Source organism: Vidua chalybeata, chromosome 2 (assembly GCF_026979565.1).
Source record: "Vidua chalybeata isolate OUT-0048 chromosome 2, bVidCha1 merged haplotype, whole genome shotgun sequence".
NCBI lineage: Eukaryota > Metazoa > Chordata > Aves > Passeriformes > Viduidae > Vidua > Vidua chalybeata.
Genome location: NC_071531.1, coordinates 72,338,010 through 72,391,847, shown reverse-complemented (window position 1 = coordinate 72,391,847; position 53,838 = coordinate 72,338,010). Strand labels below are relative to the sequence as shown.

At 42.8% G+C, this 53,838-nt stretch overlaps 2 protein-coding genes across 2 annotated transcripts in view; both read right to left on the bottom strand.

Annotated features, from left to right (window-relative positions):
• LOC128784682 (cystatin-B-like) overlaps positions 1-1,912 on the bottom strand; it is a 5,357-nt gene extending 3,445 nt beyond the window's left edge. The window contains exon 1 of the mRNA XM_053936505.1: positions 1,526-1,912. Coding sequence (XP_053792480.1) covers positions 1,526-1,591 — 66 coding nt within the window. The 5' untranslated portion in view covers positions 1,592-1,912. The remainder of the gene's footprint in view (positions 1-1,525) is intronic.
• Positions 1,913-3,915: 2,003 nt separating this feature from the next.
• On the bottom strand, positions 3,916-45,540 carry CASR (calcium sensing receptor). Its single transcript, XM_053936595.1, has 6 exons — positions 45,120-45,540; positions 36,671-36,977; positions 33,329-34,210; positions 13,534-13,764; positions 9,930-10,053; positions 3,916-7,068 (listed from the first exon to the last, which is right to left on the bottom strand). The coding sequence occupies exons 1-6, from the start codon at positions 45,302-45,304 to the stop codon at positions 5,618-5,620; spliced, it is 3,180 nt and encodes a 1,059-aa protein (XP_053792570.1). The 5' UTR covers positions 45,305-45,540; the 3' UTR covers positions 3,916-5,617.
• Positions 45,541-53,838: the final 8,298 nt, after the last annotated feature.

Genomic DNA, 53,838 nt, shown 5'->3' with positions numbered 1-53,838 from the left:
CCAAAGGAAGCCTTTCTGCCCCGTGTGACACTACACCCGCTGTGGGTCACAAAACTGAACATTTGGCCATCACAAGGATTCTTATGAAACTGTAAAATGAAGGCAAGAACTGGAAAAGCAGGAACAGGGAATATGTTTATGGCAAGCAAACTGGTAGGCTCTAATAAATCTCCACAAAGACCTGACTTTAAGCAAATAAAATGATTTGAGAAGGCTACCTCGATTTAACAAAACTAGTGTTTTCTCCAGCAGTGTCCAGATGAGGATATGAGTGCATGGGCAAGTTTCAAGTTTGGGTTTTCCCACATGTATTTCATTAAAGGAAATAATTTAAACTGGCAGTCAAACCAAGCTGGCTAAACTTTAAACTATTTAGGTGATTTAAATGAAAACACGAGTTTTTTGGTTAATTCTGTTCATTTCTGAATCCAACAGGTTTTTGTTTTTGAATTACCAAACCACTGCAGTGTGCTACAGAACAGAAAGTCAGGATTTCGAACCTAGTTTTAAGCCCATGTTAATTGCATATCTGCATTACCTTTAACACGACATGTAGGTCTTTTCAGATCAAAGCAATAATTACAACTCTCAGCAATTCTCAATCATGTGCTTATTACTGAAAACTCAGGCTGATGCTTAGGAGATGCACATTCTCCTTTTTCCTAAAACACAGAATCCTTAGACTGTACAAGGTAAATGTTAATTTCAGTATCTGCTGTGCCTTTGGATGCTCTGTATGTGTTTGGGAACTCCTCTTGCCAGGAGAGCAAGGCCCAGGCAATGACAAAGTGTCAGAAGCTGGAGCGCATCCTTTGTTTTTGCAAGCTTTGCTCTCTAGCTCACCACATCCTAGCCGACAAAGCCAAAAAGCAGAAGGAACTTGAGTTTCCATGACAAAAAGAAGAACGTGTGCTTTGAAAGAACTTAGTTGCACGATGGCATTTTTAGAGTAAAAGCATGTGCTCCAATAACATGAGTGGTAATCTCAGGCACTGTAAGTAGTATCAGGATTTGGAGCAGGTTGGAGCTGAATTCTGTGTTGGGGAAAAGCAGAAGCAGCGAAGAAGCTTTCTTGCTTATTCCACGTTTCACCCCCTCGGGAAAAAAAAAAAAAAAAAAAACCACAACACCAAAAAAGCCACCCAAACAATCCCCCCTTTCCCAGACAAACAACAAAAACCCAAAACCCCAAACGTATGCACGCGGTTCAGATTCTGTAAAAAGCACAGGAGCTCGTTCCCCGAGCTCAAGGCCATGGCTTTGTCGCGCTTCCCCGCGCACCCAGCGCTGCCCACGGTCCCTCTGAGTCAACAGGGCCACGCCAGGCGGGCACAGAGAAGGAGAGCTCCGGGAGCCGGCGGCTGCTCCGTGCATTCCCCATTCCTTCCATCTTTACACCGGGGGGCGGTGTCTCGGCGCTCAGCCGCGCAGAGCAATGGCCGAGCACACGCTGGGCCCCGGACAGGCCCTGCGCGGGCCTTTCCCCGCCTGCGGGACCCTCCCGGGGCGCGCCCCGGCCCCTCACCTGCTCCGCGATCCGCTGCGTCTCGTCGGTGGCGGGCCGGGCCGCCGAGGGAGCCCCGCACAACATGGTAGCACCGCTCCGCTCCGCTCCGGGCCGATCCTGCCCCTCGGGCGTGCCGGGGCGGTGTCGGGGGCGGTGCCGGGCCCGGGGTTGGAACCCGCGGGTTGGGGCTCGGCGGCCGAGGCGGCGGCGGGCGGGGGCGGCCGGGCCCGGCTCCGCCCAGCCGGGATCAGCGCGGCCCTGCGGGATCGGCACTGCCCGGGCTTGGCGGGGACATCGCGGTCCGGCGGCCGATGGAAGACAAAACCAGCCTAAAGCAACACTTGCAGTGAAAGCTGCCGGCAGAATTTATTCAGCGCCCTGGACAGAAGGGCTGCAGCCGCTCCTCAGCGAGCGGCGCCGCCGTGACAGCCCCGCGAGAGGACAGGGCTGCTCTCAGCCGCTGCGTTTTCCCTTCCCGTGCGCCACCTTTCCCAGCAGCAGCGTGTTCACTTAGCTGCACGGAAAGGTCCATCTCCGGACTCCCTCGTTCCCCACGTTCATCATTCCCTCTCCCACGCTGATTTTGTCGCTCCTCAGCCAGCAAGCTGAAGGCGGTGGTGAATTATCCAGCCTCTGGGACATCCCTGGGGAGATTTTAGTCTGAATGTTAAGGTCTTTACCTAAATTTCCCCACAATTTAAACATACAGACTCTTGCAAAACCAACAACAAACACCTACCTTCCTCCTCACGCTTTGCAGCACCTCTTGGTAAGGTTGGTCAATATAAACCTAAATTTAACAATAGCAGGTATTGCAAACTGAACAGAGCTCATGGACTGACAAGAAGGACATGGTGAAAAGCATGAAATATGGAAGGTTTTCTTTCCTCTGATATCATCTAGAAATAAATTCTCTGCTGGGGCTTTCGGTAGGCAGAGTTCTGCCAGGTTTGTCAGGAGACTGGGAATGAAGGGTTGGGCTCTTCACTGGGATGGTACCCAAGTTTTCCAGTGGAAATCCCACCAGACAGCTGATACACTGTTGTTGTTTCACTACTGGACAGTTCACACTGAGGCAAGCTTTCCAGTGGATTTTTGAGCCGTGGTGGTTGGGATGAGGCATTCATGTGGGCATCTTCTGGTAGGAAATGTCAGTGGAGGTTCTCAGGCTCATGCTTTCAACAGAAGAATGTTCCCCAGCATGGCTTCATCAGTGTTGTCATGTGTGATTCACTGATAGGCTTTTGGACAGGTGCCTGAGCAAGCCTTCTCCTCTCCTGGACTTGACAGGATGAGAATATATCCCCCTCTCTGTGCATGGGAAAATGGGTTTGGTTACAAAGAACCTTCCCAAAGGGGTCCTTTTTTACTGAACTTCCCTCGTGTCCAGCGTGTGTGTCACTGCTATCAGCTGCAGCAGCAGCTCTCATGCAGCATGGAGCTGGAGGCTTAGGGCTCCACATATGAGAGCAAGGAGGGTGAAAGGGGCTTCCCCAGCAAATACAGCACAGTTGGCCATGCTAAAAAATGATTGCAGCTCTTGGAGACTCATTGTGTGCCAGGGTATAAATTCCTTTTAAGTAAATGTAAAGAATTAAAACCACCCAAGGAATGGAAGCACCCAAATACATAGCTAGTATACATAGCTAGTGAATATTGCTCTTCAGACAAGGCAGCTGATGGTGAATTTCTATTTCTTACATTGCCTGTGTTTGTACACAGTCTTTGGTTTGGACAAGTAAATTCTGTTGTTTTCATTTCACTCATTGAACTCTTACATGTTTCAGTGCTGTCAGTTTCACTTCATGGGTTGCTGAGCTGGGTTTGCTCCAGTAGGAATGATTTACTAGCACTAAAACTACTTGGCTATTGGAATTTTGTGTAGACCATAACCAAAATGCCTTTTTTAGCCCTCTCTGCCATCTAGTGCTCATCCCTGTTCGTGCAGTTAGACTCAGGAGACCCTGGAGCTCAATTACGTACCTAAACTGAGCCCACGGCCACAGTCAGCAGCCTGGGGAAGGGACCTAGGTTTCAGAAGCAGTAAGCAGCTCTTGGCTGGGTCCAGGGGCAGAATGTAGTTTCCAAAATTTGGGCTAGAAGGATTTGTGTTTTCAAACTAACTTCCCCCCCCCTAATCATCTGAGCCAGAGTTTTAATCAAATATTGTCATTTGCCAGCCTTACAATTATAGAGTTGGTCCTTATGTGGTGCAGTTAAAATTTGAGCCCACTCCAAGGGGGATGTAACAGATCAACAAAAGGGTTAAAACAACTTTGTCTGAATAGCCTGCTTCTTCGGGTTCTGGACTTCCACTTTGCTCCTGTAAGTCAAAACTTATCTTCCTTGTCAACAAGTGGAGGTGGCAAAACAAAGTTTTTATACAGTAATCTCACCTGTAAGTTTTATTTGCCTGCCCTGGCAGAAGAACAACCAAGCAAAAACAGTAACAAGAGAGTTGTGGTGTTTCCCCCAGTGCATTCGAACACAGTCCTTTTGTCTCTGCTCACACTGAGCTGCAGGCCCATCTACCTTTCTAGAAGAGGTCTAGACTACCTTCATGCTCAATGAGGGAGGGTACTGACATCTTCCTGACAGATGCTTGATCTTCCACAGGGAATCTGGGAAGAGGGAATTAAATTCTTCAGTGTAACCCTAGTCCCTCCCACCAGGCTGTCCAGGGATGTTTCTTCTCTCATTAGGCTGCAACAAATCTCTCTGCAAATGACTCTCTTCAACTTTTCCAGCACAAATCAAAAAGAACAAGGCATGCCTTAAAAAACCAGGAGCACTTATGTCTGCTTTAGGAAGAGTAGAACAAGAGTAATCAAGTTCTGCTATGCTCTCTGCTGACATCCTTAGTGTTTTTCTTTAGATACAGTCCACCATTCTTGTGCTAGGTGCCCTCTCTTCAAACTCGGAAATAACCTAGTAGGTGGCCTTTAGGAGAAAAACTGTATCCAGTTCATCCATTTGTCTCTATGTGTGTCCAAGAACCTAGGTCTGAATGTCTTTCTCACCCAGTCATCTACCATCACGCATGCTTCAGATATTTACTGCTCCGGTGATCCTATTACCTCCTCCATCCCCAACTCCATTTCCACTTGTTTCATTTGCTGTGCCAGGCCCACGAGTACCGCCAGGACTGTCGCAATGCTCCATGTAGGTGTGAGGCAGATTAATACAGCAAAGCACAACACTGACTATGGTGTGAAAGGGTTAGCCATGTATGCCTTGTGGGAAAGTACAGCAGCAACACTTGGTTAAGCATACAACTACTAGCGACATAATCAGGGATACATCTCATTGTGCTTTTGCAGCGTTCTCTGGGAGGGATTTACAAGCTGTTCTCCCCCTCCACCAAAGCAGGCAGGCTGGAGGTAAAGCTATTTCAGCTGGAGGAAACCAGTAGGAATCTAAGTAGCTTGGTCTAGTGCAATGGAGTCTACGGAGAGTATTGTCCAGTATTTCCTGTTGGGCAGAAAGGAGAGACTGGGGCATTACTAAATATAAATAGCAGGGCGCTCTGTCACATTAAATACTTTACATGTTCACACCCTTGGCTGTACACAGCATGTAGGATGTTGGGGGCTTTTTTATTTTCCCCATGACTGTGCTTTCCTGAAGTGAAATCGTGTACCTTGCTTTTGTAGAGCCAAGAGTCCTGACGCACGCACATGGTTACAGATCACATATACTGGATAAAGAGGGAATATCATACACAGTGGGAGAGAGGAATATTATACATAAATGTAAAAGCAGGGTATAGTGGAATTGCCTAGTGCCTCCCATAGTCAGCTGAGTTGCAGTCTGGCAGGAAAAGCTTACGGAGGCAAGGCAGCATGCAAACTTCTGCTTAAGCCCCACCAGAGGCGATCTTCACTTGTCCTTCTGAGATGTCCTGGTTTCAATAAAGCAAATGCAAATTCAGTCCAAGGCTCCCCAGACACAGTCCTTCCTCTGGAGGCACATGTGCTACCCTGCTGGCGCTAACTTTAAGGTGTGGTGGGGCTGTGTCACAGCACTGTGTCTTTGTTGCCTTTCCTGTTCAGAAGCAAGAGGTGAGCAAGTTCCTCTTGGGGCTGGTGTACTTTTTGCAATCTTCTTTCGTTAGGAATGTACCGTATTCTCTGTGACAGAGCCACCTCCAGTGCCTATAAAATTTCGGGAGTTAACCGATGGCAGGGAAGGCTCTGCCTCAGGGCTTGGTCCCTCTTCTTTGTTGTCTCCCACCACCGACTCCTGTGAGCTGGTCTCTGGGCTGGAAGCTGCCTGGAAGCCAGGCTCAGCCCCGAGGGGCTCATTGATCTGCAGGGGAAGCAGGGCCCGGTGCCGCATCAGGCTGTCGTCACTATTCTGGGCCTCCAGCGAGTTCTGGCGCTTGGCGTTCCTGTTGGCCATGGCGTTCTTCTGTGGCTCCTCAAAGCTCAACGACAGGGTGACCGTTCCACTCCCAAAGCTGACTTTCTGCTTGCACCCGCGCTGCTGCTGGCGTTGCCGCTCGGCGCAGGCTGGTAGAGGAAAAGGGTCCTCGTGGTTGCTTTTGCTGCTGATGGAGGAGGAAGGGGTGGAGCCAGTGGAGCCCCCCAGACTGTTGGAGCGCTTGCGGGACACATTGCTCCGTCTCAGTGTGGCCCTGGCAGCCACTTTGAAAGCGTGGGCAGCTGTGCTGCAGCGCACCTCCTCAATTGTGTTGCGGGAGGGCTTGAAGAGGATGATGTAGACTTTGTTGAAGAAGATGCAGGCCAGAAGCCCAAAGCTGGCAGCCAGTATTGCAATCACCTCCACAGCAGACACGAACTTGCCGTACGTGCTGGCATAAGCAGGGATGAAGGAGATCCACACGATGAAGAATATCAGCATGCTGAAGGTGATGAACTTGGCCTCGTTAAAATTCTCCGGCAGCTTTCGAGACTTGAAGGCGAAGAAGAAACAGATGGCCGCCAGTAGGCAGGTATAGCCAATGAGGAAGCCGAGGGCCATCAGGGAGCCTTCATGGCAGGTGATAAATATGATCTCATCCTCCAGTTCATGGTTTCGGTAACTGGATGGTGGGGCCGTATAAAGCCAAATCACACAGATGACAATCTGCACAAATGTGCACAAGAAGACTAGGAGGAACTGAAGGTTGAGGCCCCACCACTTTCGGTGGAGACTTGTGGGGATCTTTGCCTCAAAGACAAGAAGGACACGGTTGGTTTTCACCAGGATGCAGGAGATGCAGAGGACAAAGCTGATGCCAAAAGCTGGCTGCCGCAGACGGCAAGTCCAATTCTGGGGCTCACCAATGAAGAACAATGAGCTGGAGAAGCAGCATAGCAAGGAGAAGAGGAGGAGGTAGGATAGCTCCCGGTTTGTGGCCTTAACGATGGGTGTATTCCGAAATTTGGTGAAGACTCCCAGAACAAAAGAAGTCAGGAAAATTCCAAGCACAGCAAAGAGAGTCAGAGCAATCCCAAAGGGCTCAGTCCAGGCCAGAAACTCTATCTGCTTGGGGATGCAGGACGTGTGGTTCTCGTTGGACCAGTAATCCTCAGGGCACTTGTCACAGGCACTTGCATCTGAAAAAGAAGTGACAAGGAGAGGGAAAGTTTGTCAGAATGAGAGGCTGAAGTGTGGGATGACATATATGGCAGCTACACACCAGCCTTGATCTTAAACACATGGAGTGTTCCACTCCTGTGTGCGGATCCCCAGAGTCATATGTTGATGCCTCGGAGTTTCTTACTCTGAAACAACCAACCTCCCATGGGCCATATAGCAAAACACAAAATATGCTTGGTTCTGGCTTAAAAGAAGTCCTGCCTCTGCACTCATGTTTTTTGTAATCCATTTCTTGGCAAAACTTTGCAAACTTTGATTGCTATCAACTCTTACACAGGCTCTGGTTTTCCCTCTTGTTCCTTTACTTTTATCTTCTACTGCTGTCTGTCTTCACGCCTCTCACACTTTTATCATCATTTGAATATCCTGCCTTTTTCTATTACAGAGAAAATTAAAAACGTGCTTGCCTCCTTAAATGATTTGAAAGCCTATTTCGTATTCCATGGAGGCAAATCTTAGTGTTTAAATTGCTCTTCCCTGAAGGCAGGCAATGCCCTTGACTTGCAGCACATTCTCATTTCATGTTGGAATGCCAGGGAAAGATGTGTCTTAATAATATCACTCTCCCTACACCCATCAAATGTCCCCCTAATACTTGCAAAGGGAAAATTGGTGCCTCCATCTCCTTCATGAAGGTGGTTGGGCCTGCTGTGATAGCATGGCCATGCCAATGGCTTGCATGATCAAAAAGTAAGGACCTGTTGCTTCTGCTCTTCTTCTTTGACTCAAATGGGTCTTGTGCTCTAGCAGGGAGGGTCACAACTCTTTTGATGGCAGTAGAAAGGGGTTGAGAGCAGAGGGTTGGAGGTCTCAACTTACCTCTGCTTTTGGGATCCCAGAAGGATAGCAAGAGGGCTGCAGAATCCACAAACTCCTTTAACAGCAAGCACCCTCTGAGTTTTGCACCTGAGCACAGACACAGACTCTGACAACAGCTTCCAGAGCAGAGATTGATGCTAATGAGAAAGTCAGGAATGCCCAGCTAATGAGGCCAAAGGTTTTCAAGCTCTCTTGTTCTTGAGGTGTGGTTGGAGAGACCATCCATGACCTGGTATGACGCTGCTTTCCTACGGACTTTTTGCCCAAGGCCTTATTTGAAAATCTGGCACTAGATGCAAAAGCTCAGTCAGAAGCTGTTATCACCACATAATTTCATTTGCATCCATTCAGCCAATAATTCTTATTTTTCTTGTGCCTTTTACCTGGAAGTTCATTACAAACTGCAAGCTGCAGACAAAGCAAAGTTAATTTTGTGTAGCAGGGAATCTAGCAGCCTCTGCCAGAGACAGCTATTTAGCACTGCACCCTAAAGACAAACTTTCACTGCTGTCTTGTGGTGGCTTAGAGACCATGCTGCCACTGAAGGGAGTAAACTAAGTCTCCCTCCTCCTGCAAGACTGCTCATTCTTTCCCCCTCCCTTGCGTTGTTAACACTTGAGGGCACACAGCTTCTCATTCTAGTTAGAAACTCAGCCTCCCAAGAGCTTGTTTTCAGGAAGACCAAAGACCTGATCCAACTCACTCCATGGTTGCACAAGTGCCAGCACTGCTCCCAGGCAAAGTGTGGGAGCAAACAGCTGGGAAAGGTCAGATTGCTTCCACTGGTAGCATCACTGTCTCAGCTGGATGGAATTGGTTGTAAAGCTGCTCTCTATGCCTATAAAACTGGCAAGCACAGGACATAAAGACTGTTACTGTCAGCTGAAATTGCAGCAGGAAACTGTAGAGTCAGAAGACAGTCACCACCTCAGCCCCATAAATTTCACCTCCATACCAGAGCTAGCTCCCAAAATTATGTGAAAAACACCAGAAGATCCCTATTACACATGACCAGAATTGCTTCTATTCAATCTGAAAATCCTGCTTCCAAGCATCTGTAAGTATCCTATATGGTCATGCTAAAAAAATATCATTCCTGTCCAATAGGACACAAATTAGATTCTCCCAAAGAACACTTGTTCAGTTTTGCAAACAGTTTACTGAATTGCTCATCTCTGGCAAGGTCTGCAGTGTTTGCTGGGACCAGTGCACCGGAGAGGGTGTGAGGAGGTCCCAAGAGCCTTACAGTGTTGAGAGGACTGATATCCTGAAATATTTTACTTGCCTTCATTACCCTGGGGATGCCCAACACTGAGGGAGCACTAGTGGTGTTGGAAATTCAAAATTTTTAAACCATTTCTAGGCCTGAGTTTACTTTTTCCGTCTCTTCCAGAACCTGACTAGCTTGATCCAAGCTCCCAATGAAACAAACAAAAAACGTGTCCATGGTGCTTCGCAGGATCCACAGATTCTGATCTTTTGTAGTGCCAGTGATCAACAGAACCTGTAGTTGGTGAGTCCATAAAGGGAAATATTTCTCTCTGCTTGTGAAATCTGGGATGTAATGGATGTTTTTTCTTTGTAAAGCATGAAATAAAACCCTGACATTTTGAGGAAAACATGGGGGCAGACAGATAACTACAGAATTTAGGATGGGGAATCTCTCCCTCCTCCAGGTTTTTGGAGGAAAAAAAGCTACTGCTACAGTGCAATGGAGTTTGCTTGTGGCTGCCTGAGAGGCTTTCTATATGTAAGTTGTTTTTCAGGTTCTCTGCCTTAATTTTCCTAATGCAGAGCAGAAGGGACAAGCAGGCTTAGCAGTAGACAGGACCTGAGGACCACGGGACTCAACTCCTGTAAGCTTTTCAGAAGTCTGTGAAGCCTGCTGGCAAGGCAGGCACCAGCCCAGGCCTGCAGGGAAGTGATTTCAGCACAACTGCAGGTGGTGCCTGGAGGGCACTGCCCTAGACAAGGCCCAGAGCAGCTCTGTGGGCGTTACCTGTCTCATCACTGTACTCCCCATCGGGGCAGTCCACGCACTCGAAGCAGCAGGTGGGCTCCCCCTCAATGATGCCCTTCCTTGTGCCTGGCAGGCAGTCCCTGCTGCAGTTGGAGAAAGGCACCTGAAAGAAAAGAGCAGGTTAATGATGCCAATGCCTTACTATGGCAAGATCTTGGCTTCCACCAAGGGTATTATTGCTTGGTTGGCATTGCTGGATGAAGACCCTCAAATGCTCACCTCTTCCTCCCACAGAACAGACACATTTTGCACAATAGTCCTTCCCCAACCCACTGCAGTGAGATTTCTCTGAAGGAACACATCAAGAGATAGTAAGGAAGATCAGCAGACCTTTGTAATCTCTACTGTGTTGTGGGCATAGCAAACTGGAATGTGACCATGATGTACATACCCCAAAACAGTCATTAGATGGTTAGAAGAAAAGACAATCAATCTCTACTGGCAAGAATTTGAGTCAGCCTTGGAGATGATGGGCCCTGACGTCTGATCCCCAAGCTGATATATTGCATATTTTCTGCTAAAAATTCATGGGAATTGTTAAAAAAAAAAAATTTCTGAAACTCGCTTCTTCTTTAAGAACACTGAACATCGAAAGATGCAAATCAGTGGTGCTTTACAGATCCAAAGATTTCCAGACCTCGCTGCTGTAAATGACGTCACCTGCTGGCTGTGCATTTATGCTGTGCCTGAGCCCACCTGAGCATTGTAGTGTCCTGGCAGCAAGTGGTTGCATGGGCACACTTGTATGTCCCAAGTAGTACATGGGACATACAAGTCCCATGCCTGTATGCCTGTAGTACACTGACACAAAGACTTCAGCATGAGTGGAAGCCTGGGCCTTTGTCACACAGAGTTATGACCCGAGGTTGAGCTCAGCTCTTTCCAAATAAATTAGAGAGCTGACACAGAACATGGCCTTCTCAGCTCAGGAGAGTTAAACCTACCATTGCCACTGCTAGCAAAGTACCATGATCCATACATAGTTAATGGCTGTTCTGTTTGGAAGCCTCCATTCACCTATTGGAAGTTTGATGCTAGTTTACCCAAGTGCTGCCAACCTGCTGATCTCCAGGAACCTCCTGTGTTGATGCACTTATGCTATGAGTCCTAGCTGTGGTTTGGAAGTTGCCTAGCCACAGAGGATGCCTTAGCTACAGGGAAAGCAAAGCCCTTGCTAATGACAATTGCTATGCAGAGATGACCACTCTGTGGCTCAGGTGAGGGCAGTCTGTTACCTATCACTCTGAAGTGCAGCTGCAGCACAGTTTGGGAATGCTGTTCCTAAGCTGTTCATCAGGATTACATCATTGATAGGACATACACAGGGCAACTCCCTGCAGCTCCCAGCTTGAAGCACTCTGCTGTTAGTGCCTATTGCTATAAATACAGTGCTCCTATTCCTTGGGACAGTCTTTCAGCAGGCAGTGCATCCATGAAGAGGACTTCATCAGTCTAGGCTGTCTTTCTCTAGGCTGCCACCAGATTTTTAACAGAGCTGAATCAAAGGCCTGGCTGAAGTTACATGCTGCTTCCCCATTATCTACAAAGTTGATTGAGCTTCCAAGGAGGAAAATTAAATCGCTTTGGCATGAGTTTATCTTGACAAATACATGTTGGCTTGTTCTTATCAGTTTATTATCCTTTAAGTGTTTATAAATGGTTTAATTTTTTTTATCAAGTCTTTTAGGTTACTGAAGCTCAACTCAATTGTGTATAATTCCCTTGGTTCTCCTATAACTGCTTTAAAACCAGGTATTATGATTGCTCTCTGATCCTTTGAGACATCATGCATGCTCCACATTTCTCAAAGATGGATTGCTAGTACTTTTGTGATTGCTTTGGCTGAATTCTTAAGTATTCTGTGGGGAATTTCATCAGGTTCTGCCAAAATGAATCTATCTATCTTACCTGCTCTTTAACTCATGCTTTTGCAAGTCTGCCCAATGCTCAACTTCCTGAATGTTAAAATTACCTACATTTAAACTTTTGTTGGGGATGACAAGAGGCACAGTGAGTGAAGTACTGGCTACTCTTTTTGAACAGAGCCTTTTATCTGAAAGAAATTAGAAATATATAAACTGAAAAAAAGGCTGCAGCAGACACAGAGATTGCAAACCCCTCCACTGCACAAAATTTACATGCCCTGGCACTACAGTCAGCAACATTCTGTCACATTTTTAACAGTTTAGGACAGAGAATGAAGTTAAATATCACACTTCCAGAGAAATTTAGACCAAGAGAATACAATCACTCAGATTAAGTAAAAAACAATGAATTCTAACTGTTGGAAAAGTGCAAGATTCATTTGCAACAATCAGAAGGAGGGATTATAATATCAGGGGTTTTTAAGTTCCACTTGTAGTTTGTGCTTAGAGACTCCAGGTGGACTTAGAAAAGCTCTGAGCTCAGTATTTCTGTGGTAGTATGTTCTGTTCAATTCATGCCTCCTTCAGAGTGCTCTGGACTTGAACCAGAAGTGAAGTTGGAGTAAAGGAAAGGCTGAACTCATGCTGTAACTGTTTTGGGCAAGTAGCTAAGGCAGAAGCATTACCTGATCTGCCAGCCAATGTTAATAATCACCTGGAAGTGAATTGCCTCGTTCATTAATCAGGTGCTGGCTTAACACATTGAAACATCCCAGCAGGGCCTGGCAGTGACATTTCTGAGCTAATACTCTACTCCCTGTGTCAATTCCCAGACCAGAAACCATATGCCCACTCAGTATTCCCTCTGGGAGTCAGAGTTTCTGCCTATCTGGCTGCTGCCAGCTATGACAGCAGCTCATTTGGCTCTGGTCTGGAGATGTCTGCAGCACATTTCCATCATGTGGGTCAGACACAGCCTGGCTGCTAGTGACAATAATTATGCTGAAAAGATTAAATATATGCAAGACAGTGGAGAAGGACTTAGGCCTGACTGAAGTCAATTGATACCTCTTGAGATATCTGAGGCTACTTCTGAGGCTGCAGAAGCATCCTCAAGGAGAATAAAAAAAAAAAAGGTAGCAGGTGCTGGCATCTTCCACTATTTGAGCACCGTGTCCAAGTTAACCCAGGCAGATTGACGGGGCTTGTTCTGTTGGTTTGCAAGACAAGGGTGTGAGGAAGGCTCTGGGACTTGGTGGGTGAAGCTAGCAGAAAGAATTGTGAATATAACTAAGAGCAAGAAGAGACACTTCTTGATACAGAAATAATGGGAGTGAAAGAGATGGCTCTTTTCAGCAATGAAACTCCTGAGCTCAGAAAAAATTGATTTTGTCAACAACCAGACTTGGGTAATGAATTTTTCATCCTTTTGAAACCTTACTATAAAATTCCACTGTATCTGCTTGGGCTAGGGAAAAAAAGACATAATTTAAAACATTAATATCCAAGGTGAACAAATGTACAGAAGGGGAGGAGACATTGTGTGTTGTTTTAGTGTATAAGAAGGGTATGAAAGACTATGGTGGAGACTGTGTATACAGTAAGGTGAATGGATCCTATCATGAGACATAGAGCCATAATATGAGGAGTGTGCAGGGCTAGATCAAATTTCAGCTTGTGGATCAGGAAAACATTGCTGTGAGGATTTAAGCACTTACCTCCTTAGAGAATCCACCCCATAGGATCTTGTTTTCATTGATAAAAAGCCTCTCCCCTTTCTTGGCATAAACGTTGTAGTGCCCAACCTCTTCAAAGACGACTGAGCCATCCTCCGGAGAGAGATGCCAATTGATTATTGAATAATTTCCTACCAGGTCCCCAAACTCATCAAAATCCACTTGCTCCCCCATGTTATTGGTGAAATTTAAGTGTCGCAGATGCTTGAGAACCTAGAGAGAGACAGAGAGACACTATGAATGCCTGTGTGTTACAGCCCGACCACAGCACACATCTGCTACAGGGACAGAACTGGGAAGAATCACTTTACTACAAACTTTAATCACTTGAAATCTTTTATTTGCAGCAGTAGGAGGTTTTCTATCACATGAACACACAACTGCCCTCTGGGTGGTTGGCAACCCATCTGTAACACTTACTGATGCTACCCCATCATCCATTTAGCATTCCTCTTTGCTCCTCTGAGTCACCTCTGCAAGCCCAGAGCTCTTTGTTAGGACCAGGGAAGTGGCAGCAGCCTCTCATGTGTTTCAGTCACCCATGCATTGCTGTCACCCTACTCTTGAAACCACTGCATGAATGCTCTCAGTTGGTATCTCTAGTCTCTGAATGATTGATCACTCATAAACAGGAGTGCTTGAGAAACAACTCAGACTTAACTCTGGATTGAAAAAGCCCAAGCCCAATGCACTTCAGTAAGAAAACCCCAACAAATCAACCTCATTTGCCATATGGCAGACCTGAAGAATTCTTACCACTTTTTTGGGCTTCCGTCTCATGGTTGCATAGTTGAAAGTAATCACATTCTGCCTGTTCCCAGGAGTTCTTCCCTGTAATTTTCACCTCATGCTTTTAAGTGTTATATAGAATCATAAAGTGTTATATAGAATCATAAAATCATTAAGGCTGAAAAATACCTCCAAGATCATCAAGTCCAACCATTAACCCAGCACTGCTCTACTGCTCTATTTACCACTAAACCATGTCCCCAGGTGGATCTCCATATGTTTTTTGAATCATTCCAGGAATGGTGATTTCCCCACTTTCCTTGACAGCCTATTCCAATGCTTGGCCACCCTTTCAGTGAAGAAATTTTTCCTAATATTCAATCTAAGCCTTCTTTGGCACAATTTAAGGCCATTTCCTCTCATCTTATCACTTGTTACCTGTGAGAAAAGACCAACCTCCTCCTTGCCACAACCTCCTTTTAGGGAGTTATAGAGAGTGATAAGGTCCCCCTAAGCCTCCTTTTCTCTGTCTAAACAGGTCCCTCCTTCCCTCAGCTGCTCCTCATGAGACTTGTTTTCCAGACCCTTCACCTGCTCTGTTGCCCTTCTCTGGATGTGCTCCAGCACCTCAGTGTCTGTCTTGTAGGGAAGGGCCCAGAACTGGACACAGCACTGGAAGTGTGGCCTCACCAGTGCTGTATATGGGGGACAATCCCTGCCCTGGTCTTGCTGGCCACACTATTGCTGATAGTGCCAGGTGCCACTGGCCTTCTTGGCCACCTGGGCACAGCTGGCTCATGTTCAGCTGGCTCTCAACCAGTATGCTGCATGTCCCTAATCCCAGGGACAACTGTAGTTGTAAAATTCATGATCTAGATAGCCTAACAAGTAGACCTAAGAAACTGCAGCATGAAAGAAAGCCTGTCCTGGCAACTGTGGTACCATTCATCCATATCATATTTCTGTTCAAAAAATAATTGCTGGTTTAGGCACTTATCAGATTTCTCCCCAGACTCATCCATGGAAAGATGAGGTGACTCTGAGGGTTCCTGGCTGTCAGTTGCCCCTAGACCCCAGCAGCACAGCTGCTGCTGTGCTTCTACTGCCTGTGACAGCTTGTAAGCCCAGTCTCTCTCCCTGTCTCTCTCCCTCTCCCCCCCACCCATGAGTGCCCAAACATACAGCTCTGGATGGCAAAATGTAAGAGAAGCCAAAACTAAATCAATTTGTCTGGGCAGGCAGAGTCCTCTTCACCCCACTCTCTTCTATTGACAGAAGAGACAATATTGTTTTGATGAATCCTTCTCACCTAGAAACACAGGGACAGGGGAACAGAATCACTTCATTAATTCCTGTCAGTTTTGCTAAATTGTCTCATTTTTCACTGTTTCCTTTTGGGATCCTCCTATCTCAAGCTAAAATCCCCAGAGCCACAGACACCCTCCTCCCACTGCCTGTTTCAATGCCAGCCTGAGAGAATCTGGAAAAATCATTGTAGTACTACAAAGGATGTGACCAACAAAACCTTTTCAGCTTGTGTGATGTTGATGGAAGGATATCAAAATATTGCCACAGTATTCTGTCTTTGAATAATGGGTGAGACAGAAAAGGCAGGACTTTTTCTGTCTTCCTCATCCCTGTTGCCCCTACTCTGGAGATCAGCTCACCCATAAGGTGTACAGCTGGAATGATCTCACCAAAGAACCAGGACCTGTCCCTGGAAGATCTCACCCTCTGATGGACTCAGCAAAAGAAGGTGCTCTGTGCTGGCACTTTGCTGTGGAGAGCTGGGCATTGCCTGCTGGGTAAAGAAATAGGAGACTGCTCCCCTCTCCTCCCCTCATTCCTGAGGGGTACCCAGGAAGGTGCTACTTGCCCAGCTCCATCAGAGGACAGTGAGAAGAGAGCAGAAGCAGCTCTGAGGTCAGAATGGGTGACAGGGTCTGCAGCTCCACAGTGATCTGTTGTACTGCCTCACCTCACTTTGGCCTCATCTGCACAGGGGCTTCAGTCTTGGTCTGGTTGTTACCAGAAACTTTGTCCATCAGCAGTGCAGGTGCTCAGCAGAACAGCTCACATTCCTCCACAGGTTCTGGCACCTACCACAGGGTGACAGCTGCAGCTTTGATGTCCAGATCAGGTTTGTCCTGATGCTGAGCCTAATGCCATGTTTCTCCTCACTCCAACTCAGTGTTGGAGACACTCATACAGCACTACTGTACCCTTCTGAACGACACCGGGATATCCTGAGTATCACTGCTGGGTTGACTGTTACCTTCATAGACGGGAGACCTTGCCCTTGTTTTGACTGCAGTTGCTACACACACTAGGAGATAATCTTGCAAGAGGCATATTGAAGATTCTTCAATTCAAGTCCTGTCTCTCCTGGTCAGCTGCAGCAGCAGGAAACTCACTGGCCTTAGGGTCAGCAAGATGCATGGTGGAGAAACTTCTGGATTCCCTTAATGCAAATTTTTGCTTGTTTAATTTCATAACATTCATAAAAATTAATTTGTTCCTTGGCCTTCCCTCCTGTCATTATGTTTCTTAAAAAGTAATACATACCCCTGGCTTCTAGTGGGGTTTTGTAGGATTAGTTAGATAGGATCTTTCCCTTGGTCACACACACACTACTACCTGAGGATTCAGGTTATAAATGATTTCATGTATGACCTGATATGTCTGTCTGACTGTTAATTTATATAAAAGCATATAAGAGCACTGATCTGCAATTAATGTTGTCTTTCCCCAGGCATAGAATAACAGCTTCAGCTCTGCAACTGTAGCCAGAGGGTACAAAATGTGTATCAGTTCATGCACGAAAGGCACATGACCTGATTAAAATTCCAAATGGAGAGGCAACAGGAACAACAGAAATAAAAAAGCCTGTTTTTTTTTCTTTCCAGAAAACAACAAATTTTATTTTCAAATCTAAATTTCTGAGGGGCAGCTTGTAAAATGAACTACCAGAACATATTCCTTTTTTAGAGAGCAAGAAAGTCCCAGGATCATATTGATGTATCTTACAAGTTCTGCTCTTTACAGGGTGAAAATACAGTTTAAACAGACAAGGAATATATAAGCACTAAACTTTGAAAGAGGAAGTTGTAGACTCTGAATAACTGCAGCACTATTTTATAATCACCAATCTATCAACGATTAGCTAAAGGCTTTACAGTTAATAATGTGTTTTGTAACTAAAGATAGAAACATACATAACCAGGACTCAGTCCACAAAGACCTAAAAGACCCTGCTTCAGCCAGGCCAACAGCATGTGTCAAGGGTAGGTGGATCATATCCTGGAACCAAGAGATTATGAAAGAAGTGCTGACCTTGTGGCTTGGATACACTGTCAGCAGCTGGTGGGGAGAGCATTGTGCAAGCTGCTGTCTTCAGATATTTCTTTCTGTAATTTTTCCTTCTTTTCTTTTCTCTCTGTCACAGACTTCACCTTGAATTGCAGTGCCTTTTAATTAAAACACCTATTATCGGAAAGGACTTGTAAGCTGCCCTCTAGTTCAGTCTTCTTCATCAGTTCTGTGTCCTGCACATGATACTGAAGAGAGATGCACCAAAGGGTTGAGAAAGTGGCCCCAGGACACCCTGTTTACCTCTCTGTCCCTTTTCCAGTGTGACTCTTCTTAATAGTGCATTTGCTTTTTTTGACTACTATTCAGATAAACCTGAGGAGTCCACCATAGACTTGATCAACTTCATTTGTGATAAGTCAAGTCTTATAATTTATTTTTATCCTCTGCTGACTATCTTTCAACCAACACACACATAAGTTCTGGATTTGCTGACAGACTACCAGAAGATACCTTCAAGAAGCCTAAGCATACTCTATGAATAGAAGTTCCCTTATCCATACACATCCCAAAGCCTTCAAAACACTTCAGGATGTTTGTGAGGTAGGGCTTCTCTTTAAAGAAGTCATGGTCATTCTTCCTCAGTACATTCTGTTTTTCCTTCCTAAATTTTTAAACCCCAATTTTTAATAATGTGCTCAGTCAGGCTCTGCTAGTTCCTTGGATCTCCTCCAGAACCCTTTCAGAAAATTGATGTCTCATCTTTCAGCTTTCGAGACCTCAGGGCCTAGGATTTTTCAAGTGAGGAGATGGAAACCACAGCCAGCTCTTCTGTTATTTCATCTGTGAGCTCTGGCATATCCTTTGGGTGAATATTGTTCACTTGCCCTGAAGTATCAAGGTTCATTTTGCTCTTGTGTTCCATAGTTTCTTCTATAGTCAGTTCAATTAGACAGATCCTATAAAAGTCCCCCATAAATATCTAAACCTTCTTAAGTTTGTCCATGAGGAGCACACTTTTCTTCTGTCATGGCCTTACCTTGTCTTTTGCAGTGATAATCTATGGCTCAACAAACAATCCTACTCCTAAAATGTTTAAAACAGGATTTATGAGCTTTTACCCCATTTCAGGATATTGCTAATTCATTTTTCTGGCCTGCCTTATTTTATTTGTATGTTTAATCTGCCAGAGTTCACGAATCTTCCAATTTTACTCACTGAACATAACTCAGTTATTTGAAGGATGCTGTCTCACTTTTAATGAACTCCACCTAATATCTTTGTTTTGCCAGCTTCCTTTCTCCCCCTTTTCTTGATCTACAGTACACACTCACTTCCTGTCACTAGTATTGAGGCTGGTGGCAGGCAAAAACATCCTTTTTAAATTTTGGATGCTGTCAGATAGCAGAGAATTTTGTGTTTGCATCAATGCCCAAAGCTGAACTTTGAGCTGTGCTCTGAAGCACAAGCCACAAACTAGTTGAACATTTTGATAGCAGCTGGACTAAACAATAGTGGCATGTCCTAAACACTCCAATTAGTAACAAGATAGGAGACAGATCCACCAGTTAGGAGGCTGATTGCAACCAAAACCTAGGGCTCAGGGCTAGAAGCATGAAAGTGAAGATCATGTTTGGATGAAAAACACTGGATGTAGGGCAAGATCCTGCAGATGAAGGACATGTGTGGAGACAAATGTTAGGGGATGCTCAGTAAACTATGGCCAGTAATGCTTGAGAAAGGCAACTGAGAGGAGCTGCACAGCATAAAGTGAAAACTTCCACCTTGAGAGACCTCCACAATGTCCCTACCATGAAGGGAAGGTGAGACCTGGTGATGTAACACTGTGGGGAAAGCAACAGTGTGTGAGATACCAAGCAGTTAAAAGTTGTAGTCTTGTTAATTCCTAAATAAACATAAATAAACGTCAGTATCTAGGTGTGCTATGAGTTGTCCTTTACTTTGTCTCAACTCTGACAGGTCCTTAACTAGTCTCCATATACTGTCAAAGGTTTCATATCCTTGGCTTCTTTCTGCAGTTTCTTTCTGATGTTTTTCCTCCCTAGGTCAAATGATCCTGCAATGGAAGGGAACCTGGGCACATTATAGGTGTATGTCACCATATAAAAGACAGACAATTACCCCTCCTAACACAGAGTTGCAAGCAATCCTGTCTTGACAATTAACATACATTTTCCCATGCTTAAGTTTTAATTTCTGTCTACCTATCTCTCTTTAGGCCTGTAAAACAGCTCTGGACTGATAGGTACCACATGTTTTTCTCTTTGGTTTGGTAGAGTGCCCATGCTAAGAGCATCCCCATCATGGCTCAGTGTGAATGAAAATGAAAAGCTGGCAACTGTCCTCAAGATGGCAAGTCCTGACTTTCACTTTCAATTGCAGAGGGCCCAATCTTCTCTCTTGTTTTGGATCTCTCATCAAGCACATGGAGAAGATGCCTTCATAATGCTGTAACAGGCATAAGGACTTGAGAGATCATCTATTGCATTAGGCCATGGGTTATGGTGCACAGGACCAGGGTTTTGCCAGTGCTCAAGTTTCACAAGGAAATATGCCTAGGCCAGTTCTGAAAGAGCCACTCGTAAAATAAGAGAAATGTTGTTTGAAGCAACAGATTTTTTTTTTTCTTTCTTCCTTTCACTTTCAACTACCTATGTGTCAATCTTCGTTTACAGGCTAGCAAAACTCAAGTTTTTACTTTCTGTATCAAATCCTTGATTCCTGCTGCATGCTCTAATTTAGAATATCTTGTTCTGCCCTTTTTTTATGTAGGGCCAACTCTTGGGGTCTCTGAAAGGCAGTGCTGTCATCACAACATCAACAAGTTCTGACACACAGGAACAGAGCAGGCAGGAAGGTGCTGGCCCTGGCCCCCTGTGTCAGTAATACCTGTTTCCAGAAGCCTGAGGCAAGGCAAGATGAATTTCACCCTTCTGTCCAAAGCATTCTTCTTGCCAGCAGGAGCTGAACTTTCCTTCCCCTCTATAACCTCTCCCCCTTCCCTGCTGCCCTTTGTACACCAAGAAGTGTACAAACATCAGCATGTAGTGCTGAAGTTGTTTTTAAAACCAAGATGCCAGAATATGGCAACACCATTAATCTCACCTTTTTCCAAAAGCCGTTCAGAAGATAATGGAATTTTTCAGCCAGTGAAGGGTGTGATTCATTGCCTCACACCACTTGATACATTCACAGAATCATAGAATATTCTGAGTTGGAAGAGACCCACAAGGATCATCAAGTCCAATTCCTGACCCTGCACAGGACACTCCAAGAATCACACCATGTGCCTGAGAGCATTGTCCAAATGGTTCTTGAACTCTGTCAGGCTTGGTGCTATGACCACTGCCCTGGGGAACCTGTTCCAGTGCTCAGCAACCCTCTGGGTGAAGAACCTTATCTTAATATCTAATCTAAACCTCCCCTGACACAGCTTCAGGCCATTCCCTTAGGTCCTATCTCTGGTGACCAGATTCTACCTAAGCTGCCTGGTGTCTACTGGTTTACTGCTCTGAAGAAGTGACTGTTAATACTTCTTATCACTATAAGGGTATCTTAGGTGGAGAAGCTGAAAGGTACCAAGGAACAGAGCTGTGATTCTCACTGTAAATACCTCACAAAAAATTTGGATGTCTGCCTGTTACACACATCAGGCTTCATGCACAAGTAGTGCCTGGTGTGTAGTTTGGATGCTGAGCACTTCATGCCAAAATAATGAAAACCAGTCAGCACCTACTGTGCAAGGCCTGGGCTGTACTCCAGGATTAAACTGTCAGGTTGGTAATAGGGCAGATGAACAAAAGGAGATAGACTCTGGAAGAAGGGCTGGTGTTGAAGAGAGAGGAATTGATGGTCAGCCAGAGATACACAGACAATACTCCAAGGGAAATTTGGCAAGACAGGATGGACATCCCAGCTCTGGTGAAATGCTAGATCTGCACTGAATTGAAAAACAGAATGAAAGCAAGAGCTCATTCAATTCTCAAGAATAGCTGTGTGAAGCCTGAGAATAACTCAAGAACATTCAATGTTGTTACGTTTTGATAGGAACCGAATTATTTCCGTGTAAAGCTGGGAAGGTCATTGGGTAACACAATTAAATGTCTATGACAAAAACAATGTTCCATATGTTAGAAGTAATAATTTAAGCTATTCATAATCTTTATTGAAGAAAATTAACTAACCTCTCAAGACAAAGACCTGTTCATTATTGTAGGCAGCTCAGTAAAAACACTCTGTGCCTTTTGCAGTGGGAAGAGCAAACTAAATATTAGGATATGAAAGTAAGAAAAAAATACACTGAAAATATAGCACCAATAGTACAAGTCTGCTCTGGAAAAAGCTGTTATTTCAAGTCATTTGATCAGAAAAAAAAGAATAAATTAAATTAAGATAAGAGAGGTCCGTCCATAGGTTGTGATGATAGCTCTTGGACAGTTAGTCCTCCATTTCAAGAGAAATGAAAACATGGAATTATTTAATTGTTTATGACACACACACAGTGATTTGTGGGAAAGAGGTAGTATGTTCTCACAGAAGAAGAGACCCCTGTCCCTGAAAAGGCAACTGACCTTATTCAGGTCTCCAGAGAAATACAGGACATCCAGTTGACACGACAAGATGTGCTGATTGTCATATTGTAACTGATAATTGGTTCTGTTCTGCTTCTGTCAAGGATATGATCCCTAGGCAGATGGGGGCTGGATCTTTCTGCCTCTTCCATTGACCAGTGCCCTGTCCTCGAGGAGGGGCAGCACTGGTGCTACATGGGGACCCATGCATACATTATGTCCTTTCTCTGTGAGAGAGGAGCAGGATCTCCAGCAGAAACTTGCAGAAACTGGGAGAGCAAGGAACTCATGTGGACTGTGTTGGAAATACCCTCACTTGCTGCTCAGAGGAAGGTGCAAGGTGCTTCCCTTGTCTCATTCTATTCTGTGAGTGCTTAGTCTGTTTGGAAACTGGTGAAGCCTAGAGTTTCCTAAGACAAGGACCAGTTTTAGTGCCTGTAACTGGGCTTGATGGGTCAGCTTATGTGGTGTTCTCACCAGCAACCAAGTGACTCTGCTCTGCTGCTTAAAAACTGCAGCAGCTTTGATGCTTTCTTGACAATGAAAGGTGACAAAACTAACAAATTAATAGCTACTACTACAGCACTAGAAGCAAGTAACTTAAACCAAAAATGTCAAAGGCAAGCATTTCTAAATGGGACTTGATATAAAATGGGACTAATGTGATTTCGGATCAGATTTACTACAGTACCATATTTACAAGGATGCCCAGAGAGAAATCAAAAGCCCAAGCCTAGTGGATTTCATAACAGAGGCTGCACAAGTCAGGTCCAACTGTGATACTTCAGAAAAACCCACGTGGTATTTACAGGTGGTTGCAGATGCCTCAATTCCATTGCAAACCTGAGTCTGAAATGCTTCCAAAAGACTTGTCTGATGAATCACAGAGGTTCCCAAAGGAAATGATCTTGCAACATTTCAGCATTGCATGGCTGCTTTTCCAGACTGATTTAATCATCAGTTAGGAGGTTGTAGGACACAGTAGGGATGGGACCAGTATATTTTGTTTCCCCAAGGTCCTCCACAACTCCTGCTGGCCCTTTGCACACTTACAGTTCTAAATGCAATTGTCCATAGAACACCAGTCCTGAGCCTGTACTGTGCAATGCTTAGCTGCTAGTAAACAGCACCTCAGATAGGTGTGCTATGGTAAAGAATAATGATTTCACCCAGTGTGACCAAAGATTTACATAGGGAAATGTGAAATCCTGTCAAATGAAATTCAGTACAAACATATTTTTTAAAGTCAAACTCAAAAGTGTGACCTTCAAGTGACAGTTCTTTTTTTTTAACTGTAATTACTTATTTTTAGAGGGGAAAAAGGGGAAACAATTAATTTTGAGTCTGTCAAAATGCTGGTTTGGACAGTGATGTTTCCATTAACTGCAGTTAGTGAATTTGACTAGCTTGAGAGTAGAAATGAGATGACAAAATACTTTTTTACCTCTAACATTTTCCCTTTTTCTGTTTTAAATTAAGGTCCAGCTGTATGATAGTACTCCAACATATTTGTATGGCCCAAAGCATTATAGTGTAGTATTAGTGCCCTAGAGTAAAAAAAAAATCCTTCCTACAAGCAAATTCAGGAGTTAGGGCATCTGGACTAGCTTCAATCCCAATTCAGTGCCATCAGAAACAGACTTAATATGATCTACTGACTGCAGTAGGTTTATTCTGGGGAGAAATGGCTGAAGTGACTGCACCTCTCCCCTCAAGTTCTGTGATCATTAATTATTTTCATAGGAATCAGGACAAAAATTATGGCAGCAAAATCAAAAATTATGTCTGTGGAAACCCCCCAGATGCAGGATATAATGCTATATAAAATCAAGGAGACTTCTGACTAGTCTCTGCTCCGATGTTGTACAAGCATAGGACAGCAGTGATGGAATTCCACAGAATGGAAAAAAAAACATGGACAAGCTAGAGAAAAGGACTGACTGAACTCTATGCATGATAAAGCCATTTTCAGTTCAAAAGTTTGCCTATGCTCATTAAAAGCATAGGCAAACTTTGCTCATTAATAAGAGAGTGATGATATGTTACCATCCTCATAATACAAACAAAGCTCAAATAGCAGTATTTATTATGGTGGGCTCTAAAAGCACTAATCCAACATGGAACATCCAAATAAGACTGAAAAACACAGGTGTTGTATTGTCAGAAAGCAGAACATAAAAATTCCTGGAGAACAAAGAAGAAAAAAATGACCAGGCAATGTATAAGAAGTCCCTTGAACATATTAAAATTGAAAGGTGTCATGTATGCCAGATTCCCACAACATGAAGTAAGCTGTAAGAGACAACTAAAGAGGATGGAATGCTAAAGAGAGAGCTGAGGAGGAGCAGGAAAGCTAAATGAACAATGTGTTAGTACCCTTGCTATCACAAAAAAATCATAGACATTCTTATCTCAAGGGCACTTGTTTTGGAACCCTAATGTGACATTAACTGAGGTAGAAAGTCCTTAAAGAGAGATTAGAGGGCAGCCTGAGCAATTTAAATTGGATTTAAAAGGCTGACAGAACCAGACAGTTCATCACAGCAATCCATGAGCAATAAAGAGAGCCCTACTACAGTAGGTTTATGATATACACATAAAAATGCCACTGGCTTTGAATGACAAAGTCAATGTGCTATCTAATCTTATTCCACAGCAACCCCAATCCACCTTTCTGCTACACCTGCAAGTGTAATGCATTCCCAACACTGTATCCAAAGTTCTGTTCAGCCTCTGGTGGGCTGCAACAGCTGCCAAGAAAAGACAATACTTGAAGGCAGAGGGAGGTCCTCTGAAGACAAAGGCTGGTTAGCCTGACATGAATCACAGGAAAAACAATGGAAAATGAGAGTTTAGGGCTGAGGAGCAATTAATACAAAACTGTAGGACGGAAACATAATTGCTACCACCTAATAACATTTGGGAAATACAGATCTTCTTAAATTCAAGTTGGATTGACAGAAATAACCCTTCAGAAGTGAAATAACTGAGCTTTATACTTCATGTAACATGGATCAGGAATTGCCCAACAGATATCAACAGAGGCAGATCATCAGTTCATGGGGAACTCCTCCAGCCTCAGTAAACAACTCACTGCTTCCCAATATGTTCATCAGTACCCTGGCAGCAGCTACACAAGCACTGCTGGCAAAATTTGCTGAAAATTCATGGATTAAGGTAATTGTAAATAAGATTAAAGAAAAAGCATTTTCCCTCAGATTGCTTTGAATTATTTGTGTTTAATAGAGTGAAATTCAGGCTTGTGCATCAAGGTATAAGGAATTCACACCTGGCACAGAAAGGGTACCACCTGCTGCAAAGGATTACTGGCAATTTAATGTGACTTTTCCATTGCACATGGTGGCACGGAAGGCTCAGGTACCTTGTGCTCCTACAAATGAAGAAGTAATAGGAGTATGCAAATGTGGGATTTTTTCCACTGTCTGGCTGTGCTGAGTCTGTTGAAGGAATACTGAATACATGCCAAAAAGAGGGATGAGTGAATGGACAAGGTATAGAACTAAAGCAGAAAACATACCTTATGACTAAAAGACTACTCTGTTTAAATTATCAAGGTAAGACCAAGGAATAATTTGATCAATGTGCATAAATATTACATGGAGAAAAATGATGCATACTTCATCTGGACTTTTAAATCTAATAGAGCAAGCTCAAGTAAGGACCAATGAAACGAAAGGTCAGTAAATCCCAACAGGAAATCAGACATGATCTGTGACAAGAGACGTGGCCTGCCATGGATCATACTAATTAAAAAAAAGGTCTACCAGTCAGCATGTCTTTGGGGAAAATAAATCTTGCTAAACACAAGTTTGGCTGTCAAACATAGCCTTTCAGAAATGAAATACCTAGGTTTTACATTCAATGTGAAGCAGCCTTTAGCTGGATCAAGATTAGTTACTTTCCTAAATGTGGCATAAATTTACATAATTAATTATAGAAAGGATTTCAAGCTGCATGATCATTTAGAAAGTGACACTGTTTAAACATGTTTTAGGTTTCTGCTGAGGTTTTGTGGAGAGAGATGGTCTCCAGACAGAAAAAGGCAATCGTACAGGTACAATGAAACTTAATTGTCAGTGCTGCTAGATGGTATTTTGTGTTGTGTGCTCCTGTCTTTACCTACAGCCATGGTATGAAAAAAAATGAGAGCCACTTAGTCTAGACTTGATGCCATTATTGCTTTGGTTTTCACTTGCAGCAAATATAATATGGAGAAATCCATTGGGTATAATAGCCCAGGCTGCTGTGTACTAAAGGTGAAGGATCTATTGGCAGGAGTCCTAACTGAGTAAATGACGCTTTAATATTCTTGAGACATCACGATACTGCACAATAACTGTTACAGAGAAGTACCTAACAGCTTAAGATAGGGCTCTTTTATTAATTTAAGTTTAATATTAAATAATATGTAAAAAAATTCCTATTATTAAAGCTACTAGTAGACCCTAAGGTTCAAGTGCTCCATGTTTTCAAGTAGTATAATTTATATATGTTGTCTTGTGTAAAGAAAGTCTGATTGAAATGTTTATTTTCTGGGAGACTTTAATGCCATCCCTGCCCAACTGTGCATTTACAGTCCTTTGCTGTCACTTTCTTCAAACAACCCTTTATGGATCAGTCTCTTCAAAGTCCCAGTGAGGTCTGAAACTGCATCCTGCACAGAGCATTGCTGATACTGCTTTGAAGAGCTGTGCTGCTCTCTAGGCCAGGAGAAAGTCATAGCTTTCGAATGTAAATTCGTTCCTATTTGGAGCTATAGGATTAATTCCTTCAACGCTTGGGTAAGCTCTTTGTTGGAATGAGAACCAACAGATTCTGCACTCTAGGTGTCATTTCTTTTAACAGAACCATGGTAATTCATGAAACCTGAGTTCAATGCTTATTTATAATTGATTCAAGAAGTACTATCCATGGGGAAAAAAAAATGAGTCCCAAAGTTTCCTATAGTCACAGTGAGTTAACTGCACTCATGCAAGTGTTTCAGACATTCAGAGTGTGCAAGCACAGTCATAGGTCCAGGAATGGTCAACTAATGTTCCAGGGGATTCAGTTACTGTGTCTGGGCACATGTTCCACTTGCCTACTAGCTTAAATCTGTTTTTTCCATTTCCTCTATCAATGTAAGTCTTGGCCAACAAAGAAATCTCATGTCAAGACTTTGATTTCTTCAGTCTTTTATGTCTTTCTTCCTACAGACACTGGTAAAGGTCCTTTCAGGGCAAAGTGTTGCTTCTAGTCCAGTTGGAAGATCACTCTTATAATTCTACAAGGCAAAAGGGTTACCCTAAAAAGTAATTTGTTCTCATTCCTCCTAACTTCTGTGTGGAGCAACATGAGTCCTTCATAGTGAATAAAAGTTCACTTTGGGGATAACTAACTGTGACTGGTTAGTAAAGCATTTGTGAAGATAGCTGACTACCCAGAAAGAAATTAAATAATAACCTATGCTATGAATATAATGACTTTGAAGTTAGCTTCAACTCCATCTTGGGATAAATGGGAATTTTTTATATATCCATTTATTTCCTCATCCCACTTTGTGAGTGCCTTTAGGAAGCTCTCAAGGTGCCCTTTGTCACCAGCTCCATTTGTGAGTAGTATCAGGAAAGGTCAGTCCTGGAAGAAATTTTACGTCCTTTTGTGCAACAAAGGCATGCTGTGTCTTTGTAACAGATACTGGCGTCTGAGGTCTTGGTAATTCAAGGGATAATTGGTATCTGAAGTTGTTACAGAGAGACATTGTATGAGCATTTCATGGAGCCTTCCCTAAAATTCCCAGTATAAGCTGAAAAACTGACTTTTCCCCAACTGACAGAAGTACTTCATAAATGAGCTTCATAAATATAAAAAAGTTCTATTAAAATACAGCTTTTGTTGTAGAGCAGCGCATAAATGACTATATCAAAAGCAACTTTTGTGAAAAATTCAATGTGTTTAGGTGCAGACAAGAATACTGTGGGTTTGGTTATCAGGCAGTGTGTACTACCCCAGTTCAGAAGAATCTCAGCCATTCTTTACTTAGTAATTAATAACCATAACTCCTTTGTTGTATTTGCTGCATACAGTTCATTCACCCTTCTTCTAGCAGCCTTGTCAGGGCAATTGTTTCCCAGCACATTTTCTACTGGTGAGTCCTGTTAAGTCTTTATCCTTTTAGCTGTAGAGACTTCTAAATATTACTCCATCTATTGTCTGCTTAGTTGATGTTCTCAGCTGATGGCAAGTTGTTATCTTCAAACTGATGAATAAACAATTGTCTGTTATTGGCCTGGTGGGGAAACAGTTGTGTTTGCTCTATTGACCTCTATATTTCTGTGTGTGGCTCAAGTAGTGTCCCTCTCAATTCTGTCTCCCACAACAAAGGCACACCTCTTGCCTTCTGTTCACAACAAATACATCTCCAGTGCATTTGTAATGCAGAGTAGGCAAGGTTTTGCAGTTGTCTGACATTCAACAGCTTCCTCTGTTTTCTTTGTGATTCTCCCCAAATTACGAATTTTCCCACCAGCCATAGCTAATAGCTGTTCTGATACTGTTTAATTCTATACCACAATGCAGCTGGTTTTGAATTGTTCAGACAGGCCTCTAGTTTAATAGACACAAAAATTGATTAGATAACCCATTAGGCTCAAAGGTCTATGTCATCTAAGGCATTATTTACTTCTTTAAAGCCTTGCACAATCAATTTCCAGCCAGGCAGACACACCTAAATGTAAAGCTGGAGAAGGCACCAGTCCATTTTTACCTCTTCACAAAGCGCATCACCAGCTCTGAGGAAGGAACTGTTGGCTGGGAGGTGCACAAGAGTAATAAAAAAATTCAGGTGTTGCTAGGTGAAGCGATTTTGTACTTTTTTTTTTATTTTGTGGAGCAGCATATGGCAACTTTTCACTGAGTCTGAGGTCAGTCAGATTTCCAGGCATAGAGTAATACACACAAGCATGTCTCTAACCTGAGAATCATTAGCACAACACATTTTTCAGCCCTTGCAGAGTGCTTTGCCTTGGTGCCTAGAAGAACTCTTGTTTTTCACTCATGCCAAAGTTCAAAGCCTCCAGTGCAACAGCAACCTGCAAACCGTCTGGGAGTCAGCCCAAAGATGCTCTGCTAAATGACCCTGTGGCTGCACACCCTTGCCTTCTCAGATCATTGGGAGCCTGTCTTCCCCATTTAATCACAATGCTTTTACTGCAAGAAACAAAGAGAGGTCCAGCACCTGCTCATCAAGAATCCAAATGAATGGGCAGAAACTGAGTGACCTCAGTCTGAAGAAAAGACAGGTCTTTCAACTTCTCACACAGAAATAATATGAAGCAGGAAATATTTGCTCTGAAGGACAGATTCTCTGTTAGTTTTCTTCCTATTTTTTTTTGCAGGATCACAGAGTGTTTGTAGTGAGAGAGAGACACCAGAGAGGCTCCTGTAAATGCTCAGAGGGGAACTGAAAAAAGAACAGATGGACTTATGGACTTTTTCCTAGAACTGACCACAGAAATAGCCTCATGAGATATTTGACTAAGAAAATGAAGGAACTCGAGGGACTTGAGAAATCTTATCAGGGAAGATATTAAGAAAAAAGGGCTTCAAAATCAGACTGTTAAAGCAGTTATGGAGAAACAGGCCAAAAATACAGGGAATTTTGACAGAGAGGCAGCATCAGTACAGCAGTTCTCAGCCTGTATCCCACCCCTTGCCATAACTTCCCGCTTCCATTCTGTAGCTTATGGGAGAGCCTGTGTTTGAGGTAGGCAAGTCCACAAACCAGAGCAACACAAAGAATTAGCTCTACTTGGTATGGTCTCCTAAAAAGTCACAACTCCCCAGCAGAACAGAGTGGTCTTTTGACAGCCAGAGGTATTGGAAACCTTTATGAGGATTTTTTCCTGTTCTACTATTTGCACCCATGCACTTTAATTCTTAGTGCTTTTTATAAAATTTTGCCTTGCCCCAAAGTGACAGCATTTATCCATTTTGTTTTGGGGGATTTATCCATTTTGTTTTGCAGGGATTGCCCTGCACCTTTTTGTTACCTGAACAAAACAGTGTGAAAAGAAGTAATTAATCTGATCTTGTTCAATATTGTGCAGGACACAACAATGGCACATGCAGACAATACTGTCTGCCCTTTGCAGGCATCTTGCAAAGGTGTGCACCTCGATTATCTTCTGCCTTGCAGCAGTGTAGATTCTTAAGACAGCTCAGATTGCTCTGAATAAGGGCAGCACAGGCATCCTAATAAAACCTGCAATTTTCTGCAGAGTTCTGAAGTGCCAGCTGCCCCATTTTCAGATACAGGATTCTGAATTCCCTGGCCAGTTCTGCATATGGAATGAGTGGCACAGGTTCCTCTGGGCACAGCCTGGAAGCTGTCCTGCCTGCTCGCCAGCTCTGCCTGTGCCTGCATCTCTGCACATGCTGGGCAGCCAGACAGCTTAGGCTGGCCAGTCCCATCTCCACTGGGAATGCCCCTAGCCAGCTTCAGAGGCACTGGTAAAACAAAAGGAAGCAAGACTGGGTTTATGGACAGGATCTGTCACAGATCACTGACCCAGGTGGAGAAAATGAGCCAATGGTTTCTTAAACAAGTAGCTATAAATTTTGAAAGTTGGTAGTATTTGATATTTCACCTTAGGAGACAAAAATCCTGTGCTCCTCATGCTGAAACACACCTAGAGCCTTCTTAAACTATAGATGGTAAATGCTTTATAGGAGAACTTCACTCACAGTGATTTGTGCTAGGCTGTCCATTTCAAATGAACTGATCACTGAGGTAAAAGTCCTGGGTTTATATATGGACCCACACAAGCACCCTCCGCAAATGATACAGAACACAACCCCCAGAAGATTTGTGCTATAAATACATAAAATTAGCAATTACCAAACAACAATAAAAACTCATATGTGTTAATAGGATAACACAATTGAAAGGCAACAAAATTAAATAGTACATAATTAAATTGTGGAATGTATAATTTTTTGCTCCTCAGCCACTGACCCTGCTGGCAAAGGCTGCTCCGGACAGGAGCTCAGGTTAATGGAGTCACAAGTTCAGCAGGTTCACCTTATCTGTACCAAACAGCACCTGGCCAGTAATTGCACACATCGTGAGCAGCTGCCCTCCAGTCACAGGTGTGGGGGCCTCCTAGCACTGTCCTTGCTCTCTCGGGTCACTTCCCATCAAGAAAAGCTTGACCTGACTGTGAGAAAGGGAGCAGGCAGTGAACACTGGCAGAAGTACCACTGCAAATGAGATTGACTTTACTAGAAAGACTTTCTTTCTGTGTGGTTCTCAGAAAATCACTCTGGAAATGCTGGAGGCTGCGTGTTTGTGAGGTGTACTCATTACTCCCAGGGCTGAGGAAAGCTTCCTGAAGGTAATGAGCTGCAATGCCTGGTATGAAGTAGGTGTGTACACAAATTTGGCATTTACCTGCTATTCATGTGTTTGATTTTGAAACAAAGTGAAAAAAATGCACAAGTAGGCTTGAAAGCCATCATATGATGGTGGTTGTTATAAGTATAGCCTGTTCCTTTGTTGCACTCCCTGCTCCTGCCCATTGGGGTTATTCTCTACATACTCCTTGCTCATTCCCTTCTCTCAGGCAGGTATGTATATCCAAATGCCTAGATCAGCAGGATGCTTTACATTTTGATGTGTATATCCTTCAGCACTCAACAAGCAACACAGAAATGAGAGGTCATGCTTCTCAACCATGTAGTCTTCAACAAACACCTTCTTTTACTTAGCAATGGCATGAATATCCAGCTTTACTTTCCAAGCTGACAAGGCATAAAGGAATGAATTAAACTACATTTATTCTGGATAATTTTTACTGACAACAGTGAAAGCTGAATCTGTCTGCGACTTGCCCATTTCTGCCAGTATTTTCCTGAAAAGTGGAATAGCTTTGAAAGACAGAAACTTTACAGCCAGCCAGCAATTACAGGATTCCTCTAAATCAGGAACTCGAGTTCACTCGGAGTTGCACTCATCAACTCTGAGTAAAGTGGTTTTGATAAACCTATACAGACACCTAAAGCAGTGCAAGTTTCCCATAAATGCCAAGACAAAGCTTTTACTTTGATCTGACTGATGTTTTTCAGTTAACGGAAACTAGACAGGAACCAAACTGCAGTTCCCATATGTGAATGCGACCTGACATCTGTAGTTTGTGGCAAGGTCAGCCTTTATTTTGATTAGACTATCCCAAAGAGAGGAAAACACCAATGCAAATGGGGAGGTGATTCTCCATTTATTCACCTGTGTTGTTCTGATTTCAGGCATGTTTGGGCTCAAGTGTTTTGTGACAACCAGAATGAGGCAGACAGAATTTGCTACATAATTGACATATCATCATCAGTCCATGCTAATTTTGTTAAGAATGCAGTAGATATTAACACCACAAAGTGAATACCACATTGGATAGCATGATCAAACACATTGTAAGGTAGAGAGTATTCATAAAGGATCAGAAGACAAAATGTGATCCATGTGCCAGTGGGCAGAATGCATTGAATGAATGAGTAAATGGGACTAAGTCATTAATATAATTTCATCAGTTCACAATTACCACTGCCAAATCAAAGCAGCTATCTATTTTCTACCCAAGAGCCACACATTATTTTCCTTCATTACTCAATCTTCTTTAGTTTGATGCTATATAAGCTTAAAACTGTGAGGAAAAAAACACAGCCTGTATGGAAAATTGCTGTGGGATTGCAAAAGATATAAAGCTTGCCAAGGAAAATGAACCCTGAAAACTGTTTTCCTTGTTTATGTGTTCTCCCCAGGCCCTCTTGTTTATGTAAAGCTCAATATATGATCAAGTTACCTTGCGTCAGGCAGGCTGTGGTAATTGTCTGTGTGTGCACTTTTGGCCCGCAGCAATTGCAAGAAAATTTAACCTGGTTTAAGCCCCTTTCACTGCAGGCCTAGCCCAACTTACCTTACATTCCCTGTGGGGTGGGAGCATGCACCTACCTCAGACACAGTCACACACTGAATCCGAGGAGCCTTATGCTGTGTCTGAGACCCAGGATTAGGAAAGGCACCCTAAAGGGCATTTGGGAGAGCTTAACTTTCCTTCTGCAGGTATATTCAACAGGCACAAGAATGAAGAGCTTACCTGCCATGCCTCCACTTTCTTTATGTCTGCACAGGACCCATTGGTGAAGAGTCCCTTCCCAGGGGTACAGGTATAAATATCCTGCAAGGCATGGGCGATGGAATACACTGCCAAGTACACATTATAGGATATCCGCAAGTGTGTGTAGTCCATGTATGGTGTCTCCACGCTGGTGATGTTCTCATCCCCTGTGCATGGAGGTCGGAAGGCAGATGTTCCATTTCCAGCTCCCAGCCCCTCTTCATGGCCCTTGTGGAAGGAAGTTGAAGCAGGAGAACTTTTGGATCCATCAGGGAGATAGCAGTTAAATGTCTCCTCCCAAAACTCCTTGGCAAAGCCATTGTTGGTGGACTTCTTGGGATGCACCTTCTGCAGGAACTCACGAAAGCCTGGGATCTGTCCTGCTTTCAGTGCAAACCCGATGGTGCTGCCAATGACACGGAAAAACTCTGGCATGGCTATTAGGGAAGAGCTGGCCCAGGCCTCGCTTGCCAGCCAGATCTTGCCAGTGATGTTTCTCCTGACAATCTCTTTGATGAGAGGCTCCAGATCTGGGCCACTGGAAAAAACAACAATCACTCTTGCTGTGGAGTTCTGGATGACCTCTACCACCTGCTGGATCTCCTCTTCGTCTGAGTACTGGGAGATGAGCTCGCTAAAATCAATGCAGATATCTCTCTCCTCTGCCTCTTCCCGAAATTTTTCAATCCCTGGCCGGCCATAGTCATCATCAGCTGCGATTGTTCCCACCCAGTTCCAGCGAAAGTACTCGATGATGTCTGCCATGGCTGTGGCCTGATGCTCATCGTTGGGGATTGTGCGCAGGAAGGACTTGAACTGGTTCTTATTGCTCAGGAGACGACTGGATGAGGCATAGCTGACCTGTCAGAGCACAGCAAACAAGCAAAACACACCATGAAGTGAAATGCCTGAAATAAATTGCCTCCATTTACTTAGCATCACTGTCAGCCTGGGAACCACATTTTCTTAGCCTGTGTTTGCAGGTGATCCACTCCGAGGGCCTGTACATTCTTCTAGCTGTACCTATCCTACAGAGGCACTCATACAGGAACAGCTGCTCAGACCTGAGAGGCTGGAGCCAGCTTGTAGCTTGTGCCCACCTGCAAGGTCAAGGATCTGAAGGAGAGAGAAATGGACACTAGATTGGAGAAATAGCAAAGATTTCTGTCAAATTCAGAAATAAAAAGAATGTGCCATCTAGATAAATGAGGGCAATGCACCGAATTAAGACAAAACACAGGCTTTCTCTGTCCTGAACCAGACATGAGACAGCAGGATGGTATTGCCATTCCAAAGCTGCTCTGTCTTCCTCTCCTTGCCTTTGACATCCATCCCCAACCTTAAACAGGCTCCTTTTGCCTTTTTATACAATCCCTGTCAGCTGATATAAGAAGAATGTGATGTATATCAGCTTCCTTGATCCTGCAGAGTGTTGTGGTAATGCTACTTGAGCAGTGTTTCCTGATTGCTGGCCAGAATCAGCAAAGAAGCCAGTCCATGCTTCATAAGCCGCCATGTTTTATGGCTAAAACTGGATTTTATTTCATTTTCTAAAACTATCTAGAAATATTTTATTTTCCTAATCACAACAAGTGCCACATGCTCTTAAGATATAATTTGAATTATCTACAAGTAGGAAGAAAACCATAAACCCCAGATAATAACTGTTTAAAGATCTGGAGAACTTCTAAAACACATTTTGAGATTGGTATCTGAATTCTTTAGGACTGACTCTCACTTGAAAAAGTCTTCTATAAACAGTTCATTTTGTACAAAGTGGAAATTTACAGAAAACCTTATCTTCTCCTTAAACTCTGTTATTTAATGTTTCTGCAGGAAGAAAGAAAAGGAGGTCTTATAGTGCAGTTTCAAGGGCCCCCGGAGTAAATCCTCCTTTCACAGAACTGTACTCTCCCCTGGACAGGCTCTTGCCCAGTGCTACTCTCACCTCCATCAACCTTTTTCCAGGAGTACAGGCAATGTGTCCCACTGCCACGTGTGCTGTAAGGGGACACAGACCTGAGGTATTGAGAAACAGAACAGAAGTTGTAACATTTTCAGTGTCTACGTCAACAGAATGAGTAATGAGCCATACATAAATTGTAAAATACACCTCCAACTCCTACTGAAATGCAGGCCCTAATAAGCCTAGATTTGCTAATGGCCTTGATATAAATGGCTGTGACAATTCTACCCAACATCTGCCAGTCTAAAAGTCTGCTTTCAGTTGTCATACTTCAACCACCTGGCTGAGACTTCGTTCCAGAACTGAACCTCCTGACATCTACCCTTTTCTGCAGCCTCTAGATAAGGTTACTGCCTCATAGGACAAATGTAATTCTCTGTTTAAAGAGAAAGTCTGAGAACTGCAAACATCTCTTATGTTCAGTTGAACTCACCAACCCTTCTCAGCTGCCCTTGTTCACCTGGTAATGTGATGTGTAAATCAACAATGCCCCATAAGATGTCATCAGGGTGTTTATTACATGCCAACTTCAAATGCCACTCTGAGCAATACCCAGATAGCACAGCTTAAACCATTCTTGCCCTGCTCAGAGACCAAATGTCCAGTTTTTCAGACTCCTGCAAAGGAGTCAGACTGATAAGACTCAACAGACAAGATCTATTACTGTGCACAGGGCAATCAAGAATCCTTCCTTCTTCATTCATGGTGCAGATGAGAATTAGAGCCCTGGCTGAAGCAAAGATACATTTCTCAGCACAGACTGAGAGCACATTCTGACACAATCTTGTTTTAAGGGCTCTTGTGAGCTCTGGCACCTCTATTAATTTTGGAAGAGAGATTGGAAGTGTTCGGCTATACAAGATAGCACTTAAATGGATAAGGCCAAGCACTTTTTCCAAAGCTGATTTCAGTGTAGAAAAGTAAAATCAAGAGCACCAACATTAAGCCAGCCTTGTACTTTACTTAAGGTCTTGGCAGATCAACAAGCCTCTTAAACCAAAGGATGGGGCCATGGATGCTGGCACTGGCTCCAGCAGAGTCAGAATGCTTACAGTTACTGCTGTATTCACAGACTAAACCACTCTACAGGACTCCAGTCCTCCTAGGCTAGGCTGCTGTTGGCCATCTGTTGTTATGGCTGCTCAGTAACCTTTGCATTTGGGGACTGCAAAGTGCTAGCAAGATATATTTCTATCACAACAATGACACCCACTCCCCCTCCTGCCTGCCATTTTATTGTTTCTCTCCTACAAATGCTACTGGAAATGGCAAAGATTAAGCAATCTCTGCTTAATCTCTGCAGAGTAGAGAAGCAGGCCACTTCTGTAACCTAAATAAGTGAGGTGGAAGCGTACCTGAGGTATGTAAAAGAGTCCCAGCAGATTGGCCACAGCAGTGGAGATGCCAGAGCCAGTTGCTCCCACGACTGCAATGGTGGAAGGGATATGTTCTGAGCAGTTACAGAATTCGTCCAGGTTCAAGGAGTCTATCTTGTTCTGGGCCACAAAACTCAGTGTGGCCTCCAGGGCTTTCGAGACTGTATTGCAAGTGTCAAATATCCTATATCCCAGGGTCATGTTGGGAAGGAGAGTTGGGCTACTGTTTATTTCTTCTATGGCAAAGATCATAGCCTGGAGCCAGCGGAAGCCTCGGAAATTATACCTGGGGGAGCAAAAACAAAGACAAAATAGAATGAGAAGGAGGAAAACAGAGCAGAGGAGACAATGAGCAGCGGAATGAGGCAAAGTCAGAGTGAAAAATTCCAGATACAAAAGGCAAAAGCAGCTTATGCTATTTCTTCACCCTACTAAAAATTTGGAAAATTTTGCTTTTGTCTCTACTACATAAGAGGCATGCTTTTAATTCTGGCTTTCAACTTTTCAATTTGGGTGCTCACTCCAGAGGTAAACTTTTCTAAGTCCCCTAAAACCTGGGAAAGTTGAAAGACAGCATGTCTGGAATGGTGACTCTGGCCTATCCCTTGTGCTCAGGACCCTAAACCTGATCTCATGATCCCTGAGGAAATGGATGTTGTGATCCTCTGACTGAAAGCTACACCTACCAGGTTTGCTTCCAGCCTCCTCTGACATGTTTCTGAATGCAGATGGCAGTGTCTGCTAAGCCTATGCTGATGCTGCCTGGGACTTAGGCTCGAGGATACTCCTGGAGTGTGTCAGCTCCTCCTGGCTTTGGGCAGGCAGAGCAGGCTGAGCCACAGCACTGGCATGCTGCTGGATGCAGAGGTGCCCAGGAGCTCTGCTCAGGGAAATTCGGCCTCACATGACACCCTTCAGTTTGTGAGAGAGAGCACAGACTGTTCATACCAGAGATCAGAGACATGCTATAAATATAAGTCCTAGTGCAAACTGATAACTTGTTATTTAGATACTTCAGTGCCTTCACAGAAGGCATAACTTTTCTCATTATTATAGTTCTCTCACACAATTTGCTCTAGACATGAACTCAGAAGATGCCCTTAGAACTGGTCTGTGAAACTGAAACTGTTTTTTGAAGCCTCTGCTTTTCTCAAAGATAGAGAAGCTGAGTTTTCTGATCATCTTGCACCTGTGCACGGAGCTAAGGCAGAGCTGCAGATTGGTGGCCACTGTCCTGTGGGAGCTAGCAGTCACTGCTTATGGCATCAGTAGCCTGGCAGTGGAAGAAGCTGAAGCATGATGATTGCTTATCCACAAAGGAGAGAAACTTCATAGAAAGCAGCAGCAAGAAAGTATCTTTGATACATATTATTCTAAAGTTCTACTGTGTTTCCCCTATAAAGTTGCCCTGGCAACCAGTTGTGCACCTGTGAGGCTGCCGTGTTTTAGGGCGATGCAGCTGGAATGGCAGAATCTTTCATCAGCTGAAACCTGCCCTTCCTTGGAATGCACTGTGAGTCAGGATACCAGCTAGTTTGCAGCTTTGTGCTGAGTTGCAGATGAAAACAGGAAAGTGTCAATGCTGTTATGCTTTACACTGTTACACTGGGAAAAGTGACGGGCCCCAAAACTGGAAAAGCCTGGGGAAATAGCCTGCCCAAGAACAGATTCTATATGAAATGGTAAATTGTAGGTTTCACATGAGTTACATTTTGAAATGCTTAGAGAAATGTTTTCATTACTAAGGTGAAGATTTCTAAAGATAAGCTTCATGAAATCACCTTTCAATCTCTGAGATATATGACCTAAACTTTTTTAATGGCTAGATTAAATTAATTGCTTCCAAAGTTGACGTTAGCTATGTCTGACTTTTTCAAAGCTGAATGAACAAAGCCATGTTACTTCCATTCCAGGAGTTTTATCTGATTCATCTGGGGTCAGAATTTCTAATGACATTGCATCTAAGGTTTATCTTTAAGTCTTAAAAACTTCATTTATTCAACTTGACTTCACCTCTCCAGACATCTTTGGCCAAATTCCAAATGAGGTTCAGCTCTGAGGTTAAACCTCAAAGCCCAGACAGCACAGTACAGATCTCTTCAGGTCAAAAAGTTTGAGTCCTTAGTTATAACTAATTACTAACTTATTATCAAAGGGACAGTTAGCTTTATTAAGATTAGTCTTTAGATGCATGGGAGTGTGGGTTACTGATAGAAGTAATTTGGTCATTTAGAATATTTTTTGCTCTAGTTCCAAACCATTAAGGGATGAGATACAACGAGAGAGCTCTTAAATAAAAGGCCAAGGCTCAGAGGGATTGAGTCAGTGAGTGCTGTGTACAGGAAAAGATGTATTGGGCACACCATGTTGCTACATGTGGTCAGTAATGCACATTGGGATAAATGGAAACAAGGAAGGGTGCTGTGAATTTTTAAAAAGCAGCACGTGTTTACAGATATTTTTAATATGAATAGGATTTGAAGCAAGGAGCCATATTCAGGCTCCTCATGTAAAAGATCGCATATTCTGTATTTAAATGGAAAGCTACTGAGAACCTGGGAAGTTCAAAGATACCACTATACTACTGGGAAAAGCTTCACACATTTGAGTATATGTAAAAGCAAATTTAAGCCTGCTTACTTTAAATTATATAGGTGAAGTATGACAGAAAATTATTTTGCCTGCTTGAAAGGAATTTGCCTTTATTTTTTTTAAATGCCACAAGGTGGTATCTTCAGATGGTGTATTTTTGAAAGCAGTGATCTGGATCGTCTTACCCTTCACTTCAAGGAAATATCTGGCATTTAATTCAGTAAATGCAGACTAAGGCCCACGATACATGGTTGCCTTTGTTTTCCTTTCTGACATATGCTCCTGATTAGTGTATATTTACAGTATAAGGCCTCTAGTTCAGGTACTTGCATTTGGAATGGTTTTATTTTGGAGGGAAAGGAGAGTAGGGGCTGTTTCCTGGGAGCTAGAATCCAAAATATCTTTGAAATACTTTCAATAATTTATCTTAAACTAACCTAGGCAAGAGACCTGCGTTTCTCTTCACTTGCATGTCTGCTGACAGCAGCATGAGCAGCTCAGGAGGAGAGGATCAGATGGGATGAAGACAGCACTCCTCACTCTGTCTTCTCTAACACCTGATAGATCTTCAGACAAGCTGTCATTTTGTCATCTGAGACAGCGTTGTACCGGTTCCATAACACAGATATGGTCAAACAAAGGCAGTGCTGCCAAACTCCTCTAAATAAAGCAAGATCCTTCCAATTTCTATGAATGGATATTTTGTGGACAATTTCTCTCCCACTGTACTGTAAGATCCCAGCAGGGGCTGCAGATAGGTTCCTCTTTGCTTGGTGTGTACATGAGGGATTGTTAAGAGCAGCCTTTGAACCTGGCAGTAGGTCCCACTGATGCAGCTGACCCCTGTGCCGTGCTGCTGCTGTGATTAATATGATAAGTCACTAGAATGCTCTGTCAACCATGCAGAAATTTGACTGGTAATTTATATGAAGAAGCTGTACAGTATTTACTATCAGAAGCAAGCTTTCATTAGATTTCCAGAATATTTAAATAGCCACTGGTATTTTCTTGATGGCAAAGAAGCAGCCTCCAAAGCTCATTTTCTGCTGTATTACTTTACAGGTATGTTCACACAGTCTTGCATTTTGTGAGATGTGGTGCTATGAAAAGTGGCCATTAAGCTCTAAATGAGAGTTTAATGTAAATAATTCAGAGCCCACAGGTGTAGAGGGGAATTTTTATTTACACTCCTTCCTTAAAGGTTTCCCTTCTAATACTTGTTCTCCCACCTCTCAGAGTATTCAACCCACTGATCTTTGTATTCCCAAGGAGAAGCACAAACTGGGAGAGAGAAATTGGAAACAACACCTTGCTGTAATTGTCACCTCTGCAGAGGACAGCTGTGCAGAAGACCAGTTTGCTAGAAACTAAACATGTCTGACAAACAGCGCTCAGGATGGCTTAAATGTCCCAGTCAGTGTTTTAAAACAAGCAATTTGCCCCCTATGCAAATTAAGGGGCAAAGCTGTCTGCATGGTTTAAGCTCCCCATAGCTCCATCCCCAGTTGGTTTGTGTGGTTTGGTTTTAACAGCTCTTACTGTCTGGATCCAGCAGGGAAATTGGTCCTGATCTTTGCTAGTCTCCATAAAGAAATAATTCACAGCCTCATGTGTATTCATGACCTTCATTTATCACACTTGCAAGGTACTAAGCAATGGAATATGAAGAAAAAAAAAAAAAAAAAAAAGGAGAAACTGATGTGAAAGCTCTGAATAAAGCTTTCACTTACCCCCTATATCTGACAGGTATTTATACTCAGAAATGGTGGCAAAGCCTGCATATACCTTTCAATCATGCCAGCACTCCTCTTTCTCCAGTGGTTGCATGCACATACTAATTTCTCTGTCCTCTCTAGATTTCCAGTACATTAATTGCATGTTATCACTGCTACTACCACTGTTACTTCTAAGCTATGCAAGGGGGAGACTTTCAGTCATTTGTTGGATTCCTGCAGTCATGGGTATAATGAGTTGCTTACCACTCTTACAATCAAGGACTATGGGTGAGGGGAATTACGCAGAACAAAGAAAATAAAAAATTAAAAAATTACAATTCAGAAGGTGAATGGAAGAGAGAGAAAATTATATAATTACATCTTAGGCAAGAGAAATTCCAAGTATCTTGTACATTCAGGTCTGCAATGGGATTAGCAAATACATCTGCAAGGGCTCAGATTAAAATTCTGTTCTCTCAGAAGGACAGAAAAGCTCAGTGGGGTAAAGACTCCTGGAGCCATGCTCTGTGAAGTCTTGCACTATGACGTGGGGACAATGTCTCACCACAGTTTCACAGCTTGAAAGCTTTGTGTCACAGTGTGGGACCTTGGCTAGACTGATGATCAGAATACAAGAAAACTGCTAATCTCCCTGAAATCAAGAAGGGGTAGAGAAATCAGGTTATGAATAGGCCTATGGGGGTGCTGACAGGGAATGGAACGGGGCTCAGGGCTTGCTTGTGCTGTGCTCAGTCTCTGCCTCCCCTGCACACATCAGATATGCATCAGCAAATGTTATAAGGAAAGTTGCTGCAGCAGCACCTGAGGCATACAAAGACAGGAGGTGGATTTATATCAAATGCAGGATCCTTGATTGCTGAAACAACAAACAGGAAACAAAACTGCTCTCACTTTGTGTATTCCTATCTGACATTTAGTGTGGCAAAATCATGGGTACATTTTCACTTCGGGCTCTACAATTCAGTGTTTAGAGCACAAGGATGCATTTTCAGTAGCAGCAGCACAAAAAGAACAGGGAACTGATTGTTACCATTCCCTTTTCCTTTCACCGCTGAGTTATATTATTTCTAAATAATCATGTGCCAGATATGCACAGTAGGTTCAGGCCAGTAGGTTTGCTGAGCTGAGAGAAAGGTGCTGAGCCACAAGAGCATGAAGAACATAAAAACTGAGAAAGTGGAGAGAAAACAGTCCTATCCTTTTTGAGAAGCCCCAGCTGTCCTATCCATTGGGAAGTCCAGTTAGGGAGCATAGGTATAGCACTGAACACAGCTAAATGTCCAAACAACACTGATCAGGTTGAACAGTCCTCAAAACAGAGGAAAACCACATTATCTTAAGTTGTTTGATTCTGAACTCTAAAATAGACCACCCACAGGGTTTCAGTGGGACCCTTAGGTCTTGTCATGGAGCTTTTCATGTGGTCTGATGATATACTGCTGCAAGAAAGCACGAGGAGAGAGAGAGGATGCTCATTATCCCGGAGTGATCTGGGAATAATTTTCTTATGTGATATGAGACATATTTTTCTACATAATAAAGAGATTAAAAACTGTATGCAGCCCTCTGAAAAGGGGTGGGTATAAAACTTATTAGCCTCAGCTTCGAAAAGATACACAGTGCTGGAGAAGGCTCAGAGAAGGGCAACAAGGGCAGGTAAAGGTATGGGACAGATTTAGCACCTTTGGTTTGACCATGTACAGTCACATTTGTGCTTCCCTATGGATTTCTATCTAATTTGCTAATCTGTAGATTTCCCACCCTACAGAAGTTTTTGACACTACAAGATCGGGGAGACTTACTTTGTGAAGAAACTAGAACCTAAATTTTTTTTTCTGCCCCCAAAAATATAAGTTTGATAATTCCAGACCAGTCAGTTGCCTGGAACCTAGGAAACTCACATGTGATAATTTAAGATTTTAGCAAAAAACTTGATGAATGTATTGAACTCCTACAGTCAGCATGCAGAACCCTGCCAAAGTCTAACGCCTGATCAAAACAAAAAATGACTGCCATGTTTGTGTTGAGAGATTTCTGTACAACTTGAGCAGAAGGAATTTTCTGACTTCAATACTGCTTAAAATAGAAAATCCTTCCAGAAAAAGATCTGCTCTAAATTTGACATGTACCAATAACAACGAATACACACAAACATTCCCATGTATTTATTACCTCCGTCATTAAAACCTGATGACCAATCTCAAAAAGTCTTCTCAATCCAACCTCTTTTGAATTAAACATTTCCTGCAAATGGACATTTTCTTGTAAAGATGTGTGCAATGAAGCAACTTCCAGTTATTTCTGGTCCAATCATCCCCTTATTCCTTTTGTAGTTTCTACTACCTCTGCAGCTAGATCTCTGACCTTCATTCTTTCTTCAACAGCATTATATTATCAACTCTCAATTTATCCATCTGCCTGAAGGATATGTGCCACAAATGCCTGCCTCTGCAGTCATCTTTTTTTCTCTTTTGCACCTATATCTTCTACCTTCATCACCTACTTACAAGGGTAAAAAGAACAGGGATTTTATCCAGGCAAATTTCAGCAGGAGGATAGGATACCTTTTAGCAGATTGAATGCCACCCAGAAGGATCTCCCATTGTGTCCTTAAAACAGCTAGTCTGGCTTTTCAGGATTTGCCTGTTGTTGGCAGTGCTACTTCATTAACATGCCTTTTGGCAACCACACACTTGTAGTACTTGTGGCAGAACATTTTCCAGCCATCTCTTCCAATAATGTGACCATGTCAAGACAGCCACTGAGGCTGACCCAGACTCGATAGAAATGAAAGCTGTTTAGTTTGCAAATATCTGCATTGTCCTGCCTGCCAGCTGGAGCAGGAGAAGAAGAAACTAGAGCTGAAAACATCTATTGCTTTCCAGCATTCCACTTTTAAAATTATGCATTTGGTAGAGGAAAAAAAATGCTGAAAAGCTGGCAGAGATTCTTGCTCCATGAAATAGACATTGCACATACTTTTAGTTCATGACTTTCCTGTGCACACACAGAAGAAGCCAAAATAATCCCTGCTTATTGGCACTTTTGTGTGCTCCCCATAACAGGTTCTGGGCATGATCTCATAACCTAGATGGTTGTGTCTTGCTCAGTGTCTCAGTGGGAAACCACACCTGAAATCTGTAACAGGAATGCTGTTGGCCATCCCTCATTGCCATCTGCAACAAAACTGTACTAGATCCCCAGCGTAGGATGAGAGGTCCAAATAATTTCAGATAGATAGTTCTTCACACATGGTAACAGAAGTCCCATAACAATGAAGTGTTTTCTCATGCACTGTCATGACAGAAATCCACATTAATTTCTTATATTTTGTTTATATGATGTTCCAGTTGCAATCAGTTTCTGTCACACTTTCCACTTGTTCTGTGTATTATGTGCAGGCTTGTAATGTTAAAAATTCCTCACGTTTCATCATAAAAATGCCTACACTTCAATAATATGAAGAACTGTTTTCATGTGCATTTCTCACCCCAAGGTTAACTCCCAAAAACTTAAGACAAAACATAGATGTGTTGTTTACACAAAAGAGAAGAACTCTGGGTGAGGAAAGCCTGGTCTCAAGTTTGGGACTTTTACAAAGTCCTAAAGAGACATTTATGTGTCATTCACTGGGATTTTTCAAAAGCCCTGACCTATCTCACTTTAATCTTTTCACTTGTTTAGGCAACTTAACAGTTTGTAAAGTCTTAGAAGATGACAGGCAAAACTGGACAAAAAATTGATTTCTAAACTATTTGGCCATACATTACTATAATCAAATAAACTAAAGGGCATTTATTGGTAATTTTCAGTCCTGCTAGGGAAGCTAATTTTCAGATACTATTCAAATGTTCCCTGTGAATGGCCAGATGGATCAGTATATTAATGTTTTGGCAGCTTCAGGTAGTACAAAGTTTGCCCTCTTTTAGTGTCCAAATAGTATTTATTTTACTGTTTCACATAAACACTTGTTTTTTCCATTATTTACATCATACCTTCCAATCATAAGCATCAGATTACAGACCATATTTACACAATTTAAAGTCAAGAAATGTGAAGACTTCCCCACCAAAACTTTATTTTCCCTTTTACCAGCTTACCTTATACACTCCACTGATTCTGGCCTTGATTTTAGATCCTGATCTTTAGCAGCCACTCCAAAATGAATAGGGAACAATCCTCCAAGAATAATGTCTCCCTTTTTCTGTGCCCGTTGGTTTGGCCCATAGGCAGCAGTGCTCCAGGTAAACAGCAAAAGAATCAAACAGCAGCTATATGAAGTCATTGTTCCTCTTTTCACCAGGGGGTTATTGGATGCAAAATTGGAAAAGATGACGTAAGAAAGCAGATGTCAAAGCTTTTCCTTTCCTTAATACAGCACAAAGAGGATTTGGGGTACATGTTGGCAGGGAGATAAGCAACAAGGTGGGAGCCACAGTGCTGGTGTTTCTCCCTCTGTCTTCTCCATTGCAAAAAAACAATTCAGCTTCCCTTCTTCCTTCATAACTGAAGTATTATGGAGAGCCCATCTCTGAGAACTGTAAGAGAAAGATTTGAAAAGTGATTCCAGCTATACACCAGGACCCCTCATTGCCATGATGGTTCTGTTTTGTCAAGCCAAGTCCTCAATATGCCCCTGAAGCTGTCCCCACTCAACAACCCACCTGGGACATATCACAACCTTGGCAAAGTCATCCAGGCACCCTGGTGACACAGCCACACCTCCTCAAACAATGTTAGATGCCTGATTCTCTGCCACATACCTAAGGTGGGTGGCTTAATCTTCCTATGGTTCTGTGTGACTCTGGTCATAGCAGATGCTCTAAAATGTGTGACCTGATCGGTGTCCATGAACAGAGCACACTCTGAGGCCTGGGTGGGCAAGTGGGGAATAAGGAAGCATCAAACACAGTAAGAATCAAGCCTTTCTCTTAAGCAATTAACCATAATAATCTTTTGGTGTTGGTCCATCATCTCCTATCCATTGATCATTCTTAACCCTCTGCCTTTGAATTTATCCTTGATAAAAATAAAACAAGGTCACCAGAAAGAGTTATTTTGCATTGAAAGGGAGAATGAACTCCAGGGAGGCATTTGAAACCAAGTTTTGAAACTTCTCCATAATGAGTCACGAAGGCTTGAAAGGTTTGGCAATTGTGCCTTTGTAAGCTTAGCTATAGCAGCCTTTGAAGCCTGTTTCCTGGGGATGAAAAATACTGCAGCTTCTCCATGCTCAATACATTTTCCCTGCAGCATGTCTACAGGGTTTCCAAATGAAGAACTAACTTAATTATGGCATATGAAAATGGCTATGGCTACAGGAAAGGAGATAGCACAGAAAATTCACAATGAACAGCTCTTCAGCCTATTTGAAACAGGTCTAAAAGCTAGTAGTAAGAATCTGAAGTTAATCAAATTTAGAGTAGAAGCTAGGCATACATTGCTCATCCTGAGAACAATTAATTTCTGAAGCAAGTCATCAAGAGTTTTTAAGTGCTGAGAACCTTTTTATGAGGCTGACTTATTATCACTAAATGCAGCTGTATGGATTTGATCTTTACCTAGATCAAATAAAGAGCTACTGCAGGGAAAAACTGTGATTGTGGGGCATGTTCTGGTAGCCAGTCTGGACGATCATGCATGCTGTATGACCACCAAGCATGTGGAACTATTTAATACATTTTCATTACCATGAAGGTTTGAATGCAGAGGTAAATGAGAGAGGAGAGACAAAGTTCCTGTTGTTCTCATGCCTCTGTGGTTACTGCACTTAGCTGGGCAGACACTGTAATTCTCTGTGGCAGGTCCACTCTAAACTATTCTTTGGCCCTGGCTTGAACAAGTGCATTTTTATTAGCAAGGGCAATCAAATCTTTGGCTAGATATCAAGGTGTGTCTAGGTATTGGCAAGTGGCCCTTTGACAGCTGGATTACAGAATGTTAACCGGAACCAGGATTAGGAGGGGACAGATCAATGCAACGAGTGACTGTCATGAAGTGTTTGTGTTTTGATCTTTTCTGGCAGATGGATGGTGGTTTTGGCTTCTTCAGTGCCCAACACAATAAAGAATAAAACACTTTTCCATATTCCAGTTAGAGAAATGTCATCTTCCTCCCATCACCTGTGGTTTCAGGAAAGATACAAACACTAGTGAAGAGCTGATACAATGTCCTGAGGTGAGGACCAGCACAGGCAGGGCCTGGACTTGGAGGTGAGACATTTGAAACAGAGCAAGTAATTTCTGACGAGACACTGCAAAGACATGGATGGGGTGGTCTGACTAATGCTCTTTAGCTCAGCTCATTCCCTCCCCCAGCTGCCTCTGGGATGGCAAGGACTTGGGGGACTGCATGCTCAGATAGGTGCAGGGATGGCGTCCCTGGAGTCTGGGCAAGGAACCATGCGTAGGGACCAACCAAGGTGGGATGAGGTCAGTGACTACCCCATCTGCTGTGGGAAGACCACAGCCTGCTGATTTACTACTCAGTTTTTTCTGCTTTTACTTTAATAAGGCTTTCTTTTGCCTTTGGGGTTATTGGCTTATGAAAAAGGAAACTGTTTCCACCAGCAGCAGACAGACAATATAATTTTGTTTGCTGGGCTGCTGTGTAGGGGTTTGGGCTGATGCTGCTGAGTATTTAGGAACTCCTCACCACAAAACAGTACATGGCTGAAATATGAAATGTAGAAGAAGTAAATGAATGTCTTATCTCTCTTTTCTCACAGTAGACAAAGTCAAAGCATCCAAACTGGTAAAATACAGCAAATTTTAAAACAACATTTACAGCAGTTAATAGTCCCAGTTGTCATTCAAGAGCATGACAATGGAATAGACAATGAAAACAAAATCATTCATTTATGGTATAGGGCATTAGTTGGTATCCCTCTGAGTAATTTGGAACTAGCAGTTCTCAGGACAGGACACAGAACTGAAGCAACATCAGAGGTGATGTCTGAGAACATGATGGGCTGTGTATATATAAAGCACACCCCTGAGGCAGAAAACTGAAGGATAAATGTCCAAAGATGTACCGGCACAGAAAAGCAAAACTAAGTGTATGCTCAGCTCCTCATAAATCTCAGTGTCCAAATTTACAACTCTCCATACCTAAAATTCAGCTATAGCTGGAAAACCAAACTCATTTAACAGGAGACAGAGGACTCACAGCTGCTTTCAAGTTCCCTGCACACCTGAAGATGAAAATATTTGAAAGTACTGATTTTCCAATGAATGGTTGTGATCTTGTTGCCAGTGCCCCAGATAATATCCTCTAGTATCAACTATTGTTGTGACAAATTTTCCTTCAGTTCTCTTATTAGATTAAGATTATGAGCCTCTTCCTTATTAAAGAAGGCATTACACAGGTAATGATTGAATTACCTGCTGATGTATGCCTCCAGACATAAAACTTAGCATACTACAAGTGGAAATTGTACTACTAATAGAACAAATGACTGTGGTCCTGCAGTTTCAGCTAATAAATAAAAAAAAGATTAAATTAACAAGCAACTGAATTAAGATGGAATCCATTGATATATTTTTCCTTTGCAAATGTTTTTACACGTAGAACATTATTTAGTATTTGGTTATGAGCTCTTCGATGCAGAATACCTTTTCCTTGTACATATATTCAGCCAATAAAATTCCATAAGATTATTTTTGCAAGAAAACATAAAAACTAAATAGGAATTTTCTCTCTTCTTTTTTTTTTTTTTTTTTTTTGACATGGCCTGATTTTTATCCTCCCTCCCCTTTTAAAAATAATCCTCAATAGTTTTTTCACTCTGTGTCAGCAAATATGAGACATTTTGATTCTGAGCTGTCTTGGAAGAGAGCTTCTAAGCGTCTATGGAGGAATTTGAACTGGTTCCAAGGACAGGATGAGCTACCAGGCAACTATTGCCATGGCAGGAACAGTAGCTGAGGTGGGGAGGAATGGTAGCCAGGTACAGCTGTGGGTACTTGGAAAGCTTGCAGCAATCAGTGCCATTTTGTCAGTTGAATGAAAGTTTTAGTTGTCTGACTAAATCAATCAGAAAAGCCAGAAATGTTCAATAAATCTTTGGTTTTTTGGGTGAAAGGAAGCTGAATGGCACACTCATGGCATGCATTACTGATGAAGAAATTGTTAATCAAACAGTAACTAACCAAAAGTCTCAAGAGCAGCTGCTCAGGTACACCTAAGAGCTGGCATGGGAAGGATCTCAAGGGACTATGAAGCTGCCCCTTAGCCCAAGAAGGGCTTAGCAATGGTAGTGCAGTTCCTGGCATATTTTCTCTAAAACCTTGTCAGGAAGAAAACCAATCAGACACTCAGGGCAGCCTCCTTCAATGCTTCTATGCTCTTACCAAAGAAAATATTTTCTCACATTTAACATGAGTCGTTTTTGTTACAACTTAAGCCTGTCTTCTTCTCCCATCTACCACATGAAGGCCAGTGCCTCCTTGCTCATAATCACTTTATTTGGGATTTGATTCACTTCCCCTTTTACTCTTTTTCTTAGACCAAGCAAATGAATTTTTTTTTTTCATAAAGATGCTTTCCTGAGCTCAGATTATTCTTGTTTCATTCCTCTGGCCTCTCACCAACATGTCTCCACATTTGCTGCAGACCAGTGCCCAGAAATGGACACAGTGTCCTTGTTTGGCCCTTACAAGCACTGAGCAAAGTAGTAGAATTACTTTGTGTGTCTTGCAGGCTACAGCCCTGTTTGTACATCTCAGCATGGCATTTGTCTTTTTTTGGAACAGCATGATATTGTTAACTTATGGTAACTTATCAGCTAAACACAAAGGAAAGTTCAGCATGTTTATATTCACAAGGCCATGAAACCTCACGAGAAATTATCATTTTCCAAAAACTTTTCCCTCATATTCAGTTCAAAGGTAGAACCTGCTAAATTTCACATGATCATCCTGGACACCAAAAAGGAACCAGCATGGACAAGCTCAACTAAGTCTTCTGGGCTTTCAGGACCTTTTCACAGCAAAAAGCTGGGGAAGATTCCTGCTTACAGCCATGGAAAAAGGGCTGTCCCGGACCCAAGAAGACTCTGGCCTCACACACAGCAGGTTTGTTCTGCTTCTGGGAGGCCTGGATGTCCCAAGGAAGCTAAAGAATGACACTTCAGTGGACATGGACACTTCAGTGGACAGTGGTCATGGATACGGAATATATGTCTTCATATTTCTAAGACCACACCAGACTTCTAGTGGTTAGGTACCATGACAATATGAGAAAAAGTAAATTGTTCACATTTGTCACCAGAGCAAGAATTAGCTCAACCTTCCTGCACCTCTTTGGTCAAAATGAGGGACAAGTACATCAAAGATGCAATCAAAACCAGAGTGTTGGGGTGTCACACTATGACACAAAATAACTCACACACGGACACCAGATGTAAAAGAGGGAAGAAAAGAACTAAAAGAGAGATTTTATTTTCTGACTCCACTATATATAGAATATCAAAAGTGACAGTGGATTGGAGGATGAAATTGCCACCTCTCCAACCACACTGGTCAAACCAACAGTTCATCAATTCTCTTGACCCACAAAGAAGAATGCAAAACAATCATTATTTATATGAACAGTGGGAGAAAATTCAGTAGAAATATGTAAACATCAGAAGGCATAGAAAACTTTTAGAAGAACTTTAAAACTCTCAAAAGAACAGGGTGACATCAGGGTGCTCAAATGGAGGTGCTGTGCTTGAATTGTGTGGAATTAAAATTGTTCCATCTTTAAACAAGGCAAATGTTAACTCAAAATTTCCTACAAAGAACTTTCTGCCTATGCAGAAAAAGACAATTCTTACACAGCACAACCATTCTCCTCCTAAGATGAGGAGATTTTTTTTATCTGGACAAATAGCATGAATGAGAGATGGAATGTCAGCCTTGGAAAAATTTGGAGATTTCAGATGAGTGTAGAGAAAAATTCAGATCAATGATTCTGCTCTAAAACCACTACCCCACACTTGGTTTTGAACTAAATACAAAATGTGAATTCAAGAGCTTTAAGCAATAAAAATATTTTAAAAATAATCAAGACCATTAGGGTCACCAGGACAGTATTTCCATGCCCTGCTATTAGCTTAAGGGCATATTATCTGCTATAGATCATATTTTTCTGGCAGAAGTCAAGATGGTAATATAATATTACACTACAGCAAATGTATGTTAAAATGATATATTACAGTCTCACCTGGCATTGCAAAAGCTAAGAGGAGGCCAAAACTACAGCACACAAATCAGTCACAGTACTGAAGAAGCTGCTGAAGCTCATACATAACAAGACCTGGCCAGTTCAAATGAAGAAACCCATATACTTAGGACTGGGAAGAAGAGACTGCAGGAGGAAATGTAGGTCTAAGAACCTAGTCTGGTCATGAAAAATCTGACCACTTGTTTCTAGAGTAACATTCTCAATTCTCCAGGATAAACTAAATATTGAAAACAGCACACTAAACCAGGCAATTGTAACATTCAATCCTGCTATGTCTGATATACCCAACATTGTCAAGTTTGTCTGAGAGTTACCATTTAAGTTTCTAGAGTTTTCGTATCTATAACATTATTTTTATGTAGCAACCAGATCTTTAGCTTTCCTTTACTCCTAAGGTAGTATACTGGTGTCCAAATAATACAGAATCTACTATGAAAGTGTGGAATCCCACCCTGATCTGTTTAGCACTATAAAATATCAGAGTGATGGAGTATACCTAGGATATCACTGCTGATACTCTGCTCAACCCAGAAACTTGGGATCAAGGAAGCCTAAAATGTTAAAGGCTGATGTCCCAGACTCTTGGGAACTGCAGGTATGGAAAATGGAACCAGGAATAAGCAGAACACTTTTTTTCATGGAGTCTCAAACAAGTCTGGTTGTAGCAACAACAGTCAAAAGAGCATCAGCTCCTGAGAGTTGTATAACCAGATAAAAACCCAAACATGCCCACAGGCAGCATTTTCTGTGGATTTAACGTGGAATTACTAGGCCTCTGATCTCTCTCCCACTTCAGCACAGGGTCACAAAGTGCACACAATTCCATGCTGAGCCATGTAGCTGCGATTGCACAGCTTTGTAGCAGCCACCTTTCCATCAGGACTGTACCTGGTTCTGGGATTCACTGAACATTTCTCAAGTAACTTGCATCAGTATCATGTTCAATACCCCTGATCAATGTGATTTGGGATGTGCTATCCCTTTGTGGAGATAATTCTGTTTGCTGATGGCAGGAAGCAAAAAACCAGAAGTGGCAATAGAAAATACCTTAGAGACTCATTGTATGCACTCAGCGAACACCATTAGCGAACACAGAGCTATAAGTGGTTTTTGAGTGGTGAGTGCATGGTGGAAACCCATGTGGAGGGTGACTTATGTCTTTGGAGTCATTTCTTCACAGGTGTGGCTGTAAGTCAGGCTGAGAAGCAGCTCCAGGGACCTCACAGGCGTGACTGCTTTTGCTCCTCTGAAGGCCTTAAGTGTTTTCTGCAATAAGAGCTAAGGCTCATTTCTACAAGCCATATCACAAACCTCTGAAACAAATACTGGAAGTGAATAAGACAATTCTACAACTCCTCATCTTTCCACTCCTCTGCCTTCTTCAGTACAAGTGTGAAAAGTGCATGTGTGTACACATCCAAGGGAGCATTGGAATGCATGAGTTTATCAAGGCATCTTGGACAAGAAACCTGAGACAAATTCACTAGAACTGCTAAGACATGCTTAAGAGCTACAGCACCAAAGAGGATCCATGCAGAACAAGTGGGCTTGGAGGGATTTCCAAGTCCTAGGGAGTTCCAGAGCCACAGCAGCCTATCTGCAGACTTTTGGGAAATTGCCATAAACCCAATATTTATTGATTACTCTAATTTATGCTGGGAGCTGCATCAAACCCTTGAGCAATCTCAGATTTAGAGACTACAGGTACCAGGGAATCCATCTTGCCTACATATTAAAGGTGTCCTGTTTTGCCTCTCTGTGTTCCAGATTCTGACCTTCTGTTGCTCTGCCATGGTTTGCTAATTTGGTTGTTTCCTACCTTGCAGATCTGACCTGTCAAAAAGCCTATCATTTTATCAATTGTTTAAAGTGGATAAAAGATGCCTTTGACATAATACTAATCTGAAGGTTTCTTGGTAGCTTGAATGATTTTTGTCTTTATATATGGAGGAGATCAAGGGAGACCTGTAAGAGCTGCAATAAAATAGGAAGTTAAATACTTTGCTAAGGCAACATTTTTTATTAAATTGATTTTTCTGACTTTTCTTGCTCCTAAAGAAAGTCTCAACCATGCTAACCATGCTAATGACTGTGCATTTCAGTCAGAGATACTTTACCCCATCCTATGTTTTTGGGATGTGACTAGATCCTCCTGATCAGATGGAGAAAGAATGACTGGGGGATACTCTGGAGAATGAAGACAATCTCCATCCTTGTGGCATGGTGCATATGGCACCAGGATGTGGTTTGTGAAATTGGGTTGTTCAGATTTTGCCTGCAGGTGAAACAGCCATGCACTCACCCTGTGTGCCTTTGAGGGCACATTACATTCCTGCACATCATATGTACATTCCTGCATCTCAAGCAAGTCTTTCCTGGACATCCAATGCAGGAGCTTTGCCAGCAAGTGTCACCCAACTGAATTGCTCTTAGTTCCTGATTTGCAGGACTTATCTTTTCTGTGTGTCTGGCCTTGAGACACACAAAAGTGTTAACAGGTGCTGTGTTCACAGCCCACAGAAGTGAAGCCCACCACTGTGAAATGACCCTGGGTAGGTAACTGGGAGGTTTCTTCATCTTTCCCATCTTCTA

Excerpts from the sequence above, each read along its gene's own strand:
- CASR (XM_053936595.1), bottom strand. The coding sequence starts at position 45,304 with ATGACTTCATATAGCTGCTGTTTGATTCTTTTGCTGTTTACCTGGAGC. Across the intron at positions 34,211-36,670 it reads GACTCTTTTACATACCTCAG|GTCAGCTATGCCTCATCCAG; the intron begins GTACGCTTCCAC and ends GTGCTCTGACAG. Across the intron at positions 10,054-13,533 it reads GGGGTGGATTCTCTAAGGAG|GTGCCTTTCTCCAACTGCAG; the intron begins GTAAGTGCTTAA and ends CTTTTCTTTCAG.